This window comes from Crotalus tigris, unplaced genomic scaffold, assembly GCF_016545835.1.
Source record: "Crotalus tigris isolate CLP2741 ecotype Arizona unplaced genomic scaffold, ASM1654583v1 scf7180000024465.619267, whole genome shotgun sequence".
Taxonomy (NCBI): Eukaryota; Metazoa; Chordata; class Lepidosauria; order Squamata; family Viperidae; genus Crotalus; species Crotalus tigris.
In genome coordinates this window covers 376,969-449,057 of record NW_024100636.1, presented here as the reverse complement: position 1 = coordinate 449,057, position 72,089 = coordinate 376,969, and the positions used below count along the sequence as shown (strand labels likewise).

Sequence of the window (72,089 nt, the reverse complement as noted above, 5' to 3'; positions counted from 1 at the left end):
GAGCCTAATGCTGGGAAAGATTGAGGGCAATAGAAGAAGGGGACAAGAGAATGAAGTGGCTGGATGGAGTCACTGAAGCAGTAGGCGTGAACTTAAAGGGATTCCAGAAGATGGTAGAGGACAGGAAGACCTGGAGGAACGTTGTCCATGGGGTCGCGATGGGTCGGACACGACTTCGCAATTAACAACAACAACATAATTGTTTGGAAAAAATAGCTATCTAGTGTGGGAAGTCAGCGCCCCCCCTCCCGAGAAAGAAATATTTTTGGGAATATTTAAAAGGCAGAGTATATTTCCCTAAAGGACTTTAAAAGCAGAAACCAACCCTGCCCCCAAATCTCTCTGTCCCAAACAGAATTGCAGATGTGATAATCTTGTCAGAAAGACTGGAATCAGTAAACTGGGATTAGGAAGAAAGATCCCTAGAATCAACAACCCCTCGCACCAAAAATCTAAGAGTCATCAGCCACAGCCACAGGGAAGCAGGATATGACCTTTGGGACATAATAGGATTAACCCACCACCATCAGAATACCAGAAAGGCACACTCAGACTCAGGTCAAAGTTCATGCCACAGGAACAACTCCAAACAAAAGGCTCCAGGGGGTATAAAATTCCACTCCCTACATGTGTTCATGGTCTTTACTTCCAGAGCCATCTTCCTGTCTGGCTCTCCTCTTCAATAAACTGCAACCTTCTTTCTAAAGCAGTCGCCATGTTGTTTATTCCCGGTTTGAACTGAACCCGGTTTGAACTGAAGACTTTTCCTTCAATACTAGGCATGTTAGTTTAGCTACTGTTGTAGAGTCAATTTTGTTTCTCTCATCTAGGAAGCATGAGATTGGATCAAAAACTGAGGCTAAATTCTGGTTTAGTAATGAGACATTCTATGCCATTTCAAGTCAATCTCTGTTCTTGGTCCAGTCGACCTGACAGGGCTGTTGTGAGCGGAAAATGTAGCAAACCCTATCTATCTATCTATCTATCTATCTATCTATCTATCTATCTATCTATCTATCTATCTATCTATCTATCTATAAAAAAAACACTGATTTTTAAAAAAAAAAAATTGAGAAAAGGCTGGAGAAAGAGAGGTAATTCCCATGCCTTTGATGACCTTAGTTAAAATGATGACTCTGTGTTTTTAGTGAAAGCATTAAACATTCCCCATCGAGCAAATAAAATTATGCTAATTTGCCATTTTGGGAGTACATTATGCAAATTGCCACATTTGCATACACATTATCGCTATTAATCATTTCTATGGCACTTTCAAGATGCTAATGTTTTACAGTGCTCTTCCCAGACATCTTTATGACAACCTGGGATAATGAATTAATATTCCCATTTTATAGATGAAGCAGTAAGAATAAGAGACAGCTAAGACTCACAGCCATTCTTGGCCACATAAAGATGTGAACTCAGTTCCAGCTCCCACAAGTCTAGTATTTTACTCTACATATTTATCTGTGTCAGACAATTAATTTTGGAATTTTTATGCTGAGTGTTATTTAAAAACAAAAACAAAAGAACTCTGAAAATGATTGTGACTCAGAAATAAATGAATAGTGTTCCTGTAGTCTTCACCTCCAGGTGTTCTAGGTCTCCCACCCACCGAATTCCCATCTAACCCACAGAAAGATGAGTCTTAGCCCACACGTAGGCACTGGGTTGGTGAAACTTTAAGAACTTCAAGAGGAGCGCAGTGAGTAAAGGTGCAACAGCTTGAACAGGTTTTTTCCTTTGGATGCAGTAGAATATCCAGGTAGTCCTTGACTCACAACAGTTCATTTAGTGACCATTACAACGGCACTGAAAAAAAGTGACTTATGACCGTTTTTTACAGTTACAATCTCTGAAGCATCCCCACAATCATGTGATCAAAATTCGGATGCTTGGCAACTGGTTCATACTTACGTCCCTTCCTGCGTCCCAAGGTCAGTGGTGGGATTCAAATATGTGAACAACCGGTTCTCCGTGTGGATGTCGCTTCGGGAAGTCCATTCTGGGCCTGGGCAACAAAAAATTAGCTACTGGTTCTGCCGAATTGGTGCGAACTGGCTGAATCCCACCACTGCCCAAGGTTATGTGATTCCCCCTTTGCGATCTTCTGGCAATCCAAATCAATGGGGAAGCCGGATTCACTTAACAGCCATGTTACTAACTTATCAACCGCAATGATTCGCTTAACAACTGTGGCAAGAAAGGTCGTAAAATGGAGCAAAACTCACTTAACAAATGTCTCATTTAACAATAAGAAGTTTTGGGCTCAATTGTGGTCGTAAGTTTGAGGACTACCTGTACTTTCTATTTTCGCATATCGCATGCCAAGAATGTATTAGACACTTATAAATATCCAATACAGATCGTCCTTGACTTACCACCACAATTGGGAAAAGAATTTCCATTGTTAAGCAAGGCTGTTGCTCAGTTGTTAAGTGTGGCATGCCCAGTTTTACAACCATTTTTTCCCACGGTTGTTGAGCAAACCACTGCAGTTGTTAAGTGAATCATGCAGTTATTAAGCAAATCTGGGTTCCCCCATTGACTTTGTTTTTGGGAAGCAGGAGCTGGAAAGGTCGCACATGACCCTGGGACACTGGAACCATTACAAATACATGCCGGTTGCCAAGTGCTCCATTTTGACCATGTAACTGTGCGGACACTGCAGCACAGTTTGGGAGTGTGGGAACAAGTGCTAAGTCACATTTTTCAATGCCATTGTAACTTTGAATGGTTGATCAACAAATGGTTGTAAGTCAAGGACTACCTTTAATAACACTGCTGCTGATGGTGGTATATGGTGTCATCACCAATTATATCAATGTTTTCCTATTTGTTTGTTTAGCAAATTTATATGGCTTCCCAATTGACCACAGGGTGACTCTGGGTGACTTACAACAACGGAAAAAATCCAAAATATAAAACTTATACAATCCTACCTCCACCACCACCACCCCAGTGGCAACAAATACAATCGTACCAATAACTTGACTACTTGCTTAAAGACTGAAAGTCCCCCTTGGAAAGCTAGTCACTACAAAGATGACCTCCATACTCTTTTACACTCCTGAAAATTGGGTATAATTTTCTAATAAATTACTGATTTCCAACAGAGAGAACTATCAATGCACTTATCTGAGGAACAAGTAACCCGCAGTGCTGAACTTTTTAGAAGTGGGGGGAGGTCTTTATTCCTCAGATTCTTGGGAAAGCTCAGTTCTCCTCCTCCTCCTCCTCCTCCTTTTCCTCAATTCTTTCCTTCAAGTCCTGAAATTTTTTTTTTTTTTTTCGTTTAGAGCCAAAGCCAGCTAGGTTGCTGAAGAACAAGAGACTCTAAGTATTCAGGTGTCATAATGGATAGCAGTTTTTAACAACCGTAAGCCCCAAATCATGAAGGGGGGTGGGGGTGGGCAAGGTAGGAAGGGAAGATGGCTTCATTCTATGCAAGGCCGTTGACATGTCAAGAGGAACCCGGGCTAGTAAGGGAGGGGGGAGCTCGTCCCATAAATACACATTTGATTCAAGGCCTTTGCCTTTTCAGCCTTTCTCAGGGGTGCGGGGCTGTTTCCGGCAGTGAATGTCTAATTGCCAGTCAGCTGCCTCTGGGGTGCCCGTGATGGATGGATCAGAAAGATCAGTGCAAAAGGTTGCCTCACTCAGTCATTGCCTTCTTGTGTGCTCCCCTCATCTCAATTCCCCAACCCCCAGCCTTCCACCTTAGCCTCAAAAACAGGAGTCCCCCACCTTCACCTCCATCCGTGTGGCATAGATTTGGGAATTGTTGGTCAGAATATGGGCCTATCACGGGGAGGTTCAGAGGAATAGCGGGGAGGATGGTGAGACTGAGGAGAGTATTTATGAATTTATTCATGGCCTGCTGCCTACTCAAGCCAGCTCTGTGGAATATGAATTCACCAAATGCTTACATTGTTGCTTCCTTTAAAAAAAATCAACTTGTGGTCAAGATTCTTATTCCACACAACACAGATTTTAACCAAATACTTCTCCCTCCCTTCTTTCCAGGATAAAGGAAAATATGAAATTAATATTAGTAGTTCAAAGTCACTGTAACTCAGGGGGGGGGGGAAGAATATTGCTTTTGTTCATTTTGCAAGTAGAGGAGGCTGCCATCCGAGAGAGATTGTTGCCAAACTAAAAACACCAATATGGCAAAAGTACCAATCCAAATTGATTATCAATTTTAATGTGAAAGAAGAAGAAAATTAATAAGTAGGTGTCCCAAACAATGTTAACTGTTCTATAGCTAATTTAATTGATATCAAATCAAACTTCTATTCCAGCCTCATCCAATTTTAGAACATGATTCCTGCCACATCACTCAAAATCCACACATGGTCAAAAGGTCATGCACCCTGCCATTCAATGCAAGGTAAAAAAAAAAAAAGTTGGGAATTCAACAGGAATAATTTATCACCACACTCTGGGATTTCCTTGTCAGGAATTAGCAAATATAACACATACTTGTCCTTGCGGTTATCATGGCAACATTGCACAGCCAATAGAACCAAAGGCCATGGTAAAATCTAATATGATCAATAAGACACAATTTCCTTTATTGATTTCTGTGGGGAGACTCATTAGCTCAAAGCACTTGCACATCCTTAGTGTCATATATTGTGAGACAAATACTAGACTGGAAAGGGCTGAAGACACTGATAGGTGTGCCTGAAATTGCACAGCAGTAGAAGGTGGTGTGTAGGATCTCCGATCAAGATGGGCAACAAGTTATTTGTCTTTAGGTGGGACTGAACCATCATCTATTCAAGGTGTTTTTTTTCTTACCTCCACAACAAACAGGGAAATCACAGACTCCTAAGTTATTCTTGGGGACTCACCATTCCAGCATGATACCTGATTCCTCTTTTTCAGCAACTCTCAAATGCACATTGGTCCCTGACTCGCCCTTCTTTGTATTATGCTCATTTAGACTAGAATTTTCCCAACACATTTCAGGTGTTTTGCAGAAACTGAAAGCTTTTCAAATTGAGCTGGCAATGGGGGAGCCATCAAATGATGCTTCAGTGACCACACTTGATGACTAGAGGATGAGCTTAATCAACCAATGATGTTTTTTGCAGCACTGATGCTGCTTCAATATAAAGATGAATAACGGCCTCCAAGTTTGTTTGTTTATTGCATACATTTATATGACTCTCCTACTCCACAAATTCTAGGTGGATTATATTATATTGGTAATACCATAAAACATCTCAGCTCATATATCACGCCACTTTGCACGCTGCACCTTCCCTCCAGACAGATGCCTGCAATTTAGTCACACTCTTCAATTAAGGTTCCACAAGAAGAGAACAGCTTCCACCGTCTTCCAAAATGTTAGCAAGGAAGGAGTCATTGTCACCTCAGGGCAGGCTCTTCCAGAATAGGGGAACTGCTGCTCGATGGCCTTGTTCCTGGGCTGCCTCCAAATTTCAGTGGATGTGATTTTCGGGTCTAGGGCAACTCGGTGTGGCCAGTTCATCACTCCCAGCTCGTCACCTCCTCTACTGACTCGCCACTGCCAAGTCATTGCAAGACGACTCAACATATGGTCAATTTGCCACAGGAACTATTCGCCGTGGGTAGCTGGAGGGAGAGTTCGGTGGGCAAGCAAGCAAGCGGGTGGCAGAGAACAGATCGGCAGAGCCTACGACAGTGATGGTGAACCTTTTAGAGAGCGAGTGCCCAAAAACTGGCCCCACCCCCCTCCACCCCGCCCCACCCCTGCCCCGCCCCCCATTCCCCACCCCGCCTGTCCGCAGGGCCACTCACTGCCTCCAGGGCCTGCCGCAGATCGTCGAGGCAGCCCAGCAGCGCTATGGCGGTCATGCCCTCTGCCCGTGCCCTGCAGCATCAACTGTGCACAATGGGGTGTGAGGGCAGAGTCTTGTCTGCGCTGTCTGGCTGCCATGTCCTTGGCTGCGCTGCTCTGCGTGGGCCACACTCAGGGGCAATTCTCCTTCATGGGGGCTGCTGGAGAGGAGGGGGTCACGGGGAGGCAAGGCTGGGGCAACAGCACGTGTGCCTACAGAGAGGGGTCTGAGTGCGCCTCTGGCACCCGTGCCATAGGTTCGCCACCACTGGCCTAGGATACTTTATGGGGGCCACAGGTGAAAATCATGGCCTGGAACTCAATGCAGCAGCAGCAGGAGGGTGGGAGTTGTAAAAATGGGAAGCCCCCAGCTGCCACCGCTGCTGTCACATAGAACTCCAGACCATGATTTTCACCTGTGACCTCCCCCTAAAATATCCTAGGCTCTCCAGGAAGGCATGTACTTTCCAGTTGAGTCCCACTGATCTACAAGACCAATGGGTATAGTTTCCACACCATGCTCAGCCTCAACACAACCTGGAATGACATCCAGAAAACTTGCTTCATCCAGGACTTGTACGGCTGCTGCCCCACCTTCTTCTCAACAAGCTACACTAAAATGGGAAGATTGGAAACAAGCTTGTAATTGACCATATAGGCTGGGTTAAGGGAAATCTTCTTGAGAAAAGGGCACATCACCCTCTCCCTCAAAGAATTATTTCTATTACCCAAACTCAACATCTCAACTCTTTCCTGGCAACCGAAATCAATGAAGGCAAGGATCAAGCTTCTAGGGGCAGGGCATATTTTACAGAGAACCCTGCCAATTGCTCAGAGATCATAGGTTCACATAAATCCCAGATGTCTTTGTACGATATCAGCCCTGTCATAGCTTCAGCTCAATCAGCCTCTAACTCCTCCAATAAATTATTAGTACTTTTGTTTATAAAGAGCTTGGCAGAAAGATCCCACTAGCCAGCGGGCAATCTCCCTGACCTGTTGCTCCCTAAGGAAGTGAGAATATCCAAAACAAGTGACTGGACGGCAATCTGCAAACCTAAGTGTGAAGAAGTATGCTTTGCTGTTATTTCCATAATGTTTAATAATATTAATTTCTTATCTTTTACTTGCAGTGTTGTAGACATCTGTTTTGTGTTTCTATCTCCCAGAGCTGCTCATTGAATCAAAGAGAACTCTGGATTGATGGACAAGGAAATGCCATCCAGGAACGGTCCTATTAAGTGCTTTTGTTACCTCCCCATTCCATTAGTTGTTTAGAAACCCCAGCAACCAAATTGCTGGAAAAACTCTTCAAGTGCCTGTTGAAAATTTCTTGGATCCAGGAGGCACCTTAGGCAGGTCTTTAACAATCCCTCCCCATGGCACGAGGCCATGGTAACAACCAACATCATGGTGATCAGGGGTCTGACCATGACAGAGGACTGAAAGTGATGTTCCCCGCTATCAGATCCCATTGTAACTGCTCTCAAGTGAAACTAGATCTAACTCTTCCATGTGTGTTGCACCCATTATGAGTTGGGAGATGCCCGTGGTGTCACTGAGTCTGCCCAAAACTCACCCCTAAGCATTGAAGTTAAAGGCCTCCAACACTAACTGTGGGAAAAGTAGGAATCAACCCCCAGCCCAGAGGTTGAACAACTTGGGGATCCTGACACCCTATTTCACAAATAGGATATCATATGCAGCCATCTGAGTAGCAACTGTCTGGCTACTACCAAGTTCTCATAGAGAACAATTACCTCCCACTTTCATGGCTTTGGAATCATGGCAGATGAAACATCTGATAACTGTTCAATCATGGCTTGGACAGACATCCTGCTGTCTGCTACAATGTGATCTGATCCTGCTGTCCACATTGAACTGTCTGCAATACAGATCCATCCTCTTCTTCCCAATTAGATTGTGGAGGGGCTGTTTTATTATAAAACACCATGTTGTTAGTTGCAAAGTCGTGTCCGATCCGTCATGACCCCATGGACAATGTTCTTCCAGGCCTTTCTGTCCTCTACCATCTTCTGGAGTCCATTTAAGCTCACGCCTACTGCTTCAGTGACTCCATCCAGCTACCACATTCTCTGTCCTCCCTTTCTTCTATTGCCCTCAATCTTTCCCAGCATTAGGATTTATATTAATTACATTGTGCTACAGATGAGCCAATGGCTGGCCCTTTTTCAGACATCACTAACACCATTAACACCATATTAATTACATTGTGCTACAGATGAGCCAATGGCTGGCCCTTTTTCAGACATCACTATTCTTGTTTTGACTTTACACCGCCAGCTCAAGTGTCAGCAGGCACTTGCTGGCATCTGCACTTGCAACCCTGCAAGAAACAACCAACTGCCAAGTAAGCATCGTATTTTTACAGGAACCACTATCCATGTTTATTAGTAATTATATTCTGAAGACCTGTAGGGAATTCAAACCATTATGCCTGCAGAAAATATACGGTCATTTTTGTAGCACAGGTAAATGACTGATATTTCTGGCACACAGAACTCCAGGTTAAGTAATAGGGCCGACCCTACTGTTTTCATTTGTGACAATTTGTTAAGTAATGTTATGAACACTAATAATATGTATATTGAGCAAAATAGGTATGTCTGATCTTAAAAGAAAAAGCTGGGTTTGCATGTGCTTACCAATGAAATCTTGACTATCTTGATTACCTATGAATAGCTGAATATTTATTTACTGGATTAACTCAGTTACCCTGACCATAACCCAATGTTTAACCTTACCCTGACCCCATTTTCATGTTCATTATTAATGGGATTTCCCATTATTTTACTGTGGCCCAGAAAAAAATCCAAATGAAAACTTCTGATATTATCTTTCTTTTGAGAACCTCTATGAATCTATCCCTAACGCCAGTTCTCAGTCCTGACTCTGAGGAAGTCAGATCCTAACTCTAAACCAGTGTTTCTCAACCTTGACAATTTTAAGGCATGTGGACTTCAACTCCCAGAATTCCACAGCCAGCATTGCTGGCTGTGGAATTCTGGGAGTTGACGTCCACATGCCTTAAAATTGTCAAGGTTGAGAAACACTGCTCTAAACCTAGTTTCATTTTCCAATGCATTTTACTGCAGTCCAGAAAAATATAGGTGGGGAAAAAATGCCAGTGATGAGAACCTTTATTAATCAGGCACACTGTGGAAATAAGATGGAGTGGATCAATATAGGGAGCCATATAGGGCAAAAATATTTGCCCCACTTTGGAATATGTGATAGGCATCCTAGCAGGAGACCAATTTATCTTGTCTGCTAATGCTAGGCATACCATTACAACTTAGGTCTCTATGGGATTCGAGGATGGGGGTCACCATTTGTGATTGACAAGCAGACCTTTGATTGTTTTGCAATTTGGGGCACTTAATGAGCAGCCCTGCAATAAGAGCCACTTCTCTGAAATCCTTGTGGCTTAAATATCAAAATAATGAAGTCATGAATTACAAATCTCCAAGTCATGAATTAAAGAATAACCTGGGATCTTCAGTCTCTGTGGTGATGAGAATTCAGATTTAAACAGGGCCCAGAAGAACGAGAACCGTGGGGCCAAGGAAAATAGGAAGATTAAGACTCTTATTCAAGCAAGGTTGCCTCCCCAGTAGAGAATTCATTTGCAGATATTATTTAATTTTCATTTGTTTAACTTCCACACCGCATAAAAAGGATTTCTGGCTGCTATAGCATTGGTGGTAAATACATAATTCTTACCAAGGGTTCAACATTTATACGTTGACTTCACGTTTCAGTACCTCTAGAACAGACATGTCAAACCTGCGACATCACGTGACGTCGCACAACGTATTGGGAGTGTTTTGCCATTGCTGGTAATGGGGTGGGCATGGCTTCCGCATGACGCATCCAGCCTGCGGGCCGGCAGTTTGACACCCCTGCTCTAGAACATAAGTGAAGGGCCCAACATTGACGTGTGCAAATGAAACTTAACAAAAGCAGTATTGTAGTTCCTCTCCTGTTTTCAGAAGTTTTAATAGCAACCATTTATCCAGACTTCCTCAGCCTAGTGCAGAGGTTCCCAACCTGTGGGCTGCAGTCCACTACTGGGCCATGAGCTGCTGGCCACTGGCCGCCTGAGTGGCTGACCAGTGCACATGCATGTGTGCTCGCACACCCTCCATTTGCACTGGCATTGCAGTAGCGCAGGAGGTGCTAGCAATACGGTGAACATCATACAGGCGCTAGCAAGTGTCACCAAACGCGCGCCCCCACTTGCACTAGCATCACAGCGGCACATGGACTCTATCGTTACTGCAAGCACACACTCCCCCCATTCATGCTAGCATGGCATAGGCGTGTGTTTGGGGACCCCTGGCCTAGTGTCTCCTGGATTACTGTTTTTCAACTCTCAGAATTTCTTGCCAACATGGCTGTACTAATTGGGAGATTATGGGAAATGAACTCCAACACCTCTGGAAGACACAAGAATTCAAAATATGGCTGAGAATTTGGCATCTGAGGTTGTACAAAGTACTAATAATTGATTAGAGAATATGTTACTGAAATATCTGATTACCAGAGATGGGCTGCAAAAATGCAGATGACCACTGGATAACAACAAAGAGAAAGAGTTTTCTGTATCTCTTTGGTGCCTTCTAGTGGTCATCCAGCTTTTTGCAGTCCATATCTTGCAGGTACCTCCACTTCAAAAGAGCTAGATTTTTTACTTGGTGTTTCAATCCATTCACTTGACCAGCATGCAGGAGATTGCATGAGTAGGATCTAGTGAGATGTGTAATGCCAGAATGCATTTCGTTTTAACTTAATTACTTTTGTAATCTCAACGGTTCCAGTGAGCTGATGGCTTAGTGTGATGTGTGAACTAAGCCAATTTGGCTTATTCAACAAATCATGGTTAAAAAAACCAAGAGATTAATTCAGCCTGTAAGCCTGGCATTCCTTCTGTTCAAGCCAAGTTTTCTTTTATTATTCTAGTAATACAATTTGATGACAAGCAGGATAATTTTTCTCCAGTGTTAATTAAACAATTAGGATTTGGAATTTGTAGTGGCCTACAAATCCCTCAGAAATCTAATAGTAGATTTAGATCTATCTTCTACTCATCCCAGTTCCATATAATTATTACAGGTGGAGTTGAAGGAGGAGTGGCAGAATTTGGAGGTAGAGTTAAAAGAGGGATCAACCAAGAATCTCTACACAGTCACAAGCAAACTAAGCCCAGCCTTCCTTGAACTTTGTGGACCCTTATCTAAGTCCAAGCAGGTGCTAACCATTAGTTGAGAATACTCCTGTGCATAGGTATGAGTAGCAATAAATCAGTTTAATTGGACGATATGTGGACCTGATCTTTAAATCCTGACAGGAATATTCTGTATGCTATGTAAGCTATTTTTTACAGCTTGGGGAAATTTATGTTATATTATGTTATGTTATGTTATGTTATGTTATGTTGATATATTATGCTCAGTTTTAACTGTTTTATTGTTTCTCTGAACTTAAATATAGTTATAAATTCACATGTATACTGTATATTAAAATGGATTGTTCTCAGATTGTCTTTTTTAAATGGATTGTTATAATTTGCCTAGGGATCAGCATTCAAATAACCCAATAAATCAGCATAAAAACCAAATCCTAATGCTTTGAATCTCAGGATGGGGCCCCAGAGATGAAAGGATGCAGCCATATTTGTAAGAGAAGGCTTCTCAAAACAGAAGCAAGTAGCTGACTGGTGGTTCCCTTTGGTTCTGTGCAGCACTGTGCGTAGGGGCATCTCTATAGGATGGAATAGATTTTTTTTAAAAAAATAGAATAGAGCTGGAAGGGACCTTAGAGGTCTTCTAGACCAGCCCCCTGCTCAAGCAGGAGAACTTATACCATCTTAGACAAGTGAGTGTCTAGCCTCTTCTTAAAAATGTCCAGTGATGGAGTGCCCACGATTTCTTTGGGGCAAGCTATTCTACTGGTTAATAGTCCTCACTGTCAGGAAGTTTCTCTTTAATTCCAGGTTGCTTCTCTCTTTGATCAGTTTCCAACCATTGTTTCTTGTCCTGCCCTCTGGTGCTTTGGTGAATAACATGACCCCCTCTTCTTTGTGGCAGCACCTCAAATACTGGAATACTGCTATCAGGTCTCCCCTATTTCTTCTTTTCTTTAGGCTAGCCAAACCCAAGTCCTGCAGCCGTTCTTTGTATGTTTTAGTCTCTAGGCCTTTGATCATCCTAGTTGCTTTTCTCTGAATTTTTTCCAAACTCTCAACATTTTTTTTGTGATATGGTGACCAAAATTGGCTGCAGTATTCCAGGTGTGATCTTACTAGGGTTTTATAAAGCAGTGCTAATCAATGGTGGGATTCAGCCAGTTCGCACCAGTTCAGCAGATTTTTTGTTCCCAGGCCCAGAAAGGTGTTCTCTTACCATTTTCTTGCTTATTTTAATTTTTGTTTATAATTTGTCTTTTGCAATGGTTTTTTTGGTATGTTGGGCTATAGTTTATTTTTGTGTGATGCAAAGTATAAGTTAAGCAGCTCTGCTTTCTCCCAGTTGCAGAGTAATTTCCTTGCCATCTTCTCTCTTTAGTGGACCTACAGTTTCCTTGACTTTTTTCTTGTTATTAATATGTTGAAGAAACTTTTTCTATTATCCATGATTTCTGTTGCAAGTCTTTGTTCATTCTGAGCCTTTGCTTTCCTGACTTCATCTTTGCATGTTCTGGCTGTCTGTTAATAATCGGCCTTAGTTATGTGCCCTCTTTCCATTTTTTGTATTTGTCCTTTTTGTCTTTCAGTTTGTCAGAGATCTTTGTTCAGCCATGCTGGTTTCTTCTTGAATTTCTTTTTTTTCTTTTTCAGTGGTATTGTGATGATCTGGGCTTTTATGATTGCATTTTTCAGAATTTCCCACGCTTCTTGGGTTGTTTTTCCCTTTAGGATTTTCATCCATGAGATCTTTCCTAGGTTCTCTCTGAGTTTGTTAAAGTCCGCACTTTTGAAGAACAAGACACTGATTGGATTGTTTTCTGTTGCTAGTGTTTGCGTTATATTAAATTCCAGTATGATGTGGTCACTTTCATCCAAGGTTCCAACAACTTCAACTCCCTCTATCACAGTGGTTCTCAACCTTTTTAATGCCGTGACCCCAACCGGTCGTAAGTCAAGGACTACTCAACCGGTCGTAAGTCAAGGACTACTCAAGTGGTGCAGCACCGTTTGCAGAATGGGACTTTTGGCGGGCTCAGCAGGGCAGAGACAGCCTGGACAATTCCTATTGGCTTTTGAAAGCCAATAGAATTAGACTCTATTCAAGAGAGTCTATTCTATTGGCTTTCAAAAGCCAATAGAATAAAAGAGAGTAGCATAGCTAAGGAAAAGGGGGGAAAAATAGCAGACTGCATTGTTTGGCGACCCCCGTGAAATGGTCGTTTGACCCCAAATGGGGTCCCGATCCACAGGTTGAGAACCACTGCTCTATCACGTCTTCTCTATTAGTTAGAATAAAGTCCAGTATGGCTTTACATCTAGTTCCTTCCTCTACCTTTTGGATGACAAAGTTGTTGGCTAGGTTTGATCTCCCGCTTGCTGCAGAGTTTGTCTCCCAGTTGATATCTGGATAGTTGAAGTCTCCTATTACTACTGTTGTATGCTTCCTACGTACATTTGTTAGCTGGTTGGCAAACAGTTCATCTATTTCTTCTGATTGGTTGGGTGGCCTATAATATACACTTATGGTAATGTCACTTTTTTGTTGTTTTATATTGACCCATATACATTCTGGAGAGATTTTATCTTTGATCATGTGCATTTCTGTAGATATGTAGTGTTCTCTTACATATAGTGCAACTCCCCTCCTCTTTTTGTAGATCTATTTCTTTTGAACAATTTGTATCCATCCATCAGTCCATTCTATTCATGGTTTCGTCCCACCAGGTTTCTGTAATGCCAACTATTCATACACTTCCTCGTGTACTATTGCTTCTAGTTTTCCCTGTTTGTTCCCCAAGATTTGAGCATTTGTATATAAGCATTTAAGACTTTTATGCCTATTCGTGGGCATGTTTTCTGCATCTCCTGATTATTGTTTGGGTTTTTCTTTTTTCTCATCTCTGCCTACCTCATTATTTGATTTGTTTTCTTGGGATTTATGATTGGTTTTGGGTTCTAGAGATTCTAAAGATGTACATTTTTCCCTGTTTTCATGAGGTGCAGCCCATCCCTTGCTAGGAGTTCTTCGCGTAGGAAATGCAGTCCATGATCCAGGAAACCAAAGTTTTCTTGGCGACAGCAACCATTTAGTCAATGGTTTATTTCTGGAATTCTTTTTTCTCTCGATGGGTGTTGGCCTTTCATTGGAAGTACGGATGAGAATACTACTTGTGCCACTAGCTTCTTAACTTTATTGTCTAGTTGTTTGTAATCTCTCACTATTGTACTCAGGTTCTTTGTTGTGTCATTTGTCCCAATGTGGAGGAGGAGGGTTTATCAGTAGGGTCAAATCCTCTGGGAATTATTTGTTCATTAATTGGTTCAGTTTGGGTATAGCTTTCTTTCGTAGATTTGGGTTTGGTTAGAGTTGCCTCTAAGTTCCTTACTTTTTCCTCCAGTAGTTTACATAGTTTACATCTAATGCATGTATAGTTTGGGTGTTCTTTGGGCATAAGCTCATACATGGAATATGTATTGCATACCACAATAGTATCAGTCACCTGTTCCATGAGTTTGTTGTTTGAAAATCCCTCTTTTTGGTTTTTGCTATCTGCAGGCCCTGGTCTACCACTATCCATACCAGTACCTAGTCTGCTGCCGTCTCTAAGATCACCTTGCCATTCCTCATTCTCAGTGCTACAGAAGGAAACAATGTGTCTGTGCATACAGAGTAGTGCACATACTTCCCCCATCTCTCTCTCTCCTCCTCCCGATGCATGCGCACACTGGCACACAAACACACATACACACACCATATAATTCATCATAATGATGGGCATTTTGCAAGTGTCTTTATAAAGGTTAAAGCAGCCCTGGGTTTCCCTTGTTGCAATAGGCAAGCACAATTTGTTCCTCATACCAGTGAGACATTATTAACATGCACAAAGAAAATATTAGCTGCCACAGCCCAGAGATGTTGGGAGCAGGATTTAATAGGTTTCAGAGACTGCTTTCTAGGACCAGTCATTGTTCTTCAACTACTCCAAGAACTGAAGGGGAAAACTATCCTGGAAGAACGCAATAATTGTGTCCATGCAGAGTCAGCTAACTGGTGACTCTACTTGAGCTTGGTTCTTACCAGTAAGGGCTCTTTGAGAACTTTGGAGAAGCTCTCAGTCTATTTAACGTCATGAGAAATTCCACCAATGAGAGGTCATTGAGCCTGGATTTTCTGCCTTCTGGTCTATACTTTAACAATAACATCAGTTATAATGCAGGATGTATGCTAAGTAGGAAGGGATGGATACTTTGCATATAAAGTAATAGATAGTAAACTAGAAGAAAAGTCCAACACAGATCAGAACAACCTAACCAGGACACAAAGCATGAAGCTATACCAGCACTGACAACATACCTTCTTCACGTTCAAAAGGGAAATGTATGAGAAAATAAAAGGGACACCCATGGGATCCCCAATATCAGGAGTCATTGCATAAACTGTCCTGTGCGAACTAGAACACCTTGCATTTCAATACTACTGTGTTTCCCCGAAAGTAAGACCTACCCCCAAAATAAGCCCTAGCTTGAATTGAAGGGGATGGGCCTAATATAAGCCCTATCCCCAAAATAAGCCCTAGTTTTGGGGCAAGGTACATACCTAAAAATCAAGCTAGGGTGGGGGTGGGGGGGTGGAGCTGCCCTCGCGCCCCACACCCACTTACCTTGCAGCCAGACCTCTCCTTGCTGGCCCACTTCTTCTGTGGCATCCCAGGTCTGCATTTCGCATCAGAGGCCTTTCCAGAAGGCCACTGTAGTTGAGAATCGACCTATGGATTCAAGATGGAAGCCTTGAAACTACGGTTTATCACAAGATCACCAACACTCCATGCATCCTTAGTTTCAACAGAAACCATCCACTGCCACACAAAAAGAGTTTTGTCAGAACACTAAATGGCAGGGTGAGAATCCACTGTAATACCCAGCAAGCTAACCAACTAGAGAGCAGGTAGTTACATGAACATTTAGGCAGAATGACTACCACAAGCATTTATTACAAGATGCTTGTGCAACACAAAAGGAAGAGAAAGGAAGAAAGAAAGTATAAGATCAACTATATGGCACACTCTGCCATACATTGGAAGCAATAGAACCCAGCTTCCGAGATCTGCACGTGGGCATCGAACACCGCCCAGAGGCTACCATATGAGAACAAATCATGTATTGCAAAATTGCTTGGAGGAGGGAGATACTTCTAATGTAAACTACCAGATCTCCTGCATGGATTGCCCCTGTGTCTAGGGACCAACAGGGAAGAAGCTAATCACCAGATTACAAGAACACAAGCAAGCAGTCGGACAAGGAGACCCAAACTCATTGGTAGCCTCACATTGCAATGAACAAGGACATACATTCAATTTCACAGCTACTAAGATTGTTGGCCGAGCAAGTACAAAAGAAGTCAGGGAAATGACTGAAGTCTGGGAAACAGGCACCTTGTCAGCCAACAGGAGTGCTGATTTACCACCAGCTTATCAGGAACTTAGGAGCTGAGGAGTTGGCAGCAAAAGGAAACCACAACCAATGACTAAATAGCTGGCCATTCAACACTCCAATCAACAAATAAAAAGCCACACAGAACCAGGCATCACATCAATAATACACACAGAGTAGCCCAAAGCATACATTCCATTAGAGAGAAGTTCCCTGAGGATGAGCATCAACAGGAGACTGAAAGCTCGGAAGACTAAACCTCTAGTCCCAGTGACCGATCCAAATTGGATCCTGCAACATTATCCTGGGACAGGATAGATTTGCCTTCATTTGTATCAATTAAAGTCCCTTCCTTCTGCTCCAAATCCCTCCTAACTAGTGGTCCATTTCATTCTAATAAAACCAAGGATATTTCTTCTTTTCAGTCTAGATCTTTATTAAATAGTGGTCAAGTCCCAGCCCAGATGAAGGATAAAATTGATTTCATTGATCTTGCTGGACAGATATCATTCCACACCACTCCACCCCATCCCACCCCTGATGTTTTTCTCTCTCTCTCTCTCTTACTGCCTTCATGCCATTAATGAATACAATCCCGTGATTATTTTCCTGAGGGGGGGGGATGTACTTGTACATTTCTTCGTGTACATGAAGTATAAAGGTCATTAATATCAGATTAAGTATCAATAGTTCTGCTTCTCATGCAGAATCTTAGATACTGTGGGTCCCATTGTTTTTTAAGAATATTTCTGTAAGACAAAAAAGCCATAGACTTAGGATTTAACTATTTAAGATCCTTTTATCCTAAAGGTGCTTTTCCAAAAGGCAACTGGACTTTCTTAAGTTTTTCCTTGTAAATGGTTCACTTCTCATCCAAGAGGTTTCTGCAGTTCTAACTGAATGGTGGGGAATGGAAGTGTAGGAAGACACCCTCTCCCAGAGAAAGAAATATTTGGGGGAATATTAAAAAGGCAGAATATTATATTTTTCCAAAGGAATAATAGAAAATCTTAGGCAGAAAACCCCCAAGTTTCTATGCCCCAAGCAGAAACCAGCTCGGTAGAAATGCAGATTTGATCATCGTTCCAGGAAGACTGGAGCCAGGAAGCTTGGAGCTGATGGGATTAGAAAAACAAAGATCCCTAGAACCAACAACCCCTCACCCAAAAAATCCAACACAGGACATCAGCCACAGCCAAAGGAAAGTAGGACATGACCTTTAGGACATAATAGGATTAATCCACCACCATTAGAATACCAGAAGGGCACACTGAACCTCAGGTCAAAGTTCATGCCACAGGAACAATTCCAAACACATAAGGCCAAGAAGGTATAAAAACCCACCATTCCCAACTCCATGTGGTCAACCACCCCAGAAACATGCTACTGTCACTGAGGTTTCTGGCAACTAAATAAACAAGAACCTTCTTTCTAAAGCAATCTCCATTTGTTTATTCCCAGCTTGGACTGGACCCTGATGAAGATTTTTCTTTCAACATGTAATTGTTATGGGGTAGGAAACCCAAGAAGAAAGATGAATATTAGTGACCATACAGAACTGTAATCCATGCAAGCTGCATCATGAACCTATTGTACAACTGCCTCCCTGCATGCTGATCCCTGCACACACATCCTATCTAAATTGCAGTTTGCTGCAGACAATGTTGCGGGTTATAATTGTGCCTGTTGCTTAGCTTAGCTATTATATGCTGTACCCAATCTGTTCTCTAGGAAATCAAGGTGACTCAATAGGGCTTTCTTTTTGCATTTGATTCCCACAACATCCCTGCAAGGTAGGTATCTTTGGATGAAAGGCAGTGACTAGGACTTTTATAGTTGAGAGTGGGCTTGGACTTGGTTTTCCATAGTCCTGGTCCATGATCCACTACTTTAATCAAAGTATACACACTGGATCTCTTTTGGATAGCAGTTCACCAAATTGATCGTTGGGTCTGCTGCACATAAGGCACATTTGGAGCCTTGGACATATAGGAAGAAGCTGGTAAGTACAACCTATAAATCCTGGTCTTTCTGATGCATGAAACAAAGGCAGTTCTTAGGAAAGCCCACTCTCCGTCTGATCAGAGAAAGGGTTCCCTTGGTACTTGAGCTACCTTGAGCCTTTTTCCTTGAGGTCTCTGGCTATCTGCCACATTGCCTGGATGCCCCCACCCAGCTGTCCTGCTAATTGGCAGGGGTTCCACTTCCACAGGCCTTTCCTCTCCCCACTCTTCGGCTTCCTTCTAATTAATTCACTTGTGCTGCTCATTAGGATCAGCCTGCAGAAGTCTTTCAATACAGTCTTTCTAGTGGCCTCTGGGCCACAAAGGAAACAGCTTGACTGGCTGGTTAGAGCCTCCTTCTCTCTCCTCCCCCCCCCCCCCCCGTCCACCCATCAAGCAAACTGAGTAGATGGGAGGAGGGGAAAGCAATTGTCTTTAGCCAAGGTGGAGCTGAAGATCAGAACATCGATCCTATGACAATCCCCTCAAATATATTCTGCTCAGCCGTTGCGCCGAGGATAAGGGCGGGAGGCAAGCATAATTTGCTGCACAAACATTGCCAGCCGGTGTTTTTTTTTTCCTTTTAAGAATTGCATTGATCTTAGTATATAAAGCATCCATAAATCCATCTAATATCCTTAGTTGATTGATTATTGTCCTTTGAAAAGACTCTGTCCAGGACTGCAGGTTTTAAAATGATACTAATAAATTATATATACTGTTGCAGAAATGGGAGGAAGTGGGTTCTGCAGGTGGGTTAGCAGCAGAAAGAGGAATAAGGAACACAAAAGCGGGAACTGTCCCGTGTCCCAAATCATGTAACGAATCAGTGTGATAACAACACAGCAAACCAGCGCAGGGCAAAAACAAATAAAGGATGCCCAGTTGAAGTGTAAGAAAATCTCACACATAAAGCACAGGAAAGACACACACACACACACACACACACACACACACACATACACGCTCACAACTACAGAGAGATGTAGCAAACGATCAATAGGTGAAAGAAAGGCAAATGTTCATACTTTGTACAATAAGTAAGCAATTGCACAAAATAATTCACCCCAATGTTCACCAGAAAAAAAGTTTAATGCCAACAAGAAGCACAGAAATGTATCCCAGGCTACGGAGATATAAGAAATTAAATGCTGTTCAACCATGTGCATTGTTTACATGTACACAATTTGAGACAAAGTAGGAGTCACAAGGATAGCAGAGAGTAAAATAGAGAATAACAACAGGATACAAGTGTGCAGACACTTGTCTAATAGTGGCAAAGCCCTTGGTGACAAAGAACCACACTTTGCTTTCCTACACCGGGAGAAACTAGCACAACAATGGAGGCCTAGCCAAGAAAGAGCAGGAGGAGATGTGAGATACAGGACCACCCCTCATTTCAGGAAAAAAATAAGTGGGCGCTGCTGTCACAAACACAGACGAATTATCTCTCTCTGTCACCGAGCCCCACCCATGGTGCACAAGAATAAAATCTTGCATTTTTCTAGCCTTTTTTTCCCCCTTCTTCCTTTTTAATTGCCTAGAAAAATGCAGACTCTAATCCCTCCTGAAGGAAATCTAGCCTCCTGGGAAGTCTGAGGGCAAAAGCTAAATTTTGCATAAAGAAGTGGTATTCAGCAAAGATGCTAAAATTCAAGAAAGATGGTAAAAGAGCAGCTCATAAATCAGCCGGCTTCTTCAGTTTGGGGAGAGATGGGAAAGTGAATGACAGCTGCTAGGGGCAGAGGCATGTCACAATTGAGATGTATTGGAGTCTCTGCCTTGTTGCCTTCTGGGTGAAAACACCGCAAAGGAGTCCTCTGATACAGCTCCGTTTTGTCACATGCCAGGGAACAAATCAACGTTAAAAGTTGTGCGGAGAGAAACATGAGATATTAAGCAAGGGGGATAGAAATGGATGCAAAAAGTGTATGAGAAATGCAAGTGAGCAGAGATACCAAGATGAGGTTAGCACCAGCTTAGCTTATACTGTATGGTATACAACCTCAGGAAGTAGCAACAAGGTGCTGAGTGTAAAGATTTAAACACTGCATATTAAAATACATATTTATACACACAGACACACACACAAACACATGCAAGTGAATTAACACTACATCAATCCCACAGCCCAAACTGTTATCATCTGTGCAGGGATGACATCAGTCCCCCAGACAGAACTGAGGAAGGCAGAATAGTTCAGTCATTCCTACAGAGGGAGTCCTTGTTTAGCGACTGCCTTGGACAGTGAACGTTTGCAGTTATGACGGTGATGAAAATGTAACTTGGCAACCAGGGCTCACATTTATGACCTCCGAAGGTTGGCAAAGCATAGGAAAGCTGAGGTTTACTTAATGACTGCTTTGCTTAACAACTGAGTTGCCAGGCCCAAGTGTGGTTGTTAAACAAAGGCTATCTGTACATGCTCAGGTAGGCAGCTTTCAGATGTATTGGAATCAACCTGACACATCCAAGAGCTATTTTGGGTGGGGCTGATGGAAGTCTCTGTTAAACCTGCTTGGAAGACACTAGGCTGGGGGGGGGACCCCACACATTTGCACCACACATCTTTGGGATTTGCTAGCCACACAGCTCCACTTTAGCAAATAGTTCCCTTCTTCATCAGCTTTCCCATAGAACAGGGCTTTTCAACCTTTTTACCGATTGTGCCACTTTTAGGATATGGCAATATTCGAGTACCACCTAGCAAGGTGTCAAAAACTTGACCAAAAAAAAAAAAAAAACTGTTCAAAGTTGCAATTGCACTGAAATGACTTATAACCATTTTTCACACTTATGATCATTGCAGCATGCCCAGGGTCATGTGATTTATATTTGGATGCTTGGCAACTGATTCATATTTATAATGGTCTTGCGATCCCTTTCTGCAACCTTTTGACAAGCAAAGTCAATGGTAGAGCTGCTGGTGGCCAAGTGCTAATGTGGGACTTTCTTTCCTCCCTCCCTTCCCTGCCTCCCTTTTTCTCATTCCCATCTTCTTCTGAAGGAGGAATTTGAACTCCCCCCCTATTTTCCCTCTTCCATATATTGATCAAACAAGGAAAGGCCTCCAGAGACAGAAAAGACAAGCTGTTGAGTGAACTAGCTTTAAAAGGCACATTCCCCTTTAAGAATTAGCTACTGGATAGAAAGGAAAGTAAGGAGCACAGCCTGCACTTAAAGAAGTAAAAAAAATGTAAGTACTGGCTGCCAGCTAAGGCAACCTCCCCAAATGGCTCCATTCATAAGTAAAGGAACGCTACAGGCAAAATCCATTTAGGAGAAAAATACTTCAAAATCCCTTGCAGCAAAACTTACAGCTAACAACAGCAGAGCAATAGAAGCTAACACGAGACATCAGCCATCAGCCAGATAGAAATTGCCAAACACTCCTTAAGAACACAAAGCCTCATTGCACAAATCCCAGAACTTCAAAGTCACAAAAGCACATAAGAATCCTTCCACTCTCCATCTCCTTCCCTCCTCTGTGCCTCACCTCCAGCCATTTCTTCATTCCTCTTGGAGGGTGACCCCTCCCCCACTGCATTTCTTGCCTGTTTGCTGCTGCCAGCACAGGTGGCTGCCACAGCAGTTGTAGATCAGCTCATGGCCAGCCTGCTTGATGTCCTCTCCCCCCACCCTCCCCCTCCTGTGCAGCTGACTCTGCCTCCTCCCAAGGCTGCTACTTTTTTTCTCTCTCCCTCTCCTGCCCAAACTGCCTTCTCTCATAGGCTCTCCTGTCTCCGCCCCCTCCTCCTTTCTCATGGGGGAGGGTGAGCCAAAAGTGAGTCTGGGGCCTTTGCAGCTCCAGATGATTCTCTCACTGCTTTGCCTCACAGTCGTTGCCTGTGCTGGCTCTTTCCCTCCCCCACTGCATTTGGCTAGGAAGGGCTGCGTACCACCTGCCACTCATTAATGTACCACAAGTGGTACGCGTACCACCGGTTGAAAAGCCCTGCCATAGAAGACCCAGAAGAAGTTTCCAGTAGAATTCTTCTTGCAGGAAGAAAATATGTATGTTACCACCAGGGAAACTGATTGATTGATCGATTATGAAACTACTAAACTGTTTTGGGGGACTCTAAGCAGTTTATAACCCAAAGCAATAGTACATTGAATAAATCCAAATATTGCATTATATTATTAGTCATTACATATTTGGTTCCAAAGATTTTCCAGAGGGGCCAGCTCTTTGCAGGTTTCCAGGAGGCTATGAAAATGGGAGTCACCCCTGCCTTGGGGTGCAGGCAGACGGGGAGGCAGTTGCACTGTCCCAAAGGAGGAACCTCCAGAGAGAACACCTGGTTTGTTAACGCCACACAGGCATTTGTTATTACCGGCAGTTCTTGCCTTGCAACCATTCATTTAGTAACCATTTGAAGTTACAATGGCATGGAACAAAGTGACTTTTGACAAAAAGTCACTTAGCAACTGTCTTGCTTAGCCACATAAAATTTGGGCTCAACTGTGGTCATATATTATTGGGGGGGATTAATTCCACTGGTATATGGAATATCTCCAGCCACATTCTCTTTTTTATCTATTGCTTGTTTACCAAACATATACATGTATATGTGATTCAGATCCAGATCCAATCCAGTTTAAACAACTTCCTTCCTTCCTTCCTTCCTTCCTTCCTTCCTTCCTTCCTTCCTTCCTTCCTTCCTTCCTTCCTTCCTTCCTTCCTTCCTTCTTTGAATGCTGCAGAGTAGAGAGCAAAGCGACTCTTCTAGAAAAGGAACTGCAACATTTCCATTTAAAACTCACTGTGTTTACCTAATATCAAGTTTATAGCAACGGATAAAAACCAAACAGAAGCAACAAAGTAGAATAACATCTTCAAAACACACTTTATTCGTCACCCTTCCAAAGGACATCAACATACAGTGATGATACAACAGAAGGAAGATGTCAATGAACTGAGAGAGAGAGAGAGAGAGAGAGAGAGAGAGAGAGAGAGAGAGAGAGAGAGAGAGAGAGAGAGAGAGAGGCAGAGAGATGATGTGTGTGCGTGTGTGTGCGTGTGTGTATCTGTATGTGTTTAGTACATATGCACATTTTTCTGATCATTAGACAAATATAATTCTGCCCATCCCAATATAAGTGCATTCATGAATGCATGTATACAAAAGTAAGCATCCTCTAGAACTACATATATTAGTGTAGTAATGGATTTAGAAATAAATGCAAACAGAGTTCTTTCTAATCGGACAGATCTAATGCTGGTCACATATACCTGCATGTTTCTGATGACTCTTGAACACATACAGTAGATCTCGTGCGGAAAAGCCTGTTTCAGTTTTGTTTTTTCTGTTCACTTGGTGAAATCTGCCTCCATAACGTTTAACAAAAATCAAGCCTTGCATTGGTATGCCTGTGGATTCAAATGTGGACAGAGAAAGGACAAGGTAATGGGCATACAATGTTCTTAATGCTTATAAAGAGAGAATGAGCAATGGATAATAAAATCATAACAACACACTGACCTAAGGATTCTATATAGTGAAAGGTGAAAGGGATTGGCCTTTTTTGTAGTATCTGCCTTTAGTAAAATATCGCCCTACTCTAGTATCCTGATCCAAAATTTGTTTTGTACCGGTAATAGTTAATCAAACAATTCAACCTGCCTCTGAACAAGCTATTTCTGTTTTCAGCACATAGGTGTATACTATAATGTATAAAGAGGGACAGATGCTCCTCTGCCACTTAAAATGTATTGATCATGCACATATCCTCAACCTTCCAGGATATTTATCCAGTACACACTTCTCTAAACCAAATGCAAACTTCAGTAAATGCAGGCATGCACGTGCACATCACTGTATATTATTTGCCTACCCAACAGATACCGTATTATCTCTTTCACATGTGTACCCATATTTATGCATGGATCTTTTTTTCATGCACGTTTATGAATACTCTCCATGTCAGCAGGAGCAAGCAGTCTGACTGGGGCATGTACTCATTCTCACGCATGTGTTCTGTTCTATTTCCTCAGCTGTCTCAATGTGTAGCTGCTGCCTCTGAAGTTTTAAGTCTGCCTCCTCCCATCCTGCTTTGTATAGCATCTCAGCAAACTGAATCAGAGTGTTAAGGCACCTCTCTTTGTGCAGTGGTGTGTGTGTGTGTGTGTGTGAGAGAGAGAGAGAGAGAGAGAGAGGGAGAGAGAGAGAGAGAGAGAGAGAGAGTTGGATGTTTGGGGAAAGAGGAATAATTGATTAATTAATGAATGGGATGGCTTGCAACCCCTCTAGGAGATTCCTGCTGGATCTGTCAGCTGTTAATCAATCTCCGTTGAGAGAGGCAAAGGAGGCACAAAGGTAGAGCACTTAATTGCAGGGGGGGGAGAGAGGAATGATACAACCCCAGCATATAAAACACATCCTTAAACATGACTCTGGATGCCAGCAGGGGCTGGGGGTTGGCTAGGATGTAGACAGAGTGAGCTGAGTCCAGGAGAGATGGAGGAGAGGGGGGCACTAACTACAGGGTCTCTTCCTCCCTCAGCGATGCAAATGGCCAAGCCAGGAAGGCAGGGAGGCTCCATCCCTCAAGAGTCCTTCTTCCTTCCAAGACAAGGGACAGGGATGGTTGCCCATCTGGATTCTTACCATCCGAGGACGGAGGCCTCCTGCTCCCTTTTGTCTGAGCATCTGCCCCAGGCTCAGGGAAGGCGAGCAGAAAGCCCAGCTGCCATGGATGGCAGGAGACACTTCCAGACTTCAGACAGACCTGTCTCCGTAGCTGAGCCGCTAAGTCTCCTTTGTGAAGCACCAGAGGTCGCTCTGGTTGGCTTAAAGCTACTTTTTGCCTCTTGGACAGCTCAGTCTGATCTTTTTCTGAGTTTATGGAAAGAGTCTTGCATGTGGAAGGGAGGGGTGCTGGATGACCTGTTTGTTAGGAAATCCTGCTCTCTCTCTCTCTCTCTCTCTCTCTCTCCCCCCCACCCCCGTTGATGGCCATATGATATGGCACAGGAAGCCTGGAGCTGCTCCGTGGCCACCAGCTGAGTTCTCCACTGGAGAAGAGAAAGGAAAGCATAGACAGACTTACATATTCTCGCTCTCTCGCTCTCTTGCGCACACACACACTGGCACACACATTCTTTCTTTTTCCACCTCCACCCCCTAACACATCTGCTGCTGCTGCTGCTGTTGCTGCTGCTGCTGTGCTGCTCTCCGGGAAGTAGGAGCGAGACAAAGTGATTCCTGCGAAAGAGAGCAGTTCTCTAGTGGAGGAAAGGCAGACCAAGAAGCAGAGCTGCACAACTTGGGACGGAGTTTGCCTTGTAAGGAAACCAGTGCTTCATTGCCAAGGACAGGACCTCGGAGGAGAGCATCACTCAAGGGACGCTTCAGGGGACGTCTCCATCCGCCTGGTTTTTGACTCCAGAGAAACTTCCATCATTACCTCCAAAAGCGAAGACGATTTTTTAACCCTGGCCGCCTCCAGGCTGAGCCGCAAAAAAAGGGTCATTGGGGCCGCCATTGGGGTGGCCATGGTGCTGGTACTCTTGGTGGCCATCCCGTTGCTGGTGCACAGCTCCAAAACCACCTCCCACTATGAGATGTTGGGCAGCTGTCGCATGGTCTGTGATCCGTACTCTCCTCAGACCCACGGGGCATCTTCAGCAGAGGCAAGCCAAGAACTGGCTCTCATCTCACCACCGCCTTACGTGTCTGGAGGGAAAGGAGACCCAGGGAGAAAGGCCAAATCTGGAATCCGTGGGCCGCCAGGACCGCCAGGGCCACCTGGGCCCCGAGGTCCAGCCGGAGAGCCAGGGAAACCAGGTCCCCCGGGCCCACCGGGTCCAGGTCCTGGGGGTTACATCCCATCTTTCTACAGTCCTAAAATTGCCTTTTATGCAGGATTGCGGAAACCACACGAAGGGTATGAGATCCTTCGTTTTGATGATGTGGTGACTAATGTGGGAAACTACTATGAACCATCAAGTGGCAAGTTTACCTGCCCTCTACCTGGCATCTACTTCTTCACCTACCATGTGCTCATGCGTGGTGGTGATGGTACCAGCATGTGGGCAGATCTGATGAAGAACGGGCAGGTAAAGCAATGCTCTCTCTTATCCCCAAAGTCTTTCCTTTCCACAGTCATCTTCTCCTGCTTTACCTTTCTCTCTTTTTCTGTATACAGATCTATGTGAGTTCCTTTTCTGTTGCCTCTGCCTCTTCCCAAATAACTTCATCTACATCCCAGTCCCATTTTACTGATTGTTGTAGCCTATTATACCTACCTGTTCTTCATTCTACCTGTTCAAATTTAGGACCCCTCCCAGTTCAACAATTAACCACAGTGACCGTTAATAGCTCCTCCTCTTTTAAACCCTAACTCCTCCTAAGCTAACATTCACCTTTGCCTTATTTCTTAATCATAAACACTGTGCACCTGTTCTCAAAACTTAGTCTAAACCTGAATGTATTTTAAGTGCAAAAAACTTCACAACTAATTACTTGGAGCCCAATCCATCTCACATCTCAGGATTGTGATATGTATCTATAGCATTACGTTGTAGAATTTGCAGTTCAAATGAGTGATTTTATTAGTCATGAGTACTCTCATAAAGAGTTAGAAGAAGGGATTAATTCCTCTAACTTTAGTTAAAATTGTCATTGCTCTGTATATTCATTCTCATTCATTTTTACATTTGTAATGAGCGATCTAAAATAAAACAGCAACATCAGTATTATAAAGTCTACATAAGACAGACAGTGTTTAAAATAAGTCTGTGTTTATAAATGGTCATTGGTTCTATGCTTAGGAATTTTCAAAGAAAAAGAATATGGCTTAACACATAAAATATATTTCTGGTATTTATCACTAAACAGAGATTCTTCCATTAAGAAAATTTCTAGATTTGCAATTCAGTGTTGCTATCAACTGAGTAAAAATTCTTGAATTGGAAATTACCCTTGAATTCAACTTTTCTCTCCTTTTCTCTATCCTCAATGGCTCTTTTGTGCTTTTTTTTATAAAATAAATATATATTTCAAAATAAAAAGCCAATTTCAATATATTTTGAAATATATTTCAAAAGGCAATATACTATTGAGAAAAGAATTCTATTTTGTGATTCTCAGACCATTTGGATCAAAAGCAGCTGAAAAAGGATACTGTGTTTGTTCTATTTACACATCTCTAGATAGCCTGGAAAGGGGCTTTATTTATTTATTTATTTATTAAATTGCTTATATTAATCTACTGTGAAACTTCAGTTCACCATGCCATAATTAAAGAAATACCTTCTGCTTCTTGATACAGTAGTAAATCTGAAATCAAAACTTTGCATAACAATGCAACCAGCTGTTAGGGCAACACACTGATGAGCATTCTTCCAAATAGGTATCTCTTGTTTAATGAATAGAGTTTACAACTGAAAGCAGAGGCAATGGATATTTGTTTTTCAAAAAAATTAATGAATGGATTTTAGAAAGCAATTAGTAAAACAATCAGATCAGTAAGATAATTGTTTTCTTCTAGTTACAGAAGAATTAAGTTTATTTTAATAAAATGGTTATTATACATGTCCTGCACACAAAATGAGGTATTTCTTAAAATTGTTGCGTCTATATTCACAAAATGTATGTTTGATAAATTATACATATATAATGTACTTGTAGCATGCATATGAATTAATCATTTATACAAATTGCTACCATTCATCTTCATATTTTAAAAAAATGAATATTAAGAAGTATTCACCTACATGAAAAAGGTATTCACTTTAGCAGTGTCTAATATGTATTCTTCAATATGCCATTGTTTTATTATTGAAGAGATACAGTCAGTATTGTACTGAAAACATCAAAACATATAAAATTTAAATGCCAATAATTATCATACATATATAATGTATATGATGTATGCAAATAGTTAAAGAAATAGTTATGCTGAATTGCAGAGAAAAATAAAATAATTTCTGTGTATTGAACTATGTTGTATAATCTACAATATACTTCAGGTTTTGGTAGTAACCCATACAGGTATGTAAAGATTAGTAAGTTTACATAATTATTATTTGTATATTTTTCAGTTCAATAGCACATATATATATATATATGTGCACATAGTTGTATAAAAATTCAGTATTAATATATTTCAGGAACAAAACTTACTAATAATTTTATTCCCATCTTGAGAAAATGGTCATAGAGAGAAACTCTGGCAATTATCAGAATAAATTGTTGAGACTGAACCTCAAATTTTGCTTACACCATAGGGTTATGAATCTGAAAAGAAAAGTAGAGTTTGGAATTTTTTTAAGCCAAGTGGATGCCAAATGTAGAGCAATATCACTTCAATATCTTCTTGCATGCTATATTATTTTGTTTCTCTCTAGCCAAGCATTTTTTCCATTCATCAAAAACCATTGCTCCTTTTTGCCCTTCTTTTAACCAGCTTTCAATAAAACTAGTTTATATGATCTCTCCCTCTTCTCTGTATTTATTAACTGTCTGCCTGAAGCTTCAGGTAGATAGAAACTTTACAAGCAACTTGGGCTTTTAAAAAGTTATTTATTTTTCAAGATAATTCTTTTTTTATTGAATGGCTTTTCATAAGTTCCCAAACTTAGTACCATAAGATTAAGAGAGTTACCTATGAGAGAAATGTTTAAAGTTTTTTTTTTAATCTACCTAGGGCATCAAATTATTACATTGATTAGGTTAAATTAGAGCGTCTCATTTCCAACTCTTTCCATTTATTAAATAGAAAGAAAACATTGATCTGAAATTTAAAAATTCATTCCTTTATACCTCAGCAAGCCACCTGAACTAATGAAAGCAACATCTCAAGAGAAGGAATCTGTCATCTCCCTTCAACAAATCAATAAACATATTTACATGTGCTAACAGGGAGCTTCAACAAAAGGGTCTGGAAGGCACACCATGTAAAAATAATTTCTTATTTTGTAAAAAGACACAAACAACGAAAATCTTTTAACAGCCAGACAGAATTATTCTGTTTAATTGGTATCTGTTTCTATTGTTGTGCATCTTTTTTTTTCTACATCCTTCCCCCCTTTTTTTTCCTTTTTTTGTAAAAAAAATTAGATTGGAAAGTGATTGAGAGCTAACATCACACTGAATTGGGGGGGGGTAGTTTGTGCCCTCTGAAATAAATGTGGATTAAGAGCAGCAAAGACCCCCTCAGGTGCTACAGGTGGAGTCACTTCCATCTTCATAGTGGACATGTGACATATATCCTTATTGTAACATCCCAACCCACAATGTGTGAAGTAAAGACCCAGGAACAACGCATGTAGCAAGCAAAAGGGGACTCAGTGGAACTAAGACAACAATTTGGGCCTGAGACTCCCAAAATACAAGTCCTAACCATTCTTCTAGATAATCACATAAATTAAAACAGGTTATGTCCAGTTCCTCACTTTGGCCCCCAAAATGAATGCCTGCCCAGGCGTGTTTGAATGCTGTAGCATACAGATCCGCCACCTACTTTCCTTGCCACATAAATAGATTGGGGACAATCCAAACATGCCCTTGGGCTTGGCTCTATTGTTTAATTCCAGGTCAATTAAAAAAAAAAAAATAGAACACAATCCATTTCATCTACGCCCAATAATATTGTTATTGTTATAGTTATCTCTTATTCATCCAAAAAAAGTTAATTAATTATCAGCGGTATTTAGATATCAAAAAGGCTGCCAAACCTAAGTTGGGAGACTCATACCTCCCAGGTAGTAAAATGGCACTTGGCTCTATTGATCATAATTTACGTCAGGCTGGATCACTTACTGCCTTGCCCTCCAAGTGATTGATGCTGTGAGGTTTTCTGTCCTTTTTCCGCTTTTTCCTCCCAGCCCCCACTTCTAACTTGAAATAAATATTTCTCCCCCTCAATCTTGCTCTAACAGCAGCATAGATCGCAACAGACAATTGGAAGCAGTAACAAGAGGGTTAATTTTTCCCCTCCCTCAGAGAGATGTTTAAATTTCAACACCTTCACAATTTGTGCCTGGTGGAGAGGAACAATTGCCTGCTTATTAAATAATAAATAGCGGGAAGGATAAAAACTGACAGGACACCTGGTAATATTGGTTCAGTCAATTCGCCTCCTGAGACCTGTTTTCAGTCAATTTGTCAGGAAGGGGCATTTTAGAAAAAAAATAAACATTTTAAGATCAAAATACCTCCTGTCAGTTGAGATCGGGGAGGGAGCAGTAGCCATGTTCTTACTTCTCTTCCCTTTTCCACACAACTCCTCCTGTTCTCTTTACTGTAAGTCCTATACCTTTTTTGTAACCAAAGGATCAAAATAAAAACCTAGATGTAGCCTATAAATCCAACAAAAACCTTACAAACAAATGAGGAGATTTAAAAGCTTACCCATATTATAGACAGCAGGATCCTATAACAAATAAACAAAATCTTTTAGCACTTAATCTTTGTTAGTCTCCGAGTTTAATAGCACTCTATCCCATTCTTAATGCACAATTAATCAGGGCATAAACAGAATGGATTCCTCAGGACAGCGCACCAGAAGTTGGGGGAATATAACAGTTCCCCCCAATTATGATTTTAAGCCTAAATACAAACCAGTTTTTAATTGCCAAACCCTAAGCTCCAAAATTAGAAGAGCAAATTAAATTCAGGAGGCGTTTCTCAATTCTCAAAGGCAGAAATGGTAAGATGGACGCCTTAACTTGACGTCTCCAGCAAGATCTGAAAAGCCACCTAGACAGAAGTGATCCAAGCCTAATAAGGGTCTGATTCAGCATGAGACTTCAGAAATTACCGAAAATCAGAATTAGAACAACTTATTTCTGTCCTCCATCTCGTCAGCCCATTTTAATTTTCCTTCATCTTTTACAGCTTTCTATGCCATAATAGCCAAGATTGTAAAGCAGATGCACAGGGAGACGATCAACAGGATACTTGGAGGCATTTGGGGGAGCTGATACAAAATCCCAATTCCTTTTGGTAGGAGTCCAAACCCATAAACAGCCCCCACCCAACCCCAAATCTCAGTCTCAGTTCAGCTATTCCATCTTGGCACGGTTCAGCTCACTGGCAGACAGAGAGCGTACCTCTCTTGGAGTGATAACCTGGAGCATTCCCAAGTAGATCAGACTGTCTTGTGCCCTCTTTGGCCAATCTCTTTCAATATTCATCATTTGTCAATCCCAAATCTCACAAGGAAGTCGACAGATTCTTGGCTCCTATCCCTGGGCTTTGAAGAGGTTGAATTTCGTTTAGTTTTCCTTTTCTTCTCAGTCTCACGAATAATTCAAAAATTGCTTCTACAATGGCTCGGATATGAGATTTCACTAATAATGGGGCAGCCCCAGGTATGACTTCAATCCAGCTCCTCAAGGGAGGGTTATGGCTTAGATCTGCCTAGAAATTATCACCTCCAGCTGACAAAGGCTTCTTCCTAATTACATGGAGAGGCTAAGTGTGAGCCTTTTGCACATAACTAGATGAACTGTTTCCTTGGGTTTATCTCAAAGGACATGCTAGACAACCAGTGAAGTATCATGGTTAACGAATTGGACTGGCGTAAGAGAGATTGGTGCTTTGGTCCACGCTTAGCTGGCTCACTGGGTGACACTGGGACAGTTACTCTCTCTAAACCAACCTACCTCATAGGGTTGTTGTTATTGGGGAAGAATCAGAGGAGGGACTATGTATAAAAAGTGAGACACAGATCTAATAAGAAAATAAATAATGGTGCATCATCCTGGTTCAACTTAACATCTCCCTCACCCCAATTTTATTGCCAATGCAGAAGTTCCCTGCATCCACAAACCAGATTTTATTGATCAGGATTCAGGGAATTATTCATTTCCAGGGAAGCAGCATACCTGCATATGACTTGCAGGGTCTGAAGACCATTCATTGGGATTCACACAGACAAATACATTCCACTTAACTAAACAAGTATCTAAATTAACTGACATCTGTAGCAGAGGGAAGATGTGGGTTAAACAGGCTGTGAAGACCTAGACTTTTGTGGTGGATCCCTGGTCAGGATCATGGAAGCCACTGGTGGGCAAAGTTGTCTCCACTGTACAAATAAACAAGAATCAGCAGCCAGTCAAGCATCATTTTGTAGGAAGGATTTCTTATACTTGGAAAGAAAAAGCTACAAAGAAAATTGCACAAGGGAGCAGAAGAGGTAGCCTTAAAAACATGATGAGTCCAGTTGGAAATGGGAAATAATTATGGCTACCACCTTTTTTTTAAAAAAATGGATTTCTGTACTTTTCAGATTTAGAGACACTACTTCAACAGGAGAAGCCAACTCACCACTGAAATGTTTTGGTGTATTTCTGTCAGGAAAAGTACTATTGCTTTTGATTCCTATTGTGCAGATATTACAGAAGCCCTGCCAGAAAAATAGAAAAGTTGCATTGCAGGTATGGGGAAGCTGACAGCCCCATTGTTATCTATTATCACCATATTTGACCCCAAACTCAGGATGGTATACAGCATAGGAGATATCTACCACATTTCCTCCAATAATTACCATGCAAAATATATAATGAGATCTATTATCCAGTGACTTTTATTGCTGTGCTGAGATTTGAAACTTGCTCTATTTATAATCCAGGTCCAGCACTCAATCTACTACAAAACATCATCTTACTCCAAGCATTGCAAGGATAAACTTTACAAATTTATCACTACAACTATGATCTCTTACTAGGAGTGTCCATCTTTGAGATCTAGAGAACATAGACTTAGGTTTTAATATGAAAAATTAAGTAGCATGAATGAAATTCACTTGCTAGGAGACTGAATAGGAGAACTGTTAAAACAGCTGGTTATGGAAAATAGTTCTAGAAATAAAGTAATGGAGGTGGGGGGGAGGACAAAGAAATTCATAAACCATGGATTGTATAGGAATAGAACACCAACAAATTATTGTCTGTATTATGCCAAAGTTAATACTGAATGGCACCTGTTATTGAATAATAGATGGTTGGAAATCTATGAATCTTTGTTTTGGCATATGTAGCACTTCTGATCATTGTTGGTACAGTATATACCTTCAAATTGTCAATGCAAAGGCATTTTTTTCATAATGGCATATATTTCAACCAGATCTTACGTTTGTTTCGTGGGCCAATAAAATAAAATTAACAACATAAACTGTGATAAAGCAAGACCAGAGGTTTAAGCCACTGGAGCCAATCATTGTCAAGTCAAAGTTTTCTTGAAGAGCAAGAAAAAAAATCTTCTCCAATTCCTGGCTTCCCATAGCCCTTCCTCTTAGTTTACTATTGTCACATCTTTGCAACATAGTTTAAACATAGTTTATTATCATCACATCTTTGTTGCTCATCATACCTTAGTTTAAGCAAAAATGGAGAAGTAGGCTTCTGTTCTATCTTTTCAAGAACTAAACTAATTCCCATCACTGGGGGTTCCAGAGATTTCACTGTTTATCTGTTGATTTCTAATTTATATGCCAGAAAGAAAATACTGGATTTATTCACCCCAATTTCTCTCCTTGAATTGTCCTTTAGTGCAAATGCTGAGACAGCCAAATCCATAATTAAGTACTAAGCCCCGCTGTCCATCAGCAAATGCAGGATGACAAGCCTCTTCCTATTAGGTTCTCCATTTCACTCTCTCCCTTCTCCCTCAAATCCTAAGTGTCTAAATTCTAAATGAGCCTGGCCCTCAGGAGCACACCCATGCCTTCAGCCTTCACTCAGCCTGCCTGAGGAAACACTGGAGGAATTATGGTCAGTTCATCGACAGACAGCGATTCCTTCCAACTTCTCTCCAGAGTCATTTTTAAAACGCATATATATTCCCAGGGCTGCATGATTCTCAGATACAGTGTCATAAACACCCTCATCGAATGCAGTCCTGCGAACTCTGTCTGTGATCTTGTCAGTTTATCCTAGCTTAGCAGCTCGGCTCCTTGGACAGGCGGCCACTCAGGAAAATTCTTAGCAGATCAAAAGAGAGTACTACTCCTCTAAGTTGGGAGTCAGGACTAATTCTTTGGCTTCCCTGGGTAGGAATTATATCCATGCAGAAAGTGTCTTCAGCTGAAATAATATATTTGCCCTGTTTGAAAAGCATTGGATTGCATCTCACACTACAGCAGTGGTTCTCAACCTTTCTAACGCCGTGACCCCATAATACAGTTCCCCATGTTGTGGTGACCCCCGGGGGTGTGGCCAAGTGGGTGTGGCCACCAATAAGAGGGAGTAGGACAGCTAGGGAAAAGGGGAAAAAATGGCAGACAGCATGGTTTGGCGACCCCCGTGAAATGGTCGTTCGACCCCAAATGGGGTCCCGACCCACAGGTTGAGAACCACTGCACTACAGATTCAGATGGTCCTGTGGGCAGAGAAGCCATCCAGTACAATGGATCCCCACTAGGTTCAGTTTGAACACTGGAACTAGAGAAATGGCCCAAATCCTTGGCCTTTCATCTACAAGTAGTCCTCAACTTACAATGGTTCACTTAGTGATCGTTCAAAGTTACAACAGCACTGAAAAAAGTGACTTATGACCATTTTTCACACTTAGAGCTGTGGCAGCATCCCCATGGTCACATGATCAAAACTCAGAAGCCTGGCAATTGACTCATATTTATGACGGTTGCAATGTCCCAAGGTCATGTGATCACCTTTTGCAACCTTCTGCCAAGCAAAGTCAAGGGGGAAGCCAGATTCACTTAACAGTTGCATTACTAACTTAATACCTGCAGGGACCCACTTAACAACTGGGGCAAGAAAAGTCGTCAAATGGGGCTTAATTCACTTAACAAATGTTTCACTTAGCAACAGAAATTTGGGGCTCAGTTGTAGTTGTAATCTGAGGACTACCTGTATTGGAGACCAACCAAAATAGGAAGAGACATGTCCATTCATATAACCCACCCACTATGCTCTTTCAGAGTGCAATTCTAAGCACTAGGCAGGAAAAGGGGGAGACTAGTTGGCAGAAGACATTAAAGGAAGGAACTGAGAGAGAAATAAAGAAACCTAACTACCCAGTGGTGGGATTCAAAGATGTGAACAACCGGTTCTCTGTGTGGATGCCACTTCCAGAAATCCATTCTGGGCCTGGGCAACAAAAAATTAGCTGCCGGTTCTACCGAAGTGGTGCGAACTGGCTGAATCTCACCACTGGAAATACCCCAGTATTATTCGTAGTATCTCACCTTGCCTTTCTTCCCTTGCCAATCTTCTCTTCAGATAATGTTTTTTGTTCTTTAAACTTCTTTCTTTTTGGGGATCTCACTTCTCTCTAAACCAGTGGTTCTCAACCTTTTTAATGCCGCGACCCCCAACCGGTCGTAAGTCGAGGACTACTCAACCGGTGCAGCACCGTTTGCAGAATGGGACTTTTGGCGGGCTCAGCAGGGCAGAGCCAGCCTGGACAATTCCTATTGGCTTTTGAAAGCCAATAGAATTAGACTCTATTCAAGAGGGAAAGGGGGGAAAAATGGCGGATATGTTGTTTGGCGACCCCCGTGAAATGGTTGTTTGACCCCAAATGGGGTCCCGACCCATAGGTTGAGAACCACTGCTCTAAACACAACTTTCTTCTTGATCCATTCACTCTTCCTTCTTAGATTTGTTTTGCAATTTAATCTATATTCATTCTCCCTATGACATCAACACACTTCTTCTGAACTGGCCATTTTGATATTCAGTCCACATCTTTTCAGTCCAGAGACATTCTTGCTCTCTCTTCTTGTTTTACCACACCCACCTTTGCTTTTTTCCTGACGGACCCAACTCTTAAAAGTGAACAAACTGCTCCTATACCTGGCCATTTTCACTTTTTTTAAACAACACTAATTTGTTACAACTGACCTCTACACTGTGCACGCTTACAAAACCTCATTGGCATAGTACTGTAAATCACCTTGTGCAAAAAGCATACCAAATAAGTGAGACCTGCAGCAAAATGTGATATATTCTCACTTTCCCATAGGAGGGCAATACCAGAGACCATTCCATTGTACTCTCACTTGCTCCATTTTCTTTTTTCATTCTCGGTCAATGTTCTGTAGCTCAGTTCTCCTTTGTCTCATTTTAGTCTTTCCAGTGGCTGGAAGATTAGAAAGAAATTGTGGAAAGATTCTGACTTTCTCTGTCCTTCAGCAGGATTGCTCTCCCAAACCAGAACACAATAGGACTATGGTGTGGTGAGAGAAGCTAACTGCTAGCAAATGAAAGCTTGAGCTCAAAAATGGGCAGATTCTGGACAGGGGTTCAGAGAAAAATAAATTAAAAACCTTTCTCAAAGTATCTCTATGGGACAGGAATTGGGGAAGGGCGTGGAATACTGCAACATTCTCCATTCTAAGTCTTTGTCCACATCCTGTTCACATGACCCATATGTAAATATGCAGCCTACCTCGTGCTTCTAAACCACATGCACACAAACATATGCAAGGGAAGAGCAGAAACACACACACACACAGACACAACATATATGCCACATGCCTGCCCAGAGAAAATACCCATTGTCACATCATGTCATGAACCTCCAATTTTTTTCTTCCTTTTTATTTTGATGTTGTATGCTACCCAGAGTCTCTTGGAACTGGGGCACGTTACAAGGACTGTAAAATAAAAGAACTAACAAACAAAGGTGGCAACTGCAGAGATCATTACAGTCACCAATAAACAGAAAGAAGCATTTCTAATGCCTCCATTTATCATCTCTATCCAAGAGGGAGCATAATCAATAAACGTGTCATATCAGAAGGGCTGTTTTGAAGATTTGGGTGTTGCTGGATCAGGCAGCATGACTGCTCATCACCCATCAAACCCCAGACTCTTCACACAACCTCATATCAACTAAAATGCAGTACATACGGTAGCTGAGTTACTGTCTCAAGTAAGCGAGATGGTCCCTCTTCATCTCACCAATCGTCCCCAAATCCCTCCATCTCCAAGTCCAGTCACCACTACAGCCCAGAAAGTAGCATGTGAAAGAACTGGCAATGATAATTGCTTCTCATGATCACTCCAGTCAACAACTGGAGAATTTCTCTGCATGAAAAGCAGTCATGGAGGCAGAAGGATCTCCTGAGCAGTGGGCCCAGGGCAGAGATCAAACAATACTGCTCCATATGAGGGCCAGGGAATACTGTACTTTACCATGAGCTTTCGGACTGAATAGCCGTAGTCTAGTTTTATTCCACCCTGACGTTTCACCAGCAACTGGTGGTTGACATCTCCAGAAGCAGGGTAAGCTGCTTTATGGCATCATAAATAACTAAAATTAGACCATAGCCATTCAGCCCAAAGGCTCATAACTGCTTCACTGATACCAGCCGTTAAAGCCTATATCCGTGGTGGCGAACCTATGACACGTGTGTCACAGGTGGCACACAGAGCCCTCTCTGTGGGCACGCGTGCCGTCACCCCAGTCCCAGGTCTTCAGCTGGGTTTTATAAAATCTTTTTGATTTAGGCCTCCGCTGCCGGGTGCAAAAAAAAAAAAAAAAAGGTTCAATCAATCAATCTATTTCAACTTCTTGCAGGAAAAAAAAAGATCTCGCAAAGGTGGAATTGATTGATTGAACTTTTTAATCCCACCGAGTCTGCCATTACCACACAGCTACCCCCACCCAACAGGCCACACCCACCCAATGGGCCATGCCCACCCGGCATCCGATGATACATAAGTGGGTTTTGAGTTGCAGTCTGGGCACTCGGTCTCTAAAAGCAGGGCTTTTCAACCTTTTCACCCATTGTACCACTTTTAGGATATGGCAATATCCAAGTACCACCAGTCGCTTAGCAAGGTGTCAAAAACTTGATGACCCAAAAAAAGCAAAAAAGTGATGAAGTACAGGTAGTCCTCAACTTACAATAGTTCACTTAGTGACTATTCAAAGTTACAGTGCACTGAAAAAAATGCCTCCCAAGCCACAGTCGAGCAAGACACCTGCCTGCCCGCCCGGCAGCGCTCTTCCTCCTGTCCAAGGTTTTCATTGTTGTGAGCATTTCTGTTGAGGATTGGCAGCAGGGGTGGGGTAGGGGGGTGTTTGGTTTTTATTCCCCCCGTCTACTGGTTGGTTGCAGCAGGTTTTGGTCACTTCACATGACCCTGGGACACTGTGACCGTCATAAATATGAATCAATTGCCAAGCATCTGAATGTAAATCACAAGACCCTGGAGATGCTGCAACATTCCAGGTGATCGGTGCTTCTTCTGGGCTCAGCAGAAGCGCAGGATCAATGCCAAGCTCCAGCTGGAGCCTGGCGCTGATCCTGGCGCTTCCGCTGAGCCCTGACAGTCCCAAAGAAATGCTGATCCTGGCGCTTCAGCTGAGCCCTGACAGCCCTGCAGCTCCAGCCATCTCTTGCTCAGGCTTGTGTGATGCTGCCACCAGTTCAGCTCATTCCCCTCCCCAGCTACCACTTTTCTAGAATGGTCACATACCACCTGCCAGGTGCCAATGTACCACACGTGGTACCCATACCACTGGTTGAAAAGCCTTGTCTAAAAGGTTCGCCATCACTAGCCTATATCAATACTTCTCCACATTTCTCCATATCCAGATTTGTTTTTTTTAAAAAGCCATTTTTCCATGTACAATTTCGCACCTTCTGCGGAAAGTATTACAGGTGGTCCTAGATTTACGACAGCAATTAGCCCCATATTTGTCTCACTAAACAAGACGGTTGTTAAGTTAGCTTTGCCCCATTTTATGACCTTTCCTGCCACTAAGTGAATCGCTAAAGTTAGTAATATGGCCGCTAAGTGAATCTGGCTTCCCCACTAACTTTGCTTGTCAGAAGGTCTCAAAAGATGATCACATGATCCCGGGACACTGCAACCGTCATAAATATGAATCAGTTACCAAGTGCCCGTATTTTGATCACATGACCACAGGGATGCTGCAATGTTTCTAAGTAAGAAAAATGGTCATATGTCACTTTTTTCAGTGATATAGTTAACTTTGAGTGGTCACTAAACAAACGTTTGCACATTGAGGACTACCTATAGTTTGGTATAGTGGTTAAGGTGCTGACCTAGAAACCAGGAGATGCTGAGTTCTAATCCCGCCTTAGGCATGAAAGCCAGCTGAGTGATTTTGGGCCAGTTGCCAGTCACTCTCTCTTATCCCACCCCACCTCACAAGGTTGTTCTTGTGGGGAAAATAAGAGGAGCAAGGAGTAATAAGTAGGTTCTCTACCTAAAGTTACTAATAAAGTAATAAAGGCAGAATAAAAATCTAATAACAAATAAAGCTGAATAGAGGTTCCTTTTGACCCTTATTGAGATTTTACGGTTTGTTTGGGTTTTTTGCTTTAATTCAGGAGCCTTCAATTATATGACAGTCTTTTCTCCCAGGCCACATTAATTTACTGACTCGCTGCACAGATTTGCCATTCTCAAACTTCCTAGGCAAAAGAATTTTTTCTTCCTTTTCGGAGATCAGGAGCTGAAATTGCCTATAGTGCCAAATATTAACAGCCACCCACCCACCTTTAACAGGCCTCAAACAGGCTCTCCCATCAACCTTCGTACCACTTCAGACCTACCATTTTTAGTCTCATTACACCTCTCCTTCCTCTGTACCCTCTTCTATTGTTGTCTCTGGGTGCCCATTTGTGTGTAGTGCCAGCCCAGAGCCTTTCCACCTCTCCCTCTACAGCCATGTTTTTCAGCTTTGGCAACTTTAAGATATGTGGACTTCAGCTACTAGAATTCCCCAGCCAGCATGAATTCTAGAAATTGAAGTCCACTCATCTTAAAGTTGCCAAGGTTGAAAAACACTGCTTTATAGCAAAGTAGAGCAGCGTGTGCTATGGCTTCCAACAATTGTAGCTCAGAGTTCAGGCAAGAGTAAGACTGAACCAGCTCTTCTATGAAGTATCTCACTTTTTGCAGCCCTGTAGTGCAATCATAGTGGCCATCTGCAGTCATTCCTTCTAACAGCAAACACGGGTTCTGACTGCTGATGGGAATGAAATCCACAACTGAGCCCCTGAGAAACAACAAACCAAGGCATTCTCTAAAAGTGAGTATGCTCAGCGCCACACAATGTTGAGGATTTGGGAAAAAGAAAAATCTAATATCTGGAAGACAGAGGTTGGAATGACTCTCTAGGTCTAAGAGGTATGCATGGTTGACTAGCTGCTGGTGGTTATTACCTAGGGAAAAAATGCATTTGTAGGTAAGGATATATTGCAACATTTGATCATAGCTTTGATTTGCATTTCCTGTAAACTCTCCTTCTTCGTTCATAGTGGAATTCACCTTTTCTGCTGAAAGAGTGATAACTGTGAAGAAAGCAAGGCTGTCTCTTCAAGTGAAAAAAGTATACAGTATTTTTTTTCTTCCATTCAATTGTGTCTGATTCTTGTAGACTATCTGGACACAAGTCCCTGCCATCTTCCTAGGTCTGAGATAAAGTCACTGACCCAAGCTCACCCAGCTAGTTTTGCACCAGAGGCAGAACTAGAACTCACAGGCTCCCATCTTTTAGCCTGGTGACTTCATCACTACACAAACTGGTTCTCTAATACAGTATTATGTCAGCAAAAAAAAAAAAAAAGCTGACTCAACAAGAGAATTAAACTTGTTTTAGGAAGACATAGATAAATATCTGTTCTCCATTTGCCTCATGTCCATTCATTCCATTTCCTCATTGGCTCTGAAAAACTAATTAACCCAAAAGATCCATTTATTATTCTGTTTAAGACTTTTTGTAATTTCTTCTGGGTTGGCTGAAACAATGCCTTGGAGGTGGTCAGTGGTCTGGAACGGTTTTCTTAGAGCAGCTTCTGTCTCTCTACATCTTGTGTGTAACACATTACCACATTTGTTAATTAACAAATTGGCTCATGGGGTGAATTACTGCAATTAGCAATTTATTTATTTGGCACCATCCATGTGCATGCTACTTTACTAAAAAAAAAAAAAAGGGGGGGGGGTAAGAGAAGCAAGAGAGACAGCTGGAAAACGGAAGGGACATGTAGGGAGAAAGCAAGAGAACAATATTTTTTAGTTTAATTAATTCGTGTTATTCTTATAGCCTCCCAAATCAATCAAGTGACACAGGTCAGCTTATAATTCTAAAATTATAAAACAATAAAGAACAATAAAAACACCCAGAAATCATCTGGCCTAGTGAAAAGAAGGACTTGGGGTGACATGATAGCAATGTTTCAATATTTGAAGGGCTACCATAAAGAAGAGGGGGGGTCAACCTATTTTCCAAAATACCTGAAGGCAGGACAAGAAGCAATGGATGGAAACTAATCAAGGAGAGAAGCAACTAGAACTAAAGAGAAATTTCCTGACAGTTAGAACAATTAATAAGTGGAACAACTTGCCTCCAGAAGTTGTGAATGCTCCAGCACTGGAAGAGTTTTGAAGAAGAAACTGGACAAACATTTGTCTGAAATGGTATAGGGCAGGATAGGCAATCTTGGCTCTTTTATGACTCGTGGACTTCAACTCCCAGAATTCCTGAGCCAGCCATGCTGAGGGAAATGGAGAGGTTTCCAAGCTGAGCCATGCTGGTTCAGGAATTCTGGAAGTCCATGAGTTATAAAAGAGCCAAGTTGCCTACCCCTGGTATAGGGCTTCCTGTCAGAGCAGGGGGTTGGACTAGAAGAACTCCAAAGTCCCTTCCAATTCTGTTACAGGTAGTCCTCAACTTATGACCACAATTGAGCCCAACATTTCTGTTGCTAAGTAAGACATTTGTTAAGTATGTTTTGCCCCATTTAACACCTTTCGTGCTGCAGTTATTAAGCACATCGCTGCAGTTGTTAAGTTAGTAACACGATTGTTAAATGAATATGACTTCCCCGTTGATTTTGCTTATCAGAATGTCTCAAAAGGTGATCACATGATCCCTGGGACACTGCAACTGTCAGAAATTTGAGTCAGTTGCCAAGCACCCAAATTTTAATCACATGTCCCTGGGGATGCTGCAACAGCCTTAAGTGTGAAAAACGGTCATAAGTCACTTTTTTCAGTGCTGTTGTAACTTTGAATAGTCACTAAACCAACTGTTGTAAGTTGAGGATATCTGTATCCTGTTGTTCTGTTAAATGAATGCAAACAACAGCATATAACAATCAGTTATTAAACAATTAATGTTACTATTTCAATTAAGTGTGCTTAGTCTTATTTGAAAATGAGATTTCAATCTCAGGAAGTAATGCACGTGATCTGTTGCCTGCCTGTGTTAATTCTATGCATTTTCACACATATTTCCGGAATGGCATGTTGCTGTTCCCAGAACGTGCGTATAGTGTGCAATACATTTCCAAGCCACAACTGAATTGGGTGTCTGAATTCTGGTCGTCTGCATTTGATCCAGAAGAAGTAAGTTGTATGATTCAACGCAGAAATCCCTTTCCAAAGATTATTGTATTATTTCCAAGGCATGCACTATACCTCACAGTAAATAACTGTTTGACTGTTTTACAACAGTTTCAAAACCTTTCGGGCTTATTCTGTCTGTTTTTAATTTGGGGAAATTCAAGCCCTGTTTCACAGAGATTAGCCTACCTGTGATTTTGGGAGTCAGGAAGAAACAAACAAGATACATCTTTGATGGTGTCCTTTTCATGGACTCGTTTACAAAGCAGAGAGAAAGCAAATATCTTGAGCTCAGTTTGAACCAGCAACCCTAGATATGGCCAATTCCCCATTAAATCCTGTCTGCAGGCCCCATGGCAGTTGCCCTATGTCAATGGCTCAGACATAAGCTCCACATGGCAAGTTTATCCCTCCTTTGCTGATACAGGCAGGCTTTCATCTCCCCTGGTGACAGCTTGATCCATGTAAGAGCTCACTCTATGTCAGAGATTTGTTTGGCAAAGCCTGATGCTGGCCTCTTTTGATCTGTCTATCTGAGAGATTTATTACCTGGACACTGTCACTAGAGCATCTGAGCTTTTCACATCATTGATATATCTGTCCTTAGACGTATGCACCAAAAGTAGATGTGCAGGTGCATCTCTCGGCTTCTCTGGAGCACTAAGCACGCTGCTGGATTAAATTGCCCAAGATGAATCTGAGCACCGGTGGTACAGCAAAAAAAGTGAAATCTGGTTTCTCCAAAGGCAGAGCGATACAGACAACTTTAAATGAGGTCTTGCCACATTTTAACACATTCGCAGGGCTCAGAAACATTCCAAGAGTTGCTTTAGGGAAGTACCATTAGTGTATTCACATCTGCTTCCCTGCTTTGAATCGGCTAGTTTAGGATGACTAGCCTTTGGGAGTTTTTAGAATCAGGATCATGTGCATATTCTTTTCATGGGTGAAAAATTATCTAGGAACACTGATCACCCCACACTAGTCCAATGTTGCCTCCCCAAAGTATTTTATTTTCAATGCTACTACATTTAGAGAAAGTTAAAAACTGAGATGCCTGAGTGATGTGGAATTATTTACATTCCCTCCAAGCATTGAGAGCATTCTTTGTGGAGAGCAGAATATAGATAAAATAACAAGAATAGCTTGACATGTATTGTATACATTGCTTGGTAGCAGGAAGCAAGCAATTCTACACCAAGAAAAAGGCCCTTTTAGAGCCACTTCAAATTATTTTGTGCGCTTTGGGGTACAACTGAAAAACTAAAACTTCAGATTTCTGACCCTGGGCTACTTTGCTTCTAATTCTCTTTAGTGGTTCCTTTAAGATAAAAGAATCTTTTTCTGGGTGTTGTTTTTTTTCCCTAAATAACCCCGGGTATGGTGTGTATTAGGCACAGAGCAACACAGGAGTGAGCCAGTTTGTGAGGTGGTTAAGACACCAGGATAGAAGTCAGGATACTGTGAGTTTTGGTTCTGTGCTGAACACAAAGCCAGCTGGTTAATCATGAGCTACTCTCTTTTTCTCAACCCCAAGGAGAAGCAAAGGCAAAAAAATCCCTTTTAAAGATCTTGCCAAAAAAATTGCAGGGACTAGTCTAGACCAGCTGGCTGAGGAATTCTGGGAGCTTAAGTCTACAAGTCTTAAAGTTGTCAAGGTTGCAGACCCCTGGTCTAGACAGTTATGCAGCATACTAAAAAGCAGAGACACCACTTTGCTGACAAAGGTCCATATAGTCCAGGGGTAGGCAAGCTTGGCTCTTTTATGACTTATGGACTTCAACTCCCAGAGTCATAAAAGAGCCAAGGTTGCTACCCCTGGTATAGTCAAAGCTTAGGTTTTTCCAGTAGTCATGTATGGTTGAACCATAAGGATGGCTGAGCACTGAAGAATTGATGTTTTCAAATTGTGGAGAAGACTTCTTGAGAATCGCTTGGATTGCAGGGAGATCAAATGAGTCAATCCTAAAGGAAATCAACCCTGACTCTTCTTTGGAAGGACAGATACTGAAGTTGAAGCTCAAATACTTTGGCCACCAAATGAAAAGAGGGGACTCATTGGAAAAGCCATGATGTTGGGAAAGATTGAAGGCAAAAAGAGTATGGGGCGGCAGAGGATGAGATGGTTAGGCAGTATCATTGATGTAACCAACATGAATTTGAGCAAACTTCAGGAGATAGAGTGGGATAGAGGCATTTGATGTTCTGTGGTCCATAGAGTCACAAAGAGTCGGACACATCTTAGCAGCTGAACAAGAAAACCCGACAGTTGCCAGTAGTCAACACTGACTTGAAGGGCCACATATACAAAAACAGAGTAAGAACTCATTGTCCCTGTTCAGCTAACACTAGAATTAATACTTAGACTTATATACTGCTTAACAGTGTTTTACAGCACTCTTTAAGCAGTTTATAGAGTCAGCATAATTGCCCCCAATATTCTGGGTCCTAATTTTACTGACCTTGGAAGGATGGAAGTCTGAGTCAACTTTAAGCTGGTCAGGATCAAACTCCTGGCAGTGGATAGAGTCAGCCTGCAATACTGCATTCTAACTACTGTGCCACCACAGCTCTTTGGTAATAATTGGGATTGGTTAATGTATTGTAATAAGATTGTCTTTCATTGGGTTGAAGTAATATCTCTATTCCTCCATTAAAATCTTGAGTTCAGTGATGGAATAACCAAGAAGTAAAATGTTATTTATCTCTCTTGTTGCAGCCTCAGATGTCCAGTTTGTGCTTATATGTTTTCTTGGGCAGAGTCTGTCTAGTTCAGCCTACGTAGAGGATTGAGAAATTTATTTATTTATTTATTACATTTATAGGCCACATCTTGCTGTCCAAGGTGACTCAAATTCTTAGATAGGAGTAGGCTCACAGATAGTTAATTTACAGTAGCCCTGCTGTGTCTTTCAGCTTAGGAAGCAAAATCATTTTTTTTCTTGCAGCGACAGATGAAAAATGGTTATTAAAAAGTAAAACTGCATGTTTATTTTAAAACTGGTTTTAAGCAATTAATTACACAGTGAATAAAAACGAAGTCTGATATGAGTTCATGTATTTAAAATATTGAATCAGAAGAAGACCTTTATTCCTTTCTACCAATGGGGAGGATACAGTGAATTCAAAAACTTTGTAGGAAATAGCTTGTACCTGAGAAGGCATTTGGCAGAATTCTGATTAAAAGAGTACAGAAGGTGATAATAAGCTCAGAAGCTGTGAATTTTATTTTCCAAATAATCTCATTTAACATTTTTTCTCTTCTCTATAAAACATATTCAATAATAAAACCACCAATTTATGTTTTAAATGCATCCCAAATCACCACCAAATTTGCATGTCTATTAAAAAGTTTTCAAAATTTGTTTTGTCTGTTTATGAAAAGTCTGTCAATAATGAGGTACTTGTGTTACTTCTAATAATTGATAAAAATATTAGAACATGCTCAGATATCTTTTTTACATATATATAATTTTAAGCTAAACAGTAAGGGAAGTATAGCTTTATACTGGGCAGTGGGTATACAGGATGTATTTTTACTCTTCAGTCAGTTACTGAGAAATCTATGTAGGTGACAAGGAAAATGTATTTGATTTTCATAGATTTAGAGAAAGTGTGTAATAAAATGAAGAGGCTTGAATTATTAATTATATTTATATATTGCCATAATTTCCAATCTTCCCCTTGATTAACACAATAAAAACTAAGCAATAATTAAAACATCAGTGGTAAAACTATATGCAAATGTATTTCATGATTAATGTATTTATAGATAATGTTTGTGGTAAGCCAGAAGTTGTTGATTGTGGTGAGGGTAGAAGTGTGCTGAATATGTGCATACATTTGTTTTTAGGCAGTGCTATGTTGTTGAATGAAAACCTTAATGGTTTGCAGTGAATATTAGATATACTGTAGATGCGACAAACAATTTCTTATCAAATAGCAAAACAGTTGAATTTGACAGAGAAAACCGAATTTTAAAATGCACACTACACATACATGATGAAAAGTTAGTGCAAGTAAGCATCTTTGTGAAGCTTAGTAGAATGTCTACTAAAACATTAAGTTAGAATGAATCAAACGTAAGATGTGTGAAAGCTGTAGAAAGATACATAACATAATTTGTGAAACCAGGGCTTTTTTTGTCATAGAACGCCCAGAAGGGAGTTCCGGCACCTTTTTTTGGATGGAATCTTGTAGGGTAGGCAAGGCGAGTTGTATGACGTGTTTGAGTTTCGGCATCTTTTTTTATATATATATATAAAAAAGCACTATGTGAAACAATAAAATTTGTCAAAATAAACAAAAAACGCCTGTGCATATTTGCCTGCTTTTGTCAACTTTGCTATTGGGAAATTAAATTTGGAAATTTCGGAAGAGATATAAAATAAGTTGGAGGCGTTAAAAAAATGGGTTACTTAGGAAGACTGAGGCAAATTAAAAGGAACTAAGATTCAAAATGAACAGCTGCTGGATTAGAGTGGGTGGACTACAAAAATGAGTGACTACAGAAAGAAGAGTGTTAACGTGGCTTGGTGAAATAGACAGTGAATAGACAGTGAAGAAAGATCCAGTTGCAAAAATATAAAGGCAGAGTGAATGGGTCAATAAGTATGGAGTTGATGAGAATCTCAAAAAGAGAGAAGTGAGAAGGTTAAACAATAGAAGGCAATGTACAAAGAGGTACATCAGTATAGTAGAAGCGTCAATTGTTTGCAAGGACAGGAAGATATAGAATGACCGGTGTGCCTTAGATTTACAAGTTGTTTGTCCTTTTCTGGATTTTGCATAATCTTGCAAAGGTAATAACATAATGAATATCTATACATGTATATATAAATCTATACAAACAACTAAATACTTGATGATTATGAAACACAAGCATCTGTTTGAATGTAAAAAAAAGTCTCTTGTGATGAAGTAAAATTATTGTGGCAATTATTAGCATTTGTGAACATTGACTAAGTTGGACAACCAGTCAAGGCATAATTAAGTGTCAATCTGAATATATTCATAAATGCAAAGAGCTACTCTTATTTAAGAAATAACACGCTTGAATAAATCCACATTGTATCGGTTTGTAAATTGAACAATGCTATTTCTCACTGACTGGATTCACAAATGCACTAAGCTGCTGCTTATATTGGATGGTAAGTATCTGATTCTGGGCTAGGTAAAATAGATTTTTTTAGGGCAGAACTATATATATATATATATATATATATATATATATATATATATATATATATATATATATATATATATATATACAATTTGAGGTGTGCCCTGCATTTGTTGTAAGCCAAAAATTTATAAAACTGTGGCCCATGCCCACAAACATGTTGCCTATATTTGCACTATTTAATAACGTATTTGGTTTGGTTACTCCTAAGTACAATATATAATAGAAATCAGCAATTGATGATAAGATATTAACTCAGACAATTAAAGCATGATATGTAGACCATGTTAACTTTAACGGCAGGGTGTTTGGCTGACATTTAATTTCCCATAAAAATCAGTGGGAGTAGAAAACCTTCAAACTGAGCTGAATTATGTTCTTGTTCCCATGTTAAATTATTTAGTCAGGAAGATATTGCATATTTAAATACTGAGAAAAGAGCGTGTGTTAATATCCTTGCACAATTACATAGAAAACCTAAGCAAAGTTCATTACCATCTGTATTTCTAGTCAGATAATAGCAGAATGCAAAGAGTTACTCAATTATTGTTTAAAGGCTTTGAGTTGGTACACTCCCTTTCTACTTAATTGCAATCCAGGGTACTTTAATTGCAGGAGCCACCAAGGAAGATGTGTCTTTGTTCAAAAGTTCAACCAAGGAAATTACTAATTATTTTACATAATTTAATTTAATTTAAACAACTCAAATGTTCAATTATTAAATTAAATAATTAAGTGGAATGATGTAAACATAACATTTATTTAAATGAGTCTTAATGACCTATGGGGGGGGAGAAATCTTTTGATTAAAGTTAACCCATCCTATCCTTGATTATAAAGAGACTGGTGTAGGCTAGAAATTGGGAGACTGTGAGTTCTAGTCCTGTATTAGCCAGCTGGGTAACCTTGGGCAGTCAGCCCAAGGAAGAAGGCAATAGCAGACAACTTCATAAGTCTTGCCAAAAAAACTGCAAGGATTTATCCAGTGAGTCAAGACAGACACAAAGGCACATGCATGCATGCCCACATGGAAACAATTATATAGGTTATATATTTCTACAGAATAGCAAACCACAAGGATTCCGGCAATGATAAAAGGGAACAAGACCTGCCTTCTTTCCTTCACACAGCAATTCAAATCTCTCCTGGATGACACTTTCAGCTTTGGTACTAACAGAGGTGTGGAAAAATTGAAAGTAGCATATGTTCTAGTGCTGAAATTAACAATGCAAATTAATTTAATTAAACAGAATTAACATAACATGCACTAATTACATTTCATATAATGTAATGACAAAGAAGGGGAAGGGAGGAACATGACCGATCAGCCTGTGTAGTAGTTTACCAGCTACTAAAGACTGGGTTTCTTCAATGTATATTTGTTTGTTTGTTTGTTTATCTATTACATTTTAAAACTTTCATAGGTTGTTCCTAAATCTTCGTAGGATTTCTCTCCCAATTCCATAGTATCTGTAGAAAGAGGAAATGTAATATAAGAAAATGAAGAAAAACCTTATCCTCTATTTGGAAAATTCTTTGGTTCAAGAATAGCCAATTTGAAATCTGGAAAAAAAATATCTAGGGAATGGTAAATTTTTTATATATTGTATTGGTTTCCAGAAAGTGCTCTTTTCTGCTGTCAGATCTGTCCCACCTATGATACTTTTTGTAGAAACTGATATGTGCACCCTGTGTAATACATTTCTCGAAAGACTAATAGAAACATTATGCTTGGAGAATCAAGTGACATTGTCAGCATCAAAGGGAAAGGTTTTTAAATCTCGGTGTCATACTTGGATAGACCTAGATTAAGAATCCTTGGAGCCTTTGGCAAAACAACTTGGAGCTGGGATAGGATGAGAAACTGCCAGTGTAAGTTTATTGATAGGATTACACACTAATTAGTTTTCCATGCACTGGAAAACCCTTTTCAAGATGGACTTGAGAGACGTGGACCCATCTGGACCCTGTGCAATGAAATGTCTCTCAGGCCTGAGACACTTGGAAAGAGTTTATCTGATTAGTTTCCAGCCTGTTTCTAAGCTTTTATTTTCAGCTACCACATTCCAGGTTCACAACTTCACAACAGGTCCCTTGACTATTTAACATAATACAGTAACACAATAGATGCAGAGGATGGAAGCAGAAATCTGAATTTACAGACTTCATTCAAGTCGCTGTTGACTCCTGGTAACTACATGGACAATTCATTAAGTTACCATCAGCATCCAATATCAGCAGCCTCCTGGCTCAAGGAGAGGTTTTGGTTCTGCCGGTTAACAACTGCAATAAAATTATTTGATTTGATAGGTTTTGGACACTTCTGCAGGTGACCGATGAGCTGCTTCTGGATTGGTTCAGTGCCCATGTTATCACATGCCAGACCCTATATAGATAGTAGAGTTTTTAGCTTGCCTTAATCAAGGAGAGAAGCAACCTAGAAGTAAGGAGAAACTTCCTGACAGTTAGAACAATTAATCAGTGGAACAACCTGCCTCCAGAAGCTCTGAATGCTCCAACACTGGAAGATTTTAAGAAGAGACTGGACAGCCATTTGTCTGAAATGGTATAGGGTTTCCTGCCTGAGCAGGGTGTTGGACTAGATGACGTTCAAGGTCCCTTCCAACTTTATTATTATTATTATTATGGATCATCGCACAGTCAGCCAGATGTTCAGACTGGATTTGGCATTTTGTCTACCTATCGAGTCCTTACCCAGGACCTGGGATAGGCAGATGTTTATTATCGATCATCGCACAGTCAGCCAGATGTTCAGACTGGATTTGGCATTTTGTCTACCTATCGAGTCCTTACCCAGGACCTGGGATAGGCAGATGTGGATGTTTGGTGGTATTACAGATATCGTCGCAGGATGGAAGCAGTTCCTAGTAAGGCCACCTTTTGCAATTGACTAATAACGAATTTGTCAATGCCAATGGTGTTCAAGTGGTGCTCCATTGTTTTGGGATTGCACCCAAGGCGCCTATGACTATTGGTACTACCTTTGCTTGCTTTTGCCACAGTCTTTCTATTTCTATTTGTAGGTCTTTGTATTTTGTTATCTTCTCCAGTTCTTTCTCTTCTATTATTATTATTATTCTCAATCATCGCACAGTCAGCCAGATGTTCAGACTGGATTTGGCATTTTGTCTACCTATCGAGTCCTTACCCAGGACCTGGGATAGGCAGATGTGGATGTTTGATGGTATTACAGATATCGTCACAGGATGGAAGCAGTTCCTAATAAGGCCGCCTTTTGCAATTGACTAATAGCGAATTTGTCAATGCCAATGGTGTTCAAGTGGTGCTCCAGTTGTTTTGGGATTGCACCCAAGGAGCCTATGACTATTGGTACTACCCTTGCTTGCTTTTGCCACAGTCTTTCTATTTCTATTTGTAGGTCTTTGTATTTTGTTATCTTCTCCAGTTCTTTCTCTTCTATTCTGCTATCTCCAGGCACTGCCACGTCCACTATCCAGACTTTTTTGTCTTTCTTATCGACAATTGTTAAGTCTGGGGTGTTATGTTGCAGGTGCTTGTCTGTTTGAATTCTGAAGTCCCAGAGCAGTTTAATTTTATCATTTTCTATGACTTTCTCTATTTTATGATCCCACCAGTTTTTGCTTACAGGCAAATGATATTTTTTGCAGATCTTCCAATGCACCATTGTTGCTACTTTGTCATGCCGCTGCTTGTAATCAGTCTGTGCAATCTTCTTGCAACAGCTTACCAAGTGGTCCACTGTTTCTTCAGCTTCTTTGCATAGGCGGCACTTACTGTCTGTTGCTGTCTTCTCAATTTTGACTTTGTATGCATTTGTCCTTAAGGCTTGGTCTTGTGCAGCCAGAATTAGTCCCTCGGTCTCTTTCTTCAATTTTCCTGCTCTTAGCCATTGCCAGGTTTTATTATTATCTGCTTTCCCAGCTATTTTTTTCATGTATTGGCCATGTAGTGCTTTGTCTTCCCATGCCTCTATTCTGTTCTTCATTTGGTCTTTCTTGTAGGCCAGTTTGGTCTCTCCAGTAGTTAGTAAGCCTTCCTGATATACTAATTTCAGTGCATCTTCATCATTGTTCTTCAGATATTCTTCCAAAGCCATTTTTTCTTCTTCAACCATCTGATGTACTTGTAGCATTCCACGCCCACCTATTTGCCTTGGTAGATAAAGTCTATCAATGTCACTGCGTGGATGAAGGGCATGATTCATTGTCATTATTTTTCTGGTCTGCCTATCCATTGCTTTTAGTTCTGCTTGAGTCCAGTCCACTATTCCAGCTGTGTACCTAATGACTGGGATTGCCCAGGTGTTGATTGCCTTTATGGTATTTCCTCCATTGAGTTTGGATTTTAAGATCTTCTTCACTCTCTTGATGTATTCACCTCTAATCTTTTTCTTGACTTCAGTGTGCTTGATGTTGTCAGCTTGGAGGATACCCAAGTATTTGTAGTACTCTTCCTCATCCAGACTCTTAATGTTATTTTCGTGGGGCATCTTGATTCCTTCAGTTTTCATTATTTTTCCTTGTTTGATAGTAAGTGTGGCACATTTGTCCAAGCCAAACTCCATTACAATATCTTGGCTATATATACGGACAGTGTTGAGCAGCGATTCTATTTCAGATGATGTTTTTCCATACAGCTTCAGATCATCCATGTAAAGGAGGTGGGATAGTCTGGCAGATGTTTTTGATGTTTGATAGCCATGTCCTGAGTTATTCAGTATTGTTGACAGAGGAAACAGTGCAATAACAAATAGTAATGGTGATAATGAATCTCCTTGAAATATTCCTCTCTTGATATTAACCTCTCCCAGCTCTCACCATTGATCTGCAACTGTGTCTTCCATTGTGCCATCGATCTTTGCACAAATTTTCTGATGTTTCTACTGACTCCTGTTATTTCTAGGCACTTTATTATCCAATCATGTGGCAGAGAGTCAAATGCCTTTTTGTAGTCAATCCATGCCACATTCAGGTTGGTCTTCCTTCTCTTGCAGTTTTCCAAGATCATTTTGTCTATTAGGAGTTGATCTTTTGTTCCTCTGCTATTGGGGCGGTTTCCTTTCTGCTCAGGTGGAAAGAGATTGTTTTCAACTAGATGCTGTTGTACTGCATCAGCTACCACACCAGTTAGTAATTTGAAAGTTGTTGGTAAGCAGGTAATTGGCCTGTAGTTGCCTGGTGTTGCCCCTTTTGCTGGATTTTTCATTATTAGGTAGGTTTTCCCAGTTGTTAGCCACTTTTCAATTTCTCCTCCTTGTAGTATATTGTTGAACTGCTTGGCAATGAGTGGGTGTATAACAGTTAGATGTTTCAACCAAAACCCATGCAGTTCATCTTCACCTGGTGCTGACCAATTTTTGATTTTCTTTGCTCTTTTTTCTACCATTTTTGTTGTTATTACTAGTTCTTTCATTTCAACTTCTGTTTTATTTGCATCCACCTCTTTTAACCAAGCCGCATCCTTGTTGTATTTCTTTGGGTTATCCCATATCTGCTTCCAGAACTGCACTGTTTCTTCCTTGTCAGGTACTGACTGATTCCTTGCAGTTTCTCCATTGATGGATTGGTAGAAACGTTTCTGATTGGATTGAAATTGGAGGTTCTGCCTATAGTTTGCAATTCGAGCTTCATATCTACTGATTTTCCTGGCTATAGCTGTTATTTGTTGCTTTATTATTTCCAGTGCTTCCTTGATCTTCCTTGTTTCTAAGTGGTATTTCTTGATTAGGTATTCTTTGGTCTTCTTGTTCTTCAGCTTCTTTTCTTTCATCTGTTCTAGCTTGCTTGCATGTGATCTTAACTTGCTGATCTTATTTTCTAGTCTAACCTTCCATTTTTCTGGTGCACTGTTTGTTTGTTTTTCTTCTTTGTTGATTTTGCATCCCAGGTATTCTGTTATAACTGCAGCTGTGCTGTACATTAGTTGGTTTGTTTCTTGCAGTGAATTGGTGCTTATACTTGATATTGCAATATTTGCATCTTTTAATGCTTGTGCTAGCTGTTTCTTTGGAACAAGCTTCAATGCAGGTAGCCTTATTCTGTTGTTTTTGTGCTGTTCTAGATGCTCAGTTATTCTTTGTTTCAATTCTTTTATTTCTTTAGTTAGAGGGTTTTGTTCTTCCTGAGGTAGAGGTGCCTGGTTTCCAAATGAGAACAGTTGTATATCTCTGCTAGATTCCTTCACTGCCAACTCCCTCTGGTTTGCCTCTACATTCTGAATTACTTCTGGTAAGGCTTTGATTTCTTTGCCCTGGGTAAATCTTTGCAGTTCGTCCAATTCTGTTTCTGTGAATACTTTATTTCGTGTTATAAATCGGCGTTGATCTGCTAGTCTCTGTTCTGTTATTTCTGATTCTGGATGTTGTTCTTTCCAGAACTGGTGCATTCGTTTTAGATATCCTCTTCTTGTTGGACTTGATCTGTAGTAACAGATCATTATTTCTTTGTTTTCCATCACTGTGTATCTGCGACGGGTAAACACCTTTTCTTCCAGTAGTTCTGCAGCTGCTGGCCCTGGTTGCTCAGCCAACAGTCCTGAGTCCTGTAACCCATTTTTCACCAGATATCCAGGAACTCCAATATCTAGTGCGGACCTTGTTAACCTGGGCGACGTCCGAGCCGGTATGGCATTCTGCAATTTACGTCTCACCATATTTTTTATCGGAGAGACACTCTTTGTCTGACTCCTCTGATGAGACCTGTCCAGTATGGTTGAACCTCTGGCATAGCTCTCATCTTCCTAAGAGTACACAAGCCCCACAACCACGTCAAGGTAGTGCCTCACTGGGGGATTATTATTATTATTATAAGAAGAAGAAGAAACCCTGCAGAAAGATAGTTTTGTAACAAAAATACTGGAGCACAGAGCCAGTCTTTCACTGAGCCTACTCTCCTGCCTCCCAGCTCCTGGGTTCGATTCCTCTCCATACACCACACTATCCACTCATTATTGTTTTGATTGAACCAAGAGGAAAATTTTATTTTCCTCCATTTATTTAACAAGGCACATGAGTCATTCCAACTGAACCCGATTGAGCAGCAACCAATGTTAATCTGTATAACTCAGATTAAAAGAAACAAATAAAAAATAATATAAAAGTAATGATTCAACGCTACACTGAAAAAAATGGGAATCCAACTGTCAGTGGTCTCAAATTTTAAAAAGTATTGCTCACCGAAAGGAGCTGGTTTTCAACTCATCTCACAGTAATGCAACTTCTTTGTTTTTCTTTAAGTCCATTAAACAGATTTTTTTAATTAAAAAAAGTTTATTTGTTAGATTTATAATCCACCTTTCCTCTAAGAGCTCAAGGTGAAATACAAGTTGTCCTCAGTTTAGGACTGGTCACTTAGTGAAGATTCAACTTATAACAGACTCCCAAAAAACTATTTACAACCCAGTTTCTAAGTTCAAATGTTTGGTGCTTACCCCTCCGCAGTCATATGATTGCATTTTCAGTGCTCAGCAACAACCCCACATTTGCAATGCCTCACAATAAACTGTGATCACAATTTATGATATTTTTGCAGGAAACCAACGTTTACTTCTGATTTCTAACAAAAACCTCCCCAGAGTGAACAATGTGTTCACTTAACTATCACCACAAAAAAAAAAAAAAATCAAAAAATCTAATCCTGTCATGCGCTGAACCCACTTTACGAGTGTTATAATTTGTGGCCATAATTACAGGCTCAATTACTGTCGTAACTCAAGGACTACCATAGCACTCCTTCCTCCCAAGAGCGGCAAAACTTGGGAGGAAGGATGTGCTGAGGGAGAGTCCACAGCCATGATATTATTATTGTTATTGTTGTTATTTGAAGTTGTATACTACCTGACTCTGAAGAGTACTATTCAGTTGTGCTGCAGACAATCACAGATTGATACAAAACATTTAAAACAGCAGTGTACAGTGGTGGGATTCAAATATGTGAACAACCGGTTCTCCGTGTGGATGCTGCTTCCGGAGGTCCATTCTGGGCCTGGGCAACAAAAAATTAGCTACCAGTTCTGCCGAAGTGGGTGCAAACCGGCTGAATCCCACCACTGGCAGTGCAGAAGTGTTCCTTGGATAAAAGATAGCATCGCTCACAGCAACTGTTTCTCCCTAATAGAAGCTGAAAGTGATGGGTCTATTATTCCAATCAGATGTCTATAATTCCTGTCATCTTGCATATAAAACAGGGGAAAATATATTTATCTATGAGCAACAAAAGAATAATTTGAAGATGAAATCATCCCAGCATTTCTGTCATTTTTCAAAACACGAGTCATCCTAACCTGAACTCTTTCACTCAAGCAAACCTTGCGATCCGTCTATTTATATATTTGTTTGTAAGACAAGAACAATATTAGCAACGGAGGTTCAGAAACAGCAAGCGAACTGCAAGAATAGGCATATTCATAGAAAACTCTTGTGATGGTCAGCTCTGGCTTCCTTACTAAATTTCAAGTGCAGAATATTCTGCGTAGGAAAATATCTTACCATCCTGGGATTATTCATTATTCAGCTTCCTTAGCTACGCATCGACTCCCTGCAACCAAATTGCACATTCAGAAACAGGTATTGTGGCTCCCTGGATACAACTCCAGGATTGCTTGCAAAACAGGCTTTTATTATATAGTAACATGCTTCATTCATGGAATTTTTAAAAGGGAAGAAAGGGGAAGTTATAACCCCTTATACTTTCCTCTATTTCTTCCATTTCCCCCCCCCCCCACCTTCATAGAATATGTGCTAACAGAGGTTGGAAAAAGAATAATGTGTCATCCTCTTTTGAATGATAACACTAGACGTTATTTATCCAGAAGCATCCAAGCATCCAATAGGATTAACTGGGAATTAATATCTCCCAGATTTGAACCACACACACAAATTCACACATTGCCCTAATTCCTTTCTGTTAAAGTGTGTTAAGTAGGACTTCCATTTTTTTCCATACCAGGCAGGAGCACAAATGCCAAGAATATTATTTGAGGCAGAAGACTGAAGAATATTATTTGATTTGGCATCCCTCTACCCTCTTATTTACCGACTCACTCATATCTTAATCCAGTCCTGGGCTGTGCTGGAGGACAATATAACAACACTAAAAGCCTCCTAGAGAGGGTTCACAATACTGTACGTGCTCAGCCATAATGCAGTTTCTTTGGTTTCAATTCTGCATGTTGTGCCAACCCAATCAATCATGCTTTATTCAAGAAACCAAGTTTAACAAAATCACGACAGCATAATCTGTAAACCTAGCCTTGTCATTTGAAGACAGTGATTAGATAGGAGCTATTTCACAAAACTGCCAGATATCTGATCTTTCATGGGATTTAACAATAGAAGATAGAATTATTGCTGTGGCCTAATCCTTTTGTCTCGCTTACTTTGTGGACTCCTAAACAATTCAATTTTTATTCAAAGGAAAGCTTCCTGGCTGTTGCGAATGTTACGGTTTTTATTTTTTTTCTTTGGGCATTCTCATCTGCATTCTATAATCTGTATTTTCTCTTTAGCTCTCAGAATCTAGTGAGCTGATTCACAGAGTGAAGGCACTCAGCTCAAACAGTTCTTCTCCTGAAGCAAATCTGCATTTGAGGAGGCAGCAGCCACCCTTGTAGCTACTCAATAAAAGTAGGGACACCTTCGGATTAGGCTCAGTTCCCAGTGACTACAAAGTCATGTCCAGATGGTTTTGATAACAACAAAATAGAAGTTACTTTTTAGGAACACCTATAGTCAACTAGTATAACAGGAATACCAGAATGACAGAATTGGAGGGGATCTTGGAGATCTTCTAATCCAACCCCCTGCTGAGGCAGGAAACCCTATGCCAGGGGTGTCAAACTCGCAATGTTACATGACATGTCTTGACATATCACAACTTTTTTTCCATTGCCGGTAATGGGGTGGGCACATTTTCAGCATGACGCATCCGGCCTGCAGGCTGGCAGTTTGACACCCCTGCCCTATGCTATTTCACACAAATGGTTGTCCAGTCTCTTCTTAAAAACTTCCAGTGTTGCAGCATTCACAATTTCTGGAGGCAAATTGTTCCATTGATTAATTGTTCTGTCAGGAAATTTCTCCTTTGTTTTAGGTTGCTTCTCTCCTTGATTAGTTTCCACCCATTGCTTCTTGTTCTGCCTTCAGGTGTTTTGGAGAATAGGTTAACTCCCTTTTCTTTGTGGCAACCCCTGAGATACTAGAACACTGCTATCATGTCATCTCCAGCCCTTCTTTTCATTAAGCAAGACATACCCAATTCCAGCAACTATTCTTCAAATGTTTTAACCTCCAGTCCTTAATCATCTTTGTTGCTCTTCTCTGCACTCTTTCTAGAGTCTCAACATCTTTTTTACATTGTGGCATCCAAAACTGGAGGCAGTATTCCAAGTGTGGTCTTATAAAGGCATTATAAAGTGGTATCAGCACTTCATGTGATCTTGATTCTATCCCTCTGTTAAGGCAGCCTAGGACTGCATTGGCTTTTTTGGCAGCTGCAGCACACTGCTGGCTCATATTTAAGTGATTGTCCACTAGGACTTCAAGATCCCTCTCACAATTATTAATTTTGAGCCAGGTATCCCCTATACTATACCTGGGTGTTTAGGTTTTCTGTCTTGCCTAAACAAGACATAACAATCAAGACATCATAAAATGTTATGTGGAAAGTGGCAAGGCACAAGCCAGCCTCAGGTATTCAATATCTTTACCAAATATGCTTTCTAGACAATCAGAATAAATGCCAGGGAGCTATTTTCATTTAGCAACATGAGGAAGTTTATCTTTTTATCAGCACCAAAGGAATTACCTGAACAGGCAGACAAGCTACTGCTCATAAATCAATGGGACTTATTTTTAAATGCACAGGCTCAGACATCTATTCATATTACAATAATTCATGTGTAAATCAGAATGGGCAGATATTCCAAAAATGATGCTATCTGGAATGAAAAAGCTAGTTTGGTCTAGTGCAGGGGTAGGCAACGTTGGCTCTTTTATGACTCGTGGACTTCAACTCCCAGAATTCCTGAGCCAACATGGCTCAGGCTTAGAAACTCTCCCTTTCCCCTCAGTATGGCTGGCTCAGGAATTCTGGGAGTTGAAGTCCACGAGTCATAAAAGAGCCAACGTTGCCTACCCCTGATCTAGTGGTTAAAGTACCAGGCTAAAAATTAGGAACGACTGAGTTTTTCCCACCTTAGCTATGAAAACCAGCTGGGTAATCTTGGGCCAGTCCTTCTCTCTTAGCTCAACTCGCCTCACAGGGTTGTTATTGTGGGGAAAATAGGAGAAAGAAGGACCATTAGATGTGTTCACTGTCTTGAGTTTTTTATAAAAATGATAAAAGTAGAATATAAATAAAAAAAATGTCCCTTAGCACACAAAGGAAACTGCAGAAATTATATCTCTTAGAAACAGTGCCTTCATACCTAGTTAGGATGTATAAGAGCCACTCTGGCCTCAGTTGTCCTCTGTGAGCTGCAGCTGCCATCCATTGTCAAGCTACACTTATTGAGTGCTCCTCAAAGATTAATCACTGTTTGGTATGCTCTGAGCCACATTTGTCACCTGGCTCTATGATCACATTGCGTATGTGCAGAATTTGATACCTTCCTGAGCTTTAATTCCGTTTTCAGGATTCAGAGTACAGGTAGTCCTTAACTTACAAGCACAGTTGAGCCCAAATTTTCCATTGTTAAGCGAGGTAGTTGTTTAACTGAATTGTGCCACTTTTTTGCCACAGTTGCTAAGTGAATCACCGCAGTTGTTAAGTGAATCACATGGCTGTTAAGTGAATGTGGATTCCCTCATTGACTTGGCTTGTCGGAAGCTGGCTGGAAAGGTCATATACGGTGATCACATGAACAGTGCAATGGTCATAAATACATGCCAGTTGCCAAGCGCCCGAATTTTCATCATGTGACCATAGGATGCTGCAGTAGTTGTAAGTGTGGAAACAGGTCATAAGTCACTTTTTTCCAGTGCTGTTGTAACTTTGAATGGTCACTAAATGAACGGTTGTAAGTTGTAGCTGTGCCCAAGTAGTCCTTGGGTTTACAGCTTCCTGAGTTTACAACTCCTATAGAGAACAGAATAACGTGTCTTGTATAGGTAACCCTCTTTCTTTAGAGCAGTCTTCTTAAAGCCGATGTTCTCCAGATGGGGATGGGAGTTTCAGCTGCCAGAAGTGTCAAAAACATTGGCTGTGCTGCTAGGGAAATCTGGGGATTCTAACTCCAACCTGTTTGGAGGGTCTCCATGTGGGATACTGTAGACTACTTGTTTGGGGCTGAGAGCCATCCTTTTTTTTTTTTTTTTTTTTTAGCCCTCAAGCAAAGCTGCACCAAAAAAAGCAGGAAGGGCAGAAGTTGTCTGAGCAGATGCAAGAATAAGGAAAATGACCTTGATGAAAATATGCAGTATTGGTAACACTTAGCTAGGCAACCATGTTGAAACAAAATCTTAAAACCTGAGAAACTACATAACATTTAGAAGCAGCTTAGGAAAAGACCTCCCTACTTCACTGAGTATATATAAGAAGGGGGAAGAGGTACAGCACAATCAGACAATTCTGTCATTGTAGCCAATTAAAAGCAATTCTAGTTTTTCTATGTAGTTGGTTTCCTAATCTGGTTTACCTACTTGGGCTGGTTTACCTACTTGATTCAATTAAGAATGAACAGAATGAAATTTCTTCACAGTTTAAAAATTAGTTTGGTGGCAACATAGGGCAGGATTTGCTATACTGAAGGGTTTTTTTTGCGGGGGCAACCACCTATGGTCTTGGAGACACTCCTGATAGAAATTATATTACATTGGCTCCAGGATAAGGGTGCTGATCATTCTCAAAGAGTAGGTGTCTTGTGTATATGTTTTCACCATTCAAGGTGAATATGTATGTATATGTATATGTATGTGTATGTGTATGTGTACGTGTATGTGTATATGTGTGTATAAGTATAAATGTATATATATGTGTATACGACTCCTGGGCATAATTATAGTAAAAAATAAATAATATACGACCACCAGGAGTATCCAAGTAAGGAAATACTTTACTAAAACCGAGCTTTTGTTGGGAACTTCCAACATCGTCAGGGTTTTAGTAAAGTATTTTCCTTACTTGGATTCTCCTGGTGGTCGTATATTATTTATTTTTTCCTGTGTGTGTGTGTGTGTGTGTGTGTGTGTGTGTGTGTGTGTGTATATGTAGGTCTTTGGTTATTCGGGTTTTCTCCCGCGTAAAATTGGAATTGTCTTGGCGACGTTTCGACGAAGTCCCATTCGTCATCTTCAGGCTGGTGTTTTCAGCTTCGTGCTTCGAGGAACAATGTGTGGTCTTAGCTGTTTCTTCCTTTTAACTGCCAGTGGGGGTATGAACTGATTGGGTGGGAGCTTGGCTGTGTTCTGATTGGGTGGAGTTGTGTTCTGATTGGTTAGGGGCTTGGCTTGCTCTGATTGGCTGGGGGGTTAGCTGTGCTCTGATTGGCTGGGGGGTTGGCTGTGCTCTGATTGGCTGGGGGAGTGTTCTGTTTGGGTGGGGGCTTTGTTGTGCTCAGGTTAGTCTGAGTTGCAGGGGAGTTTAAGATGGTGGGTTGCCTTGCTATTTTTTGGCTTCATGTTCGTGGTCGTGCCTCATCTTCATGGTGGGTGTCAGTTTGCTTCATGTATGGATTGGAGGGGTTTAAAGTGGCTAATGATGCAGCTGTGGTCTGGCTTCTGGTTTGTGGTCGTGCCTCATCATCGGTGTGGCTTTGGGTTTGCTTTTTGTGTGGATATGTGGTGGTGACATCCTGTGTGGTTTTTGTGAGTGTGGGTCTGGTGTCATTTTTTGTGTTAGGGAGTCGTTTGTCAATAAGGGCGGGTTTCCAAATGGCTGGTAGGCGGGAGGTATCATCTCGTTTGTTCATGCTGTGTGGGTGTTTTTCTATCTCGATGGCTTCTCTGATTATTCTGTTATTAAAATGTTCAGTTTTGGCGATAGTTCTGATATTTTTAAAGTCAATTTCATGTCCTGTGGCTTTAAGGTGTTGGACCAGGGAAGAAGTTGGTTCGTCTTTTTTGACTGAGTTCTTATGTTCTTCAATGCGTGCACTTATTCTTCTGTTGGTTTGTCTGATGTATGTGTTGGGACAAGCGGTCCATGGGATTTCATATACTCCTTGATTTTCTAACTCAATTTTATCTTTGGGGTTTCTTAGGATGGTGGATATTTTTCTGTTTGTGCAGAATTCTGTTTTGATGTTGTGTTTATGGAGGATCTTGCTGATTCTGTCTCTGGTGCCTTTTATGTATGGGAGGAGGGCTTTGCCGTTTTCTTGTTCTCTGTCTTGGATTTTAATGGGGGTTTCTTTTTGGATTAGGTTTGTAATCTTATTTCTTTGGAATCCATTCGATGTTAGTACATTGGTGAGAATGTGTAGTTCGGTTTTTAGGTGTTGTTCGTCAGCTAAGCGTTTTGTTCTGGAGATGAGTGTCTTGGCTACGGAGTTGATCTGTGCTGGGTGGTGGTGTGAGAGAGCGTGCAGATAGCGGTTTGTGTGTGTTTTCTTCTGGTAGATGGTGTGTCCTAGGGAGCCATTGGATTTCTTGTAGACTAAGATATCCAGGAAGGGAAGTTGGTTATTAGCTTCTGTTTCCATGGTGAACTGTATTTTGGGGTGTAGGCTGTTGTGAGGAAGTTCTTATGTCAAAAAAGAGGAACCAACATCTTCCCTGGTCCAACACCTTAAAGCCACAGGACATAAAATTGACTTTAAAAATACCAGAACTATTGCCAAAATTGAACATTTTAATAACAGAATAATCAGAGAAGCCATCGAGATAGAAAAACGCCCACACAGCATGAACAAACGAGATGATACCTCCCGCCTACCAGCCATTTGGAAACCCGCCCTTATTGACAAACGACTCCCTAACACAAAAAATGACACCAGACCCACACTCACAAAAACCACACAGGATGTCACCACCACATATTCACGCAAAAAGCAAACCCAAAGCCACACCGATGATGAGGCATGACCACAAACCAGAAGCCAGACCACAGCTGCATCATTAGCCACTTTAAACCCCTCCAATCCATACATGAAGCAAACTAACACCCACCATGAAGATAAGGCACGACCATGAACGCGAAGCCAAAAAATAGCAAGGCAGCCCACCATCTTAAATCCCCCTGCAACTCAGACTAACCTGAGCACAACAAAGCTCCCACCCAAACAGAACACTCCCCCAGCCAATCAGAGCCCAGCCAACCCCCCAGCCAATCAGAGCACAGCCAAGCCCCTAACCAATCAGAACACACCTCCACCCAATCAGAACACAGCCAAGCTCCCACCCAATCAGTTCATACCCCCATTGGCAGTTAAAAGGAAGAAACAGCTAAGACCACACATTGTTCCTCGAAGCACGAAGCTGAAAACACCAGCCTGAAGATGACGAATGGGACTTCGTCGAAACGTCGCCAAGACACTTCCAATTTTACGTGGGAGAAAACCCAAATAACCAAAGACCTACATACAAATACCCGCGAAAACCTCAGAAAACACACACACATATATATATACTATTAAAACAGTGATCACCAAGAGAATGCTTTAAAGAATAAAATTTAATTAATCAACCAAGCTTTCGTCAAAATACATTTGACATCATCAGGGTTAAAAAGCAAGTATAGGGAATAGACTTATATACCGTTATCAAGCATCCCGTTATCAAGTATCTGCTTCCGGCTCTTGGAGTGCGTCATAGGCCCCAGCTGTTTAGAATGTAACCCAAGCGTGTCTCCTTTAATACACATTCTTTTGTTCTTAGGTTGCATTCCCTCACACACCACTCGATCGGTAGCTTCGGGATTAAGTGGATTCAGGACTAAGGCATGGAAAAAAAGTGACTTATGACCATTTTTCATAATTAAGGACCTGTGCAGCATTGCCATGGTCATGTGATCAAAATTTGGGCACTTGGCAACTACCATGCATTTAAGATAGTTGCAGTGTCATGTGATCATCTTTTGTGACCTTCTGACAGGCAAAGTCAATGGGGAAGCCAGATTCACTTAAGATCTGTGTTACTAACTTAACAGTTGCAGTGATTCACTTAACAACTGTGGCAAGAAAGGTTGTAAAATGGAGCAAAACTCACTTAATAGCTGTCTTGTTTAGCAACCGAAATTTTGAAAAACTCAATTGTGGTCCTGAATAGAGGACTCCCTGTACACATTTTGTCACTTGCCTTTTGTCATTCATCCCACCTCACCTGGGGAGGTAAGACTGGAGATTCTATCTACTTGTTGGATTCTGGGTTTTTTTTGTGAAAGCAGAAGAGGCAGAACCTCTGTTGTTGTTTCTTTAACTAGGTCCGTGCCAGCGCAATTGCGCAAGATGCTGACCAGAACTATGACTACGCCAGCAACAGTGTGATCCTGCACCTGGATGTAGGCGATGAAGTCTTCATCAAACTCGACGGCGGGAAGGTTCATGGTGGAAACACCAATAAGTACAGCACGTTCTCCGGATTCATCATCTACCCAGACTGAGCTTTCCTCGCTCCAGTTTTTCCCTCCCTGTTTTCCCTCCCCAAATCCTTTCCCTGTGAGTCAGCTTTTATTCTTCTTGCCTTTATCATCTGTGTGGATTCCCAGAGGCTCCTTCTGTAAGCTCTGGTCAATCGAGGATGAATCAGAAAAACTTGGAGACGCGGTGATTCTACCCTCCCCATCCGGTCCCTCCCATGGAAGGAGGGTGGGTGATAAGGGACTTTCTCTGCATGGGGAAAATCAGGGAGGGGGTGGAAACAGGGTAAACTATTATTATATTATGGTTGGTGGCCCAATCAACCAGAGGTTTAGATTGGATTTGACATTATTATTATTATTATTATTATTATTATTATTATTATTATTATTCGCACAGTCAGCCAGATGTTCAGACTGGACTTGACATTTTTGTCTACCTATCAAGTCCTTACTAAGGTCCTGGGATAAGCAGATGTGGATGCTTGAATTGATGGTATTACAGATATCGTCCCAGGATGGAAGCAGTTCCTAGTAAGGCCGCCTTTTGCAATTGACTAATGGCGAATTTGTCAATGCCAATGGTGTTCAAGTGGTGCTCCAGTTGTTTTGGGGTTGCACCTAAGGCACTTATTATTATTATCATCAGCATCATCAGCATCATCAGCATCATCATTAGACCTTGGTCAATAAAAGGAGTGTCCCTAAGAGAGTTAACTTCTAATTTTGGAACTTGGGTACTTTGGGGTGAAAAAAACCTAATTAAATAAGAATGGAACCAAACCCCTGGCAAATTCTACAAAATTCATTCTCTCTGCATATATACAGTACTCCTTCCCGAAATAAAAGAAGGGGGAGTTTTATCAGCACTCTGTTTCATCTTTCCCCAAATAGAAGTTATTGCACTGATGCCCTTTCTTTCCTCCAAGAAGCTCAGGATAACTTATAACCTTACAAGTATCCTATGAGAGATTTCCAGTTTCAGAGTGGACAGTTTAAGATCACCCAGCCAGCGTTGTGGCTAAATGGGAATTTAATTTGGGTGTCTTAACTGAGAGCAGCATCATTTCATGGAGCTACGCTGGCTCTAGATGCTACAGATATTTTCAATCTTCCTGCCTTCTTTAAAATTATATTGATTAGATTGCTTTTTGTGTATGTAAAGAGGTTACATTTCTACAAGAATAATCTGCTGTAGAGTTGCATTGAAAGCCAATGGTGGGCAGGGCTGAAGAAGTGACGGGCAGGGCCAAAGCTAAAAATGTGTGGGATCATCCACCTCTCTTTATCTAACACCCCAATAATATTTTTGTCTGACCCTTCCCCCTTCTGTCTCACACATACACACTGCCCTCCTCACCCATCCCACCTACATGTTCAAGTGCTGGTGAAGAGACGCATAATCCTCATTAAGGATCTCAGCTGATGACTAGCAAAAATAGACCATGATTTCCCAGGTAGTATAGCCAATGTGAAGTTATTTGCGGGATGGAGCACTTCAAGCAAGTTTTAGTTTCTGCAGTCCTATTGTCCACAGAAATGTGTGTTGGCCTCCATAGAATCTGAAATATATCTGCATGAAAAAACACTCAGATAAAACTATGCATATGAGGCCTAAATTTTCCAAAAGGAGATTGTTCTGCTGAAAGCAATGGGGGAAAATCCTTTTCCATTCATCAATCCTGCCTCCTACCTTGCTTTTCAACAGACATTAGACAGTTCAACCTCAATTCCTATCTAGCTTTGTACACTTATTCACGGATTGTGGAGGCAGCTGCTCCAGGGGACAATCTTTGCATGAAGATTATATAAATAATATGAAAATAGACTTTAGATGTCAAAGAGTTGGAGTCTGTTCCACTTTCCCCATAGTCCTTTTGAACTCAGAAATGAAACTTATACTATCCTGAATCACAGATCTTTGCATCAAATGATGACTTTACTACAGAACACATCAAATGTTCTCTTTGGCTGCCCTCCTGGAATCAGCCAAAGGGCTGATGGATGGTTTTTGTCATGTTCCTCAGAAACAGCACAGCCAGCCCAACAGGCATCAATAGAAGCTCCAGATGTCTCATTCTGTCCTCACTTTCTCCTTGACCTATCCGCCAAAGACTACATCGCTCTTACCTTACTTCGGGTATGTACACTTGCCAGTAAGACATCCATAGCAACATCTGCACATTCATTCTAGCATCTGACTCCTTCATTTGCAGATCTATGGAATCCTATTCCAACTACATCCCCAACACAGGTCAGTACGTACCAGAACAACTTCTAGATGAGAACAAAGTCACGCTACATCCATAGACTTTAATAAGGATAGAACAGATTGAAGCAACGAAGTAACTGGCTTCAAGTAGCACAGCAGGGGTGAATGAGATGGAAGAAAGCAAGAGAACTGGTACCTTAATGAATTGACAAACTGGTGGAGGACACATCTTGTTCGCTGTTCTTCAGACAGAACATCTCTTGCAATCCTGACCTAAGTCCAACAGGGCCTTATCAATTAAAACTGCATTCCCATCAAGCCAAAAGCATGCCATCATTTCAGACTATTTCTCCCCCAGTCCACTGGCGTGCCTATAATAATTCCTGAGCTTCTATATCCACGTGCATGCCACCTTTACATTGCTTTGGCATCTAGAACTTTGATCAAGGCAAGGAGACAAGATAGTCAATGCTCTAAGTTGGCTTCACCCTGGGCTCCTTTTCTTCGTCTTCTCACAACAAACAAAAAGTGTTCTTTATTCCACATGCCTCTACAACTCTTTCTAAGTGTCATATCTGCACTGAAATATGAAATGTGTGCACTTGCACGTGTATATTTTGACATCTTTGTAGCTCTCACATGTTGTCCAAAAATTGTTCAGATGACCCCATAAATAGCATAGCTGTTCATGCATGTGCCAAATTACAAATGGAAATTGTAAATATACTGTATATTTATGTTTATGTACAGGGCTATTTATGCAAAATTTGAAGGGAAGGGGAAGAGAAGTTCAACAGCCTCAGAGCCAAAACTAAAAATAAAAATCAGAATTAGCCGGATTGACTCCTGAAGCACTGTTACATTTTCAAGTACCAAAAATGAAAAAGATCTTGAGAGTTCTCAGGCTGCTTTGAGATATATAGAGCCCAGTGAATATATGTCCTTGTGCCTACTTGTGGTAGTGCTCAGAAATGCAGACATCTTTCCAATGTATCTATAGGACATCCGTCGCTTTCATACATTTATGGATGATTATTTGAGGATGAACACGGTGGCCTAGGTTGGAAGACTAGAAAAGAAGCTACGAAAGGGAATTCATGCATATGCACACACCGACTGCACATCCAAAGTTGTAGGTGGCAAACGGTCTACAATTGGGAGAGGCAAGGCCACGTCATGGTTGCTTAAAGAATGCAACATCCACCCACACTTATTCTAGTACACACCTGTGAGTGCATCTATTATTATTCAGCCATAGGGATGTCTTGCAGATTAAGGATCACCATTTCAGTTTCCTCTCAGCTATCAAGGCCCTTTTTGCTTTCACCTCTGAGCCTTCTCGTTCCTCATCTTTTAGGGGACCGAGAAAGAGCTATCTGCCCCCCTCCCCAAGGGCTGACATTTTCAGTGCAGCCCTGTTATTGGGCCAGACCTGCCCTGCATGTCTGCTCTTTCATTTTCAGACCTAGGGAGAATTCGGAGGGTATTCAGTACATGTTCTAGGATAGTGTTTCTCAACTACACATGCTGGTTGGAGAATTCTGGGAGTTGATGTCCACACATCTTTTAGGGACCAAGGTTGAGAAACACTGCCTGGGTAGAAGAAACCTGACAGAAGGTCCCCAGGGCATAGTATAACCTCAGTATCAACCCAGTTTTGCAGCCAAGAATATACTGTAAATCCATTGGGCCCAATCAGCTCTATGTCATTGAATTATCAGAATCTGTGTTTTATCAGTTAATAAAGATATTTTGGTTTTGACTCATGCCTTGTCTTTAGCACATTCATTTGCATGGGGATGGGTGATCCCAGAAGCATCTACATGCTTTATAGGGTCCCACCCACACAAGCTAAGCCCTGTGTAGAAGACACACATGTTTGAAACACACACATTTGTTTTCCCATGCCACACCTGATAACTCTTTTAAAGAAACATCTACAAACCACTTTTCAGCAGCATCAGAACACCTTCTCGCTCTTGAAAATTAAGCTCAGAAAAAGACTTTCACTTCTTGATAATCTCAGCTGTCTCTTTTTGAAAAGTTTGGCATTTTCTTTTTAAGAAAGTCATATCAACAAACACATATATAGAGAGAGAATTATGTATTTATGTGTGTGTGTGTGTGTGTGTGTGTGTGTGTGTGTGTGTGTGTGTGTTCCTATTCCCTTTTCTTTTCCTCAATACAATACATATTCAATACATACACAAATATACCCCCAGGAAACAAGATGGTAGGATGATAACAAGTAATGCTGCAATGAGGATACTATTTTTAAAGAAAAAAGAAGCTACAATAGCACTAAACATATCCAAACAGGCAGGTCTTTAAATGGTGAGTACAAGCCCACAGGAAGCTATAATCTAGCTGCTGTGCATGATTCCATCCTACCTCCAACCTCCAGTGATGGCAGAAGCAGACCCTGGTTGAATAGTTTTGGGTAACAAGAAGGAAGGAAAAATGGAACTCAGGATTGATAGGATCTGTTAGGGCAGGGGTCCCCAATCCTCGGTCTGTGGATCAGTACCAGACCACAGCATGCCAGCAACCGGGATGCATAAAAAAGGAAAGCCTCATCCGCGGGATGCAGGCAGCACACAAAACCACGGAAAAACCTCTGTCCATGCAACCGGTCCCTGGTGCCCAAAAGGTTGGGGGCCTCTGTGTTAGGGGGTTGCTATAATCAACCAGATCTCAGCACTGACTGTACAAGGACAACATTCATCATGGGAGAAACTGGCTGAACTTCCCTATCTATCTATCTATCTATCTATCTATCTATCTATCTATCTATCTATCTATCTATCTATCTATCAATCATCTATCTATCGTCTATCATCTATCTATCTATTTATCATCTATCTATCAATCATCTATCCATCTATCTATCTATCTATCTATCTATCATCTATCTATCTATCATCTATCTGCTATCATCTATCTATCTCTATCTATCTATCTATCATCTATCTATCTATCTATCTATCCATCATCTATATGCTATCATCTATCTATCCGTTTATCTATCTATCTATATCTGCTATCATCTATCTCAGCGGTTCTCAACCTGTGGGTTGGGACCCCATTTGGGGTCGAACGACCATTTCACAGGGGTCGCCAAACAACGCAGTCTGCCATTTTTTTCCCCCTTTTCCTTAGCTGTGCTACTCCCTTTTATTCTATTGGCTTTTGAAAGCCAATAGAATAGACTCTCTTGAATAGAGTCTAATTCTATTGGCTTTCAAAAGCCAATAGGAATTGTCCAGGCTGTCTCTGCCCTGCTGAGCCCGCCAAAAGTCCCATTCTGCAAACGGTGCTGCAAGTTGTCTGCAGCGAAGGCAAGCTGTCTGGAAGTTTCCACCCCTCCCTGCTGAGCAACTACTAAAAATGTAAGTAAAAGAGGGCCAGGGGTGGGAGGTGGGAGGCCGGCAGGTGCAGGGAGGGTTGCTGGCACACGTGGGGCCCGGCGGGTGCCTTACCTCCCTTGGGCTGGGCCAGCTGGTGGCTCAGCCAGTGCTCGGCCTGCTGTGTCTCTGCCGCTTGCCAGCTACGCCTCGGCCGGCTCAGGGGGCGGCACCATGCATGCGCGGTGCTCCTGGGTAGGGAAAGTCCTCGACTTACGACCGGTTGGGTAGTCCTCGACTTACGACCGGTTGGGTAGTCCTCGACTTACGACCGGTTGGGTAGTCCTTGACTTACGATCGGTTGGGGGTCACGGCATTAAAAAGTTGAGAACCCCTGATCTATCTGCTATCATCTATCTATCTATCTACTTATCTATCTATCTATCTATCTATCTATCTATCTATCTATCTATCTATCTATCTATCTATCTATCCCACCCATCTCATCTAATGATTCTGAGTGGTTTTCAGTAACCACATTTAGCAACCACAATTGGGACTGGCAAAGTGGTTGTTAAGCGAAGTGGTTGCTAAATGAAACCGCAACTGTGTTTACAATCTTAATTCAGCTTTCCTTTGCTTTGCAGACCTGCAAAGGTTGTAAATGCAAGGATCTTCGTAAAAATATTTTTCATCAATGGTCACTATTCAAGGCACTTGCTAAATGAGGACCACCTGCATAGAACGGGGCTATGGTGTGCATAGGTTGTAGGCAGAGCATATCTGAATTTTATTTTGGCTCATAGTAGCCCTTCACCCAGCCTCCTTTTAACCGACACAGGTAGGATCCCATACTGAAAATGCCTCTACAGGGCAGTGTCTTCTCTGGGCATTTTCTTCATTTCCCTGCCACTCACAGTTATTCTCTTCTCTTCCGCTCAGAAGCTGTCAGTGGTAGTAAAAGGGCTTCACAGCACAGGCTTTATGGGATGGCTGTCACGCCTCCCCATCCAGCTTCCTCAGACTAGAAAGTCACAAGAATGGAAACACGTCAGCCCGAATTCATCACGAGAGCTTCATCATCTCAGGCACTGCGTTTCCCAACGTGCGCCTTGTCCAACAAGCCTCTGCTCTAATGCACACCGACTCCCATGGGCAGCCTCGGGAGGGTGCAGTGGTGCTGGAGCTTTGCGTACACTTGTAGAAATATTAACCCTTGTGCATAAGCTCACACTGACAACATGTTAAGAGTGCAGGAGATGTTTGCTGAAGAACTGAGGCATGTGGAAGAAAATATACCCCCTCCATAGATGCTGGGGCCCCCTCCCATTTTTCATTTATTTATATCCAGCCTTTATTATTTTTATGAACAACTCAAGTTGGTGAACGTATCTAATACTCCTTCCTCCTCCTCCTTTTATTCACCACAACAACCCTGTGAGGTGAGCTGGGCAGAGAGAGAGAGGGGCTGGCCAGCTATACTTCATGTCTGAGGCAACCACAATAAATTTTGGCACTCTGCCCTGCCCCTTCATGATGCTGAGCTGGGATGAGAGATACTTTTGCCACACTTAATGAGCTCTCCAGCCTGGCTGAGGTGGGAAACCAGGGATTTAAACTTCTTGACTTCTCAAGCTGGGAAAGCAGCTCTGAGAAAGGAGCCAAAGGGGCTGAAGACTGTGAGCGGCCTGCTGAGATGATTAAATCACCACTTGGGAGGAAATGGGTCAAGAGCTCTCTCCAGATCTGACCCACCACCACCCCTCCCCTCCCGTCCCTCCTCTACCCCCATTCCCATGGCATGGCGAGAATCTTCATTAAGTCAAATGTAAGCGTGCGAGTTCACTACTCTGATGACAGCTTGTAAAGGGAGAGTGCACAGAGGTGAGAGCGAGGCTTTAAAGAACAGTTGTGCCTGCTGGAGCTAATCTTGGAAGTGCAAATAGGACAAGTTATAGGGGGCTGAGAAAGCAAAAGGGTGCACACATCTGAGGCAGCCACGCATGAGTGCAATAGAGGCCCGGTGAGCAAATACCAAAACAGATTCTTCTC

The 72,089-nt window shown here is 41.4% G+C and overlaps 1 protein-coding gene across 1 annotated transcript; it reads left to right on the top strand.

Annotated features, from left to right (window-relative positions):
* The first annotated feature begins 25,445 nt into the window (after positions 1-25,445).
* On the top strand, positions 25,446-64,871 carry C1QL4 (complement C1q like 4). Its single transcript, XM_039332851.1, has 2 exons — positions 25,446-26,537; positions 64,326-64,871. The coding sequence occupies exons 1-2, from the start codon at positions 25,974-25,976 to the stop codon at positions 64,503-64,505; spliced, it is 744 nt and encodes a 247-aa protein (XP_039188785.1). The 5' UTR covers positions 25,446-25,973; the 3' UTR covers positions 64,506-64,871.
* Positions 64,872-72,089: the final 7,218 nt, after the last annotated feature.

Excerpts from the sequence above, each read along its gene's own strand:
- C1QL4 (XM_039332851.1), top strand. The coding sequence starts at position 25,974 with ATGGTGCTGGTACTCTTGGTGGCCATCCCGTTGCTGGTGCACAGCTCC. Across the intron at positions 26,538-64,325 it reads ATCTGATGAAGAACGGGCAG|GTCCGTGCCAGCGCAATTGC; the intron begins GTAAAGCAATGC and ends TTCTTTAACTAG.